This window comes from Schistocerca gregaria, unplaced genomic scaffold (assembly GCF_023897955.1).
Source record: "Schistocerca gregaria isolate iqSchGreg1 unplaced genomic scaffold, iqSchGreg1.2 ptg000352l, whole genome shotgun sequence".
Classification (NCBI taxonomy): Eukaryota; Metazoa; Arthropoda; class Insecta; order Orthoptera; family Acrididae; genus Schistocerca; species Schistocerca gregaria.
This window is the reverse complement of record NW_026061812.1, coordinates 6103805-6175893: the sequence shown is the minus strand read 5'-3', so window position 1 is coordinate 6175893 and position 72089 is coordinate 6103805.

The following is a 72089-nucleotide window of genomic DNA, read 5'->3' as shown; positions in this document are numbered from 1 at the left end:
CGATAAGTACAACCGTTTCAGAGAGAAGAGCGGCCAATGTGACGATCTGGCTTTAAGTCGATTCGATAACAGATGACGAAAACGGACGGATTTCTCAGGTTTTTACTACATATGAACACTTTTCACATTCTCCCGTGCAACTCGGCTGCTAGTCCTCCTTTCATGCAGAATCTTTAAGTCCTAGCTCATGTCCAAGGCACGAAAGCCAGCTAAAAAGTCAATAATCGATACCTAAATCTTGAATTGGACTACTTCTTACTGGCTATTACATCAACTTAGAAGCTTCGTCTGTGTTCTACTATGGTGCTTTTCCTGTTTCCGCCTACGGCAACACGCGACATAGCTTTGCAGACGATAAGCACAACCGTTTCAGAGAGAAGAGCGGCCAATGTGACGATCTGGCTTTAAGTCGATTCGATAACAAATGACGAAAAAGGACGGATTTCTCAGGTTATTACTACATATGAACACTTTTCACATTCTCCCGTGCAAATCGGCTGCTAGTCCTCCTTTCATGCAGAATCTTAAGGTCCTAGCTCATGTCCAAGGCACCAAAGCCAGCTAAAAGGTCCATATTCAATACCTAAAACTTGAATTGTACTACTTCTTACTGGCTATTACATCAACTTAGAAGCTTCATCTGTGTTCTACTATGGTGCTTTTAGTGTCTCAGCATGCCGCAGCACGCGACATAGCTTTTCAGACGATAAGTACAACCGTTTCAGAGAGAAGAGCGGCCAATGTGACGATCTGTCTTTAAGTCGATTCGATAACAAATGATGAAAACGGACGGATTACTCAGGTTTTTACTACATATGAACACTTTTCACATTCTCCCGCGCAACTCGGCTGCTAGTCCTCCTTTCATGCAAAATCTTAAAGTCCTAGCTCACGACCAAGGCACCAAAGCCAGCTAAAAAGTCAATAATCGATTCCTAAATCTTGAATTGTACTTCTTCTTACTGGCTATTACATCAACTTAGATGCTTAATCTGTGTTCTACTATGGTGATTTTAGTGTCTCCACATACCGCAGCACGCGACTTAGCTTTGCAGACGATAGGTACAACCGTTTCAGAGAGGAGAGCGGCCAATGTGACGATCTGGCTTTAAGTCGATTCGATAACAAATGAAGAAAACGGACGGATTTCTCAGGTTTTTAATACATATGAACACTTTTCACATTCTCCCGTGCAACTCCGCTGCTAGTCGTCCTTTCATGCAGAATCTTAAGGTCCTAGCACATGTCCAAGGCAGCAAAGCCAGCTAAAAAGTCAATAACCGATACCTAAAACATGAATTTTACTACTTCTTACTGGCTATTACATCATCTTAGGAGCTTCATCTGTGTTCTACTATGGTGCTTTTAGTTACTCCGAATACCGCAGTACGCGACATAGCTTTGCAGACGATAAGTACAACCGTTTCAGAGAGAAGAGCGGCAAATGTGACGATCTGGCTTTAAGTCGATTCGATAACAAATGACGAAAACGGACGGATTTCTCAGGTTTTTACTACATATGAACACTTTTCACATTCTCCCGTGCAACTCGGCTGCTAGTGCTCCTTTCATGCAGAATCTTAAGGTCCAAGCTCATGTCCAAGGCACCAAAGCCAGCTAAAAAGTCAATAATCAATACCTAAAACTTGAATTGTAGTACTTCTTACTGGCTATTACATCAACTTAGAAGCTTCATCTGTGTTCTACTACGGTGCTTTTAGTTTCTCCGCATACCGCAGCACGCGACATAGTTTTGCAGTCGATAAGTACAACCGTTTCAGAGAGAAGGGCGGCCAATGTGACGATCTGGCTTTAAGTCGATTCGATAACAAATGACGAAAAAGGACGGATTTCTCAGGGTATCACTACATATGAACACTTTTCACATTCTCCCGTGCAACTCGGCTGCTGGTCCTCCTTTCATGCAGAATCTTAAGGTCCTAGCTCATGTCCAAGGCACCAAAGCCACCTAAAAGGTCCATATTCAATACCTAAAACTTGAATTGTACTACTTCTTACTGGCTATTACATCAACGTAGAAGCTTGATCTGTGTTCTACTATGGTGCTTTTAGTGTCTCAGCATGCCGCAGCACGCGACATAGCTTTGCAGACGATAAGTACAACCGTTTCAGAGAGAAGAGCGGCCAATGTGACGATCTGGCTTTAAGTCGATTCGATAACAAATGACGAAAACGGACGGATTTCTCAGGTTTTTACTACATATGAACACTTTTCACATTCTGACGTGCAACTCGGCTGCTAGTCCTCCTTTCATGCAGAATCTTAAGGTCCTAGCTCATGTCCAAGGTACCGAATACAGCTAAAAAGTCAATAAACGATACCTAAAACTTGAACTGTTCTACTTCTTACTGGCTATTGCATCAACTTAGAAGCCTCATCTGTGTTCTACTATGGTGATTTTAGTGTCTCCGCATACCGCAGCACGCGACATAGCTTTGCAGAGGATAGGTACAACCGTTTCAGAGAGGAGAGCGGCCAATGTGACGATCTGGCTTTAAGTCGATACGATAACAAATGAAGAAAACGGACGGATTTCTCAGGTTTTTAATACATATGAACACTTTTCACATTCTCCCGTGCAACTCCGCTGCTAGTCGTCCTTTCATGCAGAATCTTAAGGTCCTAGCACATGTCCAAGGCAGCAAAGCCAGCTAAAAAGTCAATAACCGATACCAAAAACTTGAATTTTACTACTTCTTACTGGCTATTACATCATCTTAGGAGCTTCATCTGTGTTCTACTATGGTGCTTTTAGTTACTCCGAATACCGCAGTACGCGACATAGCTTTGCAGACGATAAGTACAACCGTTTCAGAGAGAAGAGCGGCCAATGTGACGATCTGGCTTTTGTCGATTCGATAACAAATGACGAAAACGGACGGATTTCTAAGGTGTTTACTACATATGAACACTTTTCACATTCTCCGGTGCAACTCGGTTGCTAGTCCTCCTTTCATTCAGAATCTTAAGGCCCTAGCTCATGTCCAAGGCGCCAAAGCCAGCTAAAAAGTCAATAATCGATACCTAAAACTTGAATTGTACTACTTCTTACTGGATATTACATCAACTTAGAAGCTTCATCTGTGTTCTAATGTGGTGATTTTAGTGTCTCCGCATACCGCAGCACGTGACATAGCTTTGCAGACGATAAGTACAACCGTTTCAGAGAGAAGAGCGGCTAATGTGACGATCTGGCTTTAAGTCGATTCGATAACAAATGACGAAAAAGGACGGATTTCTCAGGTTTTTACTACATTTGAACAGTTTTCACATTCTCCCGTGCAACTCGGCTGCTAGTCCACCTTTCATGCAGAATATTAAGGTCCTAGCTCACGTCCAATTCACCAAAGTCAGCTAAAAAGTCAATAATCGATACCTAAAACTTGAATTGTACTACTTCTTACTGGATATTACATCAACTTAGAAGCTTCATCTGTGTTCTACTGTGGTGATATTAGTGTCTCCGCATACCGCAGCACGTGACATAGCCTTGCAGACGATAAGTACAACCGTTTCAGAGAGAAGAGCGGCCAATGTGACGATGTGGCTTTAAGTCGATTCGATAACAAATGACGAAAACGGACGGATGTCTCATTTTTTTTACTACATATGAACATTTTTCACATTCTCCCGTGCAACTCGGCTGCTAGTCTTCCTTTCATGCGGAATCTTAAGGTCCTAGCTCATGTCCAAGGCACCAAAGCCAACTAAAAGGTCAATATTCAATACCTAAAACTGGAATTGTACTACTTCTTACTGGCTATTACATCAACTTAGAAGCTTGATCTGTATTCTACTATGGTGCTTTTAGTGTCTCAGCATATCGCAGCACGCGACATAGCTTTGCAGACGATAAGTACAACCGTTTCAGGGAGAAGAGCGGCCATTGTGACGATCTGGCTTTAAGTCGATTCGATAACAAATGACGAAAACGGACCGATTTCTCAGGTTTTTACTACATATGAACACTTTTCGCATTCTCCCGTGCAACTCGGCTTCTAGTCCTCCTTTCATGCAGAATCGTAAGGTCCTAGCTCATGTCCAAGGCACCAAAGCCAGCTAAAAAGTCAATAATCGATACCTAAAACTTGAATTGGACTACTTCTTACTGGCTATTACATCAACTTAGAAGCTTCATCTGTGTTCTATTATGGTGCTTTTCCTGTTTCCGCCTACGGCAACACGCGACATAGCTTTGCAGACGATAAGTAGAACCGTTTCAGAGAGAAGAGCCGCCAATGTGACGATCTGGCTTTAAGTCGATTCGATAACAAATGACGAAAACGGACGGATTTCTCAGGTTTGTACTACATATGAACACTTTTCACATTCTCCCGTGCATCTCGGCTGCTAGTCCTCCTTTCATGCAGAATCTTAAGGTCCTAGCTCATGTCATAGGCACCAAAGCCAGCTAAAAAGTCAATAATCAATACCTAAAACTTGAATTGTACTACTTCTTACTGGTTATTACATCAACTTAGAAGCTTTATCTGTGTTCTACTATGGTGCTTTTAGTTTCTCCGCATACCGCAGCACGCAACATAGTTTTGCAGACGATAAGTACAACCATTTCAGAGAGAAGAGCGGCCAATGTGACGATCTGTCTTTAAGTCGATTCGATAACTAATGACGAAAACGGACGGATTACTCAGGTTTTTACTACATATGAACTCTTTTCACATTCTCCCGCGCAACTCGGCTGCTAGTCCTCCTTTCATGCAGAATCTTAAAGTCCTAGCTCATGTCCAAGGCACCAAAGCCAGCTAAAAAGTCAATAATCGATTCCTAATACTTGAATTGTACTACTTCTTACTGGCTATTACATCAACTTAGATGCTTCATCTGTGTTCTACTATGGTGATTTTAGTGTCTCCACATACCGCTGCACGCGACATAGCTTTGCAGACGATATGTACAAACGTTTCAGAGAGAAGCGGACAATGTGACCATCTGGCTTTAAGTAGATTCGATAACAAATGTCGAAAACGGACGGATTTCTCAGGTTTTTAATACATATGAACACTTTTCACATTCTGACCTGCAACTCGGCTGCTAGTCCTCCTTTCATGCAGAATCTTAAGGTCCTAGCTCATGTCCAAGGTACCGAAGCCAGCTAAAAATACAATAATCGATACCTAAAACTTGAATTGTTCTACTTCTTACTGGCTATTGCACCAACTTAGAAGCTTCACCTGTGTTCTAATATGGTGATTTTAGTGTCTCCGCATACCGCAGCACGCGACATAGCTTTGCAGACGATAAGTACAACCGTTTCAGAGAGAAGAGCGCCCAATGTGACGATCTGGCTTTACGTCGATTCGATAACAAATGACGAAAACGGACGGATTTCTCAGGTTTTTACTACATAAGAACACTTTTCACATTCTCCCGTGCAACTCGGCTGCTAGTCCTCCTTTCATGCAGAATGTCAAGGTCCTAGCTCATGGCCAAGGCACCAAAGCCAGTTAAAAAGTCAATAATCGATACCTAAAACTTTAATTGTACTACTTCTTACTGGCTATTACATCAACTTAGAAGCTTCGTCTGTGTTCTACTATGGTGCTTTTCCTGTTTCCGCAAACAGCAACAAGTGACATAGCTTTGCAGACGGTAAGTACAACCGTTTCAGAGAGAAGAGCGGCCAATGTGACGATCTGGCCTTAAGTCGATTCGATAACTAATGACGAAAACGGACGGATTTCTCAGGTTTTTACTACATATGAACACTTTTCACATTCTCCCGTGGAACTCGGCTGCTAGTCCACCTTTCATGCAGAATCTTAAGGTCCTAGCTCATGTCCAATGCACCAAAGCCAGCTAAAAAGTCAATAATCGATACCTAAAACTTGAATTGTACTACTTCTCACTGGCTATTACATCAACTTAGAAGCTTCGTCTGTGTTCTACTATGGTGCTTTTAGTGTCTCCACATAGCGCAGCACGCGACATAGCTTTGCAGACGATAAGTACAACCGTTTCAGAGAGAAGAGCGGCCAATGTGACGATCTGGCTTTACGTCGATTCGATAACAAATGACGAAAACGGACGGATTTCTCAGGTTTTTACTACATATGACCACTTTTCACATTCTCCCGTGCAACTCGGCTGCTAGTCCTCCTTTCATGCAGAATCTTAAGGTCCTAGCTCATGTCCAAGGCACCAAAGCCAGCTAAAAAGTCAATAATCAATACCTAAAACTTGAATTGTACTACTTCTTACTGGCTATTACATCAACTTAGAAGCTTCATCTGTGTTCTACTACGGTGCTTTTAGTTTCTCCGCATACCGCAGCACGCGACATAGTTTTGCAGACGATAGGTACAACCATTTCAGAGAGAAGAGCTGCCAATGTGACGATCTGGCTTTAAGTCGATTCGATAACAAATGACGAAAAAGGACGGATTTCTCAGGTTATTACTACGTATGACCACTTTTCACATTCTCCCGTGCAACTCGGCTGCTAGTCCTCCTATTATGCAGAATCATAAAGTCCTAGCTCATGTCCAAGGCACCAAAGCCAGCTAAAAAGTCAATAATCGATACCTAAAACTTGAATTGGACTACTTCTTACTGGGTATTACATCAACTTAGAAGCTTCATCTGTGTTCTATTATGGTGCTTTTCCTGTTTCCGCCTACGGCAACACGCGACATAGCTTTGCAGACGATAAGTACAACCGTTTCAGAGAGAAGAGCGGCCAATGTGACGATCTGGCTTTAAGTCGATTCGATAACAAATGAGGAAACCGGACGGATTTCTCAGGTTTTTACTACATATGAACACTTTTCTCATTCTCCCGTGCAACTCGGCTGCTAGTCCTCCTTTCATGCAGAATCTTAAGGTCCTAGCTCATGTCCAAGGCACCAAAGCCAGCTAAATAGTCAATAACCGATACCTAAAACTTGAATTGTACTTCTTCTTACTGGCTATTACATCATCTTAGAAGCTTCATCTGTGTTCTACTATGGTGCTTTTAGTGTCTCCGAATACCGCAGTACGCGACATAGTTTTGCAGACGATAAGTACAACCGTTTCAGAGAGAAGAGCGGCCAATGTGACGATCTGGCTTTAAAGGAATTCGATAACAAATGAGGAAAACGGACGGATTTCTCAGGTTTTTACTACATATGAACACTTTTCACATTCTCCCGTGCAACTCGGCTGCTAGTCCTCCTTTCATGCAGAATCTTAATGTCCTAGCACATGTCCAAGGCACCAAAGCCAGCTAAAAGGTCAATATTCAATACCTAAAACTTGAATTGTACTACTTCTTACTGGCTATTACATCAACTTAGAAGCTTGATCTGTGTTCTACTATGGTGCTTCTAGTGTCTCAGCATACCGCAGTACGCCACATAGCTTTGCAGACGATAAGTACAACCGTTTCAGAGAGAAGAGCGGCCAATGTGACGATCTGGCTTTAAGTCGATTCGATAACAAATGACGAAAACGGACGGATTTCTCAGGTTTTTGCTACATATGAACACTTTTCATATTCTCCCGTGCAACTCGGCTGCTAGTCCACCTTTCATGCAGAATATTAAGGTCCTAGCTCATGTCCAATGCACCAAAGCCAGCTAAAAAGTCAATAATCGATACCTAAAACTTGAATTGTACTACTTCTTACTGGATATTACATCAACTTAGAATCTTCATCTGTGTTCTACTGTGGTGATTTTAGTGTCTCCGCATACCGCAGCACGTGATATAGCTTTGCAGACGATAAGTACAACCGTTTCAGAGAGAAGAGCGGCCAATGTGACGATCTGGCTTTAAGTCGATTCGATAACAAATGACGAAAACGGATGGATTTCTAAGGTTTTTACTACATATGAACACTTTTCACATTCTCCCGTGCAACTCGGCTACTAGTCCTCCTTTCATGAAGAATGTTAAGGTCCTAGCTCATGTCCAAGGCACCAAAGCCAGCTAAAAATTCAATATTCAGTACCTTATACTTGAATTTTACTACTTCTTACTGGCTATTACATCAACTTAGAAGCTTGATCTGTGTTCTACTATGGTGCTTTTAGTGTCTCAGCATACCGCAGCACGCGACATAGCTTTGCAGACGATAAGTACAACCGTTTCAGAGAGAAGAGCGGCCAATGTGTCGATCTGGCTTTAAGTCGATTCGATAACAAATGACGAAAACGGACGGATTTCTAAGGTTTTTACTACATATGAACACTTTTGACATTCTCCCGTGCAACTCGGTTGCTAGTCCTCCTTTCATGCAGAATCTTAAGGTCCTAGCTCATGTCCAAGGCACCAAAGCCAGCTAAAAAGTCAATAACCGATACCTAAAACTTGAATTGTACTACTTCTTACTGGCTATTACATCATCTTAGGAGCTTCATCTGTGTTCTACTATGGTGCTTTTAGTGTCTCCGAATACCGCAGTACGCGACATAGCTTTGCAGACGATAAGTACAACCGTTTCAGAGAGAAGAGCGGCCAATCTGACGATCTGGCTTTAAGTCGATTCGATAACAAATGACGAAAACGAACGGATTTCTCAGGTTTTTAAAACATATGACCACTTTTCACACTCCCCCGTGCAACTCGGCTGCTAGTCCTCCTTTCATGCAGAATCTTAAGGTCCTAGCTCATGTCCAAGGCACCAAAGCCAGCTAAAAAGTCAATAATCAATACCTAAAACTTGAATTGTTCTACTTCTTACTGGCTATTACATCAACTTAGAAGCTTCATCTGTGTTCTACTACGGTGCTTTTAGTTTCTCCGCATACCGCAGCACGTGACATAGTTTTGCAGACGATAAGTACAACCATTTCAGAGAGAAGAGCTGCCAATGTGACGATCTGGCTTTAAGTCGATTCGATAACAAATGACGAAAAAGGACGGATTTCTCAGGTTTTTACTACATATGAACACTTTTCACATTCTCCCGTGCAACTCGGCTGCTAGTCCTCCTTTCATGCAGAATCTTAAGGTCCTAGCTCATGTCCAAGGCACCAATGCCAGCTAAGTAGTCAATAACCGATACCTAAAACTTGAATTTTACTTCTTCTTACTGGCTATTACATCATATTAGAAGCTTCATCTGTGTTCTACAATGGTGCTTTTAGTGTCTCCGAATACCGCAGTACGCGACATAGTTTTGCAGACGATAAGTACAACCGTTTCAGAGAGAAGAGCGGCCAATGTGACGATCTGGCTTTAAGTCGATTCGATAACAAATGACGAAAACGGACGGATTTCTCAGGTTTTTACTACATATGAACACTTTTCACATTCTCCCGTGCAACTCGGCTGCTAGTCCTCCTTTCATGCAGAATCTTAATGTCCTAGCACATGTCCAAGGCACCAAAGCCAGCTAAAAGGTCAATATTCAATACCTAAAACTTGAATTGTACTACTTCTTACTGGCTATTACATCAACTTAGAAGCTTGATCTGTGTTCTACTATGGTGCTTTTAGTGTCTCAGCATACCGCAGTACGCGACATAGCTTTGCAGACGATAAGTACAACCGTTTCAGAGAGAAGAGCGGCCAATGTGACGATCTGGCTTTAAGTCGATTCGATAACAAATGACGAAAACGGACGGATTTCTCAGGTTTTTGCTACATATGAACACTTTTCACATTCTCCCGTGCAACTCGGCTGCTAGTCCACCTTTCATGCAGAATATTAAGGTCCTAGCTCATGTCCAATGCACCAAAGCCAGCTAAAAAGTCAATAATCGATACCTAAAACTTGAATTGTACTACTTCTTACTGGATATTACATCAACTTAGAATCTTCATCTGTGTTCTACTGTGGTGATTTTAGTGTCTCCGCATACCGCAGCACGTCACATAGCTTTGCAGACGATAAGTACAACCGTTTCAGAGAGAAGAGCGGCCAATGTTACGATCTGGCTTTAAGTCGATTCGATAACAAATGACGAAAACGGATTGATTTCTAAGGTTTTTACTACATATGAACACTTTTCACATTCTCCCGTGCAACTCGGCTGCTAGTCCTCCTTTCATGAAGAATGTTAAGGTCCTAGCTCATGTCCAAGGCACCAAAGCCAGTTAAAAATTCAATATTCAGTACCTTATACTTGAATTTTACTACTTCTTACTGGCTATTACATCAACTTAGAAGCTTGATCTGTGTTCTACTATGGTGCTTTTAGTGTCTCAGCATACCGCAGCACGCGACATAGCTTTGTAGACGATAAGTACAACCGTTTCAGAGAGAAGAGCGGCCAATGTGACGATCTGGCTTTAAGTCGATTCGATAACAAATGACGAAAACGGACGGATTTCTAAGGTTTTTACTACATATGAACACTTTTCACATTCTCCCGTGCAACTCGGTTGCTAGTCCTCCTTTCATATAGACTCTTAAGGTCCTAGCTCATGTCCAAGGCACCAAAGCCAGCTAAAAAGTCAATAACCGATACCTAAAACTTGAATTGTACTACTTCTTACTGGCTATTACATCATCTTAGGAGCTTCATCTGTGTTCTACTATGGTGCTTTTAGTGTCTCCGAATACCGCAGTACGCGACATAGCTTTGCAGAAGATAAGTACAACCGTTTCAGAGAGAAGAGCGGCCAATCTGACGATCTGGCTTTAAGTCGATTCGATAACAAATGACGAAAACGAACGGATTTCTCAGGTTTTTACTACATATGACCACTTTTCACATTCTCCCGTGCAACTCGGCTGCTAGTCCTCCTTTCATGCAGAATCTTAAGGTCCTAGCTCATGTCCAAGGCACCAAAGCCAGCTAAAAAGTCAATAATCAATACCTAAAACTTGAATTGTACTACTTCTTACTGGCTATTACATCAACTTAGAAGCTTCATCTGTGTTCTACTACGGTGCTTTTAGTTTCTCCGCATACCGCAGGACGCGACATAGTTTTGCAGACGATAAGTGCAACCATTTCAGAGAGAAGAGCTGCCAATGTGACGATCTGGCTTTACGTCGATTCGATAACAAATGACGAAAACGGACGGATTTCTCAGGTTATTACTACATATGAACACTTTTCACATTCTCCCGTGCAACTCGGCTGCTAGTCCTCCTTACATGCAGAATCTTAAAGTCCTAGCTCATGTCCAAGGCACCAAAGCCAGCTAAAAAGTCAATAATCGATACCTAAAACTTGAATTGGACTACTTCTTACTGGGTATTACATCAACTTAGAAGTTTCATCTGTGTTCTATTATGGTGCTTTTCCTGTTTCCGCATACGGCAACACGCGACATAGCTTTGCAGACGATAAGTACAACCGTTTCAGAGAGAAGAGCGGCCAATGTGACGACCTGGCTTTAAGTCGATTCGATAACAAATGACGAAAACGGACGGATTTCTCAGGTTTTTACTACATATGAACACTTTTCACATTCTCCCGTGCAACTCGGCTGCTAGTCCTCCTTTCATGCAGAATCTTAAGGTCCTAGCTCATGTCCAAGGCACCAAAGCCAGCTAAAAAGTCAGTAACCGATACCTAAAACTTGAATTGTACTTCTTCTTACTGGCTATTACATCATCTTAGAAGCTTCATCTGTGTTCTACTATGGTGCTTTTAGTGTCTCCGAATACCGCAGTACGCGACATTGTTTTGCAGACGATAAGTACAACCGTTTCAGAGAGAAGAGCGGCCAATGTGACGATCTGGCTTTAAGTCGATTCGATAACAAATGAAGAAAACAGACGGATTTCTCAGGTTTTTACTACATATGAACACTTTTCACATTCTCCCGTGCAACTCGGCTGCTAGTCCTCCTTTCATGCAGAATCTTAATGTCCTAGCACATGTCCAAGGCACCAAAGCCAGCTAAAAGGTCAATATTCAATACCTAAAACTTGAATTGTACTACTTCCTACTGGCTATTACATCAACTTAGAAGCTTGATCTGTGTTCTACTATGGTGCTTTTAGTGTCTCAGCATACCGCAGTACGCGACATAGCTTTGCAGACGATAAGTACAACCGTTTCAGAGAGAAGAGCGGCCAATGTGACGATCTGGCTTTAAGTCGATTCGATAACAAATGACGAAAACGGACGGATTTCTCAGGTTTTTGCTACATATGAACACTTTTCACATTCTCCCGTGCAACTCGGCTGCTAGTCCACCTTTCATGCAGAATATTAAGGTCCTAGCTCATGTCCAATGCACCAAAGCCAGCTAAAAAGTCAATAATCGATACCTAAAACTTGAATTGTACTACTTCTTACTGGATATTACATCAACTTAGAATCTTCATCTGTGTTCTACTGTGGTGATTTTAGTGTCTCCGCATACCGCAGCACGCGACATAGCTTTGCAGACGATAAGTACATCCGTTTCAAAGAGAAGAGCGGCCAATGTGACGATCTGGCTTTAAGTCGATACGATAACAAATGACGAAAACGGACGGATTCCTCAGGTTTTTACTACAATTGAACAGTTTTCACATTCTCCCGTGCAACTCGGCTGCTAGTCCTCCTTTCATGCAGAATATTAAGGTCCTAGCTCATGTCCAAGGCACCAAAGCCAGCTAAAATTCAATATTCTGTACCTTATACTTGAATTGTACTACTTCTTACTGGCTATTACATCAACTTAGAAGCTTGATCTGTGTTCTACTATGGTGCTTTTAGTGTCTCAGCATACCGCAGCACGCGACATAGCTTTGCAGACGATAAGTACAACCGTTTCAGAGAGAAGAGCGGCCAATGTGACGATCTGGCTTTAAGTCGATTCGATAACAAATGACGAAAACGGATGGATTTCTAAGGTTTTTACTACATATGAACACTTTTCACATTCTCCCGTGCAACTCGGCTGCTAGTCCTCCTTTCATGAAGAATGTTAAGGTCCTAGCTCATGTCCAAGGGACCAAAGCCAGCTAAAAAGTCAATAATCGATACCTTAAACTTGAATTGTACTACTTCTTACTGGATATTACATCAACTTAGAATCTTCATCTGTGTTCTACTGTGGTGATTTTAGTGTCTCCGCATACCGCAGCACGCGACATAGCTTTGCAGACGATAAGTACATCCGTTTCAAAGAGAAGAGCGGCCAATGTGACGATCTGGCTTTAAGTCGATACGATAACAAATGACGGAAACGGACGGATTCCTCAGGTTTTTACTACAATTGAACAGTTTTCACATTCTCCCGTGCAACTCGGCTGCTAGTCCTCCTTTCATGCAGAATATTAAGGTCCTAGCTCATGTCCAAGGCACCAAAGCCAGCTAAAATTCAATATTCAGTACCTTATACTTGAATTGTACTACTTCTTACTGGCTATTACATCAACTTAGAAGCTTCATCTGTGTTCTACTATGGTGCTTTTAGTGTCTCAGCATACCGCAGCACGCGACATAGCTTTGCAGACGATAAGTACAACCGTTTCAGAGAGAAGAGCGGCCAATGTGACGATCTGGCTTTAAGTCGATTCGATAACAAATGACGAAAACGGATGGATTTCTAAGGTTTTTACTACATATGAACACTTTTCACATTCTCCCGTGCAACTCGGCTGCTAGTCCTCCTTTCATGAAGAATGTTAAGGTCCTAGCTCATGTCCAAGGGACCAAAGCCAGCTAAAAAGTCAATAATCGATACCTTAAACTTGAATTGTACTACTTCTTACTGGGTATTACATCAACTTAGAAGCTTCATTTGTGTTCTACTATGGTGCTTTTAGTGTCTCCGCATACCGCAGCACGCGACATAGCTTTGCAGACGATAAGTACATCCGTTTCAAAGAGAAGAGCGGCCAATGTGACGATCTGGCTTTAAGTCGATACGATAACAAATGACGAAAACGGACGGATTTCTAAGGTTTTTACTACATATGAACACTTTTCACATTCTCCCGTGCAACTCGGCTGCTAGTCCTCCTTTCATGAAGAATGTTAAGGTCCTAGATCATGTCCAAGGCACCAAAGCCAGCTAAAAATTCAATATTCATTACCTTATACTTGAATTTTACTACTTCTTACTGGCTATTACATCAACTTAGAAGCTTGATCTGTGTTCTACTATGGTGCTTTTAGTGTCTCAGCATACCGCAGCACGCGACATAGCTTTGCAGACGATAAGTACAACCGTTTCAGAGAGAAGAGCGGCCAATGTGACGATCTGGCTTTAAGTCGATTCGATAACAAATGACGAAAACGGACAGATTTCTAAGGTTTTTACTACATATGAACACTTTTCACATTCTCCCGTGCAACTCGGTTGCTAGTCCTCCTTTCATGCAGAATCTTAAGGTCCTAGCTCATGTCCAAGGCACCAAAGCCAGCTAAAAAGTCAATAACCGATACATAAAACTTGAATTGTACTACTTCTTACTGGCTATTACATCATCTTAGGAGCTTCATCTGTGTTCTACTATGGTCTTTTAGTGTCTCCGAATACCGCAGTACGCGACATAGCTTTGCAGACGATAAGTACAACCGTTTCAGAGTGAAGAGCGGCCAATCTGACGATCTGGCTTTAAGTCGATTCGATAACAAATGACGAAAACGAACGGATTTCTCAGGTTTTTACTACATATGACCACTTTTCACATTCTCCTGTGCAACTCGGCTGCTAGTCCTCCTTTCATGCAGAATCTTAAGGTCCTAGCTCATGTCCAATGCACCAAAGCCAGCTAAAAAGTCAATAATCGATACCTAAAACTTGAATTGTACTACTTCTTACTGGCTATTACATCATCTTAGAAGCTTCATCTGTGTTCTACTATGGTGCTTTTAGTGTCTCCGAATACCGCAGAACGCGACATTGTTTTGCAGACGATAAGTACAACCGTTTCAGAGAGAAGAGCGGCCAATGTGACGATCTGGCTTTAAGTCGATTCGATAACAAATGAAGAAAACAGACGGATTTCTCAGGTTTTTACTACATATGAACACTTTTCACATTCTCCCGTGCAACTCGGCTGCTAGTCCTCCTTTCATGCAGAATCTTAATGTCCTAGCACATGTCCAAGGCACCAAAGCCAGCTAAAAGGTCAATATTCAATACCTAAAACTTGAATTGTACTACTTCCTACTGGCTATTACATCAACTTAGAAGCTTGATCTGTGTTCTACTATGGTGCTTTTAGTGTCTCAGCATACCGCAGTACGCGACATAGCTTTGCAGACGATAAGTACAACCGTTTCAGAGAGAAGAGCGGCCAATGTGACGATCTGGCTTTAAGTCGATTCGATAACAAATGACGAAAACGGACGGATTTCTCAGGTTTTTGCTACATATGAACACTTTTCACATTCTCCCGTGCAACTCGGCTGCTAGTCCACCTTTCATGCAGAATATTAAGGTCCTAGCTCATGTCCAATGCACCAAAGCCAGCTAAAAAGTCAATAATCGATACCTAAAACTTGAATTGTACTACTTCTTACTGGATATTACATCAACTTAGAATCTTCATCTGTGTTCTACTGTGGTGATTTTAGTGTCTCCGCATACCGCAGCACGCGACATAGCTTTGCAGACGATAAGTACATCCGTTTCAAAGAGAAGAGCGGCCAATGTGACGATCTGGCTTTAAGTCGATACGATAACAAATGACGAAAACGGACGGATTCCTCAGGTTTTTACTACAATTGAACAGTTTTCACATTCTCCCGTGCAACTCGGCTGCTAGTCCTCCTTTCATGCAGAATATTAAGGTCCTAGCTCATGTCCAAGGCACCAAAGCCAGCTAAAATTCAATATTCTGTACCTTATACTTGAATTGTACTACTTCTTACTGGCTATTACATCAACTTAGAAGCTTGATCTGTGTTCTACTATGGTGCTTTTAGTGTCTCAGCATACCGCAGCACGCGACATAGCTTTGCAGACGATAAGTACAACCGTTTCAGAGAGAAGAGCGGCCAATGTGACGATCTGGCTTTAAGTCGATTCGATAACAAATGACGAAAACGGATGGATTTCTAAGGTTTTTACTACATATGAACACTTTTCACATTCTCCCGTGCAACTCGGCTGCTAGTCCTCCTTTCATGAAGAATGTTAAGGTCCTAGCTCATGTCCAAGGGACCAAAGCCAGCTAAAAAGTCAATAATCGATACCTTAAACTTGAATTGTACTACTTCTTACTGGATATTACATCAACTTAGAATCTTCATCTGTGTTCTACTGTGGTGATTTTAGTGTCTCCGCATACCGCAGCACGCGACATAGCTTTGCAGACGATAAGTACATCCGTTTCAAAGAGAAGAGCGGCCAATGTGACGATCTGGCTTTAAGTCGATACGATAACAAATGACGAAAACGGACGGATTCCTCAGGTTTTTACTACAATTGAACAGTTTTCACATTCTCCCGTGCAACTCGGCTGCTAGTCCTCCTTTCATGCAGAATATTAAGGTCCTAGCTCATGTCCAAGGCACCAAAGCCAGCTAAAATTCAATATTCAGTACCTTATACTTGAATTGTACTACTTCTTACTGGCTATTACATCAACTTAGAAGCTTCATCTGTGTTCTACTATGGTGCTTTTAGTGTCTCAGCATACCGCAGCACGCGACATAGCTTTGCAGACGATAAGTACAACCGTTTCAGAGAGAAGAGCGGCCAATGTGACGATCTGGCTTTAAGTCGATTCGATAACAAATGACGAAAACGGATGGATTTCTAAGGTTTTTACTACATATGAACACTTTTCACATTCTCCCGTGCAACTCGGCTGCTAGTCCTCCTTTCATGAAGAATGTTAAGGTCCTAGCTCATGTCCAAGGGACCAAAGCCAGCTAAAAAGTCAATAATCGATACCTTAAACTTGAATTGTACTACTTCTTACTGGGTATTACATCAACTTAGAAGCTTCATTTGTGTTCTACTATGGTGCTTTTAGTGTCTCCGCATACCGCAGCACGCGACATAGCTTTGCAGACGATAAGTACATCCGTTTCAAAGAGAAGAGCGGCCAATGTGACGATCTGGCTTTAAGTCGATACGATAACAAATGACGAAAACGGACGGATTTCTAAGGTTTTTACTACATATGAACACTTTTCACATTCTCCCGTGCAACTCGGCTGCTAGTCCTCCTTTCATGAAGAATGTTAAGGTCCTAGATCATGTCCAAGGCACCAAAGCCAGCTAAAAATTCAATATTCATTACCTTATACTTGAATTTTACTACTTCTTACTGGCTATTACATCAACTTAGAAGCTTGATCTGTGTTCTACTATGGTGCTTTTAGTGTCTCAGCATACCGCAGCACGCGACATAGCTTTGCAGACGATAAGTACAACCGTTTCAGAGAGAAGAGCGGCCAATGTGACGATCTGGCTTTAAGTCGATTCGATAACAAATGACGAAAACGGACAGATTTCTAAGGTTTTTACTACATATGAACACTTTTCACATTCTCCCGTGCAACTCGGTTGCTAGTCCTCCTTTCATGCAGAATCTTAAGGTCCTAGCTCATGTCCAAGGCACCAAAGCCAGCTAAAAAGTCAATAACCGATACATAAAACTTGAATTGTACTACTTCTTACTGGCTATTACATCATCTTAGGAGCTTCATCTGTGTTCTACTATGGTCTTTTAGTGTCTCCGAATACCGCAGTACGCGACATAGCTTTGCAGACGATAAGTACAACCGTTTCAGAGTGAAGAGCGGCCAATCTGACGATCTGGCTTTAAGTCGATTCGATAACAAATGACGAAAACGAACGGATTTCTCAGGTTTTTACTACATATGACCACTTTTCACATTCTCCTGTGCAACTCGGCTGCTAGTCCTCCTTTCATGCAGAATCTTAAGGTCCTAGCTCATGTCCAAGGCACCAAAGCCAGCTAAAAAGTCAATAATCAATACCTAAAACTTGAATTGTACTACTTCTTACTGGCTATTACATCAACTTAGAAGCTTCATCTGTGTTCTACTACGGTGCTTTTAGTTTCTCCGCATACCGCAGCACGCGACATAGTTTTGCAGACGATAAGTAAACCATTTCAGAGAGAAGAGCTGCCAATGTGACGATCTGGCTTTAAGTCGATTCGATAACAAATGACGAAAAAGGACGGATTTCTCAGGTTATTACTACATATGAACACTTTTCACATTCTCCCGTGCAACTCGGCTGCTAGTCCTCCTATTATGCAGAATCTTAAAGTCCTGGCTCATGTCCAAGGCACCAAAGCCAGCTAAAAAGTCAATAATCGATACCTAAAACTTGAATTGGACTACTTCTTACTGGGTATTACATCAACTTAGAAGCTTCATCTGTGTTCTACTATGGTGCTTTTAGTGTCTCCGAATACCGCAGTACGCGACATTGTTTTGCAGACGATTAGTACAACCGTTTCAGAGAGAAGAGCGGCCAATGTGACGATCTGGCATTAAGTCGATTCGATAACAAATGAAGAAAACGGACGGATTTCTCAGGTTTTTACTACATATGAACACTTTTCACATTCTCCCGTGCAACTCGGCTGCTAGTCCTCCTTTCATGCAGAATCTTAATGTCCTAGCACATGTCCAAGGCACCAAAGCCAGCTAAAAGGTCAATATTCAATACCTAAAACTTGAATTGTACTACTTCTTACTGGCTATTACATCAACTTAGACGCTTGATCTGTGTTCTACTATGGTGCTTTTAGTGTCTCAGCATACCGCAGTACGCGACATAGCTTTGCAGACGATAAGTACAACCGTTTCAGAGAGAAGAGCGGCCAATGTGACGATCTGGCTTTAAGTCGATTCGATAACAAATGACGAAAACGGACGGATTTCTCAGGTTTTTGCTACATATGAACACTTTTCACATTCTCCCGTGCAACTCGGCTGCTAGTCCACCTTTCATGCAGAATATTAAGGTCCAAGCTCATGTCCAATGCACCAAAGCCAGCTAAAAAGTCAATAATCGATACCTAAAACTTGAATTGTACTACTTCTTACTGGATATTACATCAACTTAGAATCTTCATCTGTGTTCTACTGTGGTGATTTTAGTGTCTCCGCATACCGCAGCACGTGACATAGCTTTGCAGACGATAAGTACAACCGTTTCAGAGAGAAGAGCGGCCAATGTGACGATCTGGCTTTAAGTCGATTCGATAACAAATGACGAAAACGGATGGATTTCTAAGGTTTTTACTACATATGAACACTTTTCACATTCTCCCGTGCAACTCGGCTGCTAGTCCTCCTTTCATGAAGAATGTTAAGGTCCTAGCTCATGTCCAAGGGACCAAAGCCAGCTAAAAAGTCAATAATCGATACCTTAAACTTGAATTGTACTACTTCTTACTGGGTATTACATCAACTTAGAAGCTTCATCTGTGTTCTACTATGGTGCTTTTAGTGTCTCCGCATACCGCAGCACGCGACATAGCTTTGCAGACGATAAGTACATCCGTTTCAAAGAGAAGAGCGGCCAATGTGACGATCTGGCTTTAAGTCGATACGATAACAAATGACGAAAACGGACGGATTTCTCAGGTTTTTACTACAATTGAACAGTTTTCACATTCTCCCGTGCAACTCGGCTGCTAGTCCTCCTTTCATGCAGATTATTAAGGTCCTAGCTCATGTCCAAGGCACCAAAGCCAGCTAAAATTCAATATTCAGTACCTTATACTTGAATTGTACTACTTCTTACTGGCTATTACATCAACTTAGAAGCTTGATCTGTGTTCTACTATGGTGCTTTTAGTGTCTCAGCATACCGCAGCACGCGACATAGCTCTGCAGACGATAAGTACAACCGTTTCAGAGAGAAGAGCGGCCAATGTGACGATCTGGCTTTAAGTCGATTCGATAACAAATGACGAAAACGGATGGATTTCTAAGGTTTTTACTACATATGAACACTTTTCACATTCTCCCGTGCAACTCGGCTGCTAGTCCTCCTTTCATGAAGAATGTTAAGGTCCTAGCTCATGTCCAAGGGACCAAAGCCAGCTAAAAAGTCAATAATCGATACCTTAAACTTGAATTGTACTACTTCTTACTGGGTATTATTTCAACTTAGAAGCTTCATCTGTGTTCTACTATGGTGCTTTTAGTGTCTCCGCATACCGCAGCACGCGACATAGCTTTGCAGACGATAAGTACATCCGTTTCAAAGAGAAGAGCGGCCAATGTGACGATCTGGCTTTAAGTCGATACGATAACAAATGACGAAAACGGACGGATTTCTCAGGTTTTTACTACTATTGAACAGTTTTCACATTCTCCCGTGCAACTCGGCTGCTAGTCCTCCTTTCATGCAGAATATTAAGGTCCTAGCTCATGTCCAATGCACCAAAGCCAGCTAAAAAGTCAATAATCGATACCTAAAACTTGAATTGTACTACTTCTTACTGGATATTACATCAACTTAGATGCTTCATCTGTGTTCTACTGTGGTGATTTTAGTGTCTCCGCATACCGCAGCACGTGACATAGCTTTGCAGACGATAAGTACAACCGTTTCAGAGAGAAGAGCGGCCAATGTGACGATCTGGCTTTAAGTCGATTCGATAACAAATGACGGAAACGGACGGATTTCTAAGGTTTTTACTACATATGAACACTTTTCACATTCTCCCGTGCAACTCGGCTGCTAGTCCTCCTTTCATGCAGAATCTTAAGGTCCTAGCTCATGTCCAAGGCACCAAAGCCAGCTAAAAGGTCCATATTCAATACCTAAAACTTGAATTGTACTACTTCTTACTGGCTATTACATCAACTTAGAAGCTTGATCTGTGGTCTACTATGGTGCTTTTAGTGTCTCAGCATGCCGCAGCACGCGACATAGCTTTGCAGACGATAAGTACAACCGTTTCAGAGAGAAGAGCGGCCAATGTGTCGATCTGGCTTTAAGTCGATTCGATAACAAATGACGAAAACGGACGGATTTCTCAGGTTTTTAATACATATGAACACTTTTCATATTCTCCCGTGCAACTCGGTTGCTGGTCCTCCTTACATGCAGAATCTTAAAGTCCTAGCTCATGTCCAAGGCACCAAAGCCAGCTAAAAAGTCAATAACCGATTCCTAAAACTTGAATTGTACTACTTCTTACTGGCTATTACATCAACTTAGATGCTTCATCTGTGTTCTACTATGGTGATTTTAGTGTCTCCACATACCGCTGCACGCGACATAGCTTTGCAGACGATATGTACAAACGTTTCAGAGAGAAGAGCGGCCAATGTTACCATCTGGCTTTAAGTCGATTCGATAACAAATGACGAAAACGGACGGATTTCTCAGGTTTTTACTACATATGAACACTTTTCACATTCTGACGTGCAACTCGGCTGCTAGTCCTCCTTTCATGCAGAATCTTAAGGTCCTAGCTCATGTTTAAGGTACCGAAGCCAGCTAAAAAGTCAATAATCGATACCTAAAACTTGAATTGTTCTACTTCTTACTGTCTATTGCATCAACTTAGAAGCTTCATCTGTGTTCTACTATGGTGATTTTAGTGTCTCCGCATACCGCAGCACGCGACATAGCTTTGCAGACGGTAAGTACAACCGTTTCAGAGAGAAGAGCGGCCAATGTGACGATCTGGCTTTAAGTCGATTCGATAACAAATGACGAAAACGGACGGATTTCTCAGGTTTTTACTACATATGAACACTTTTCACATTCTCCCGTGGAACTCGGCTGCTAGTCCACCTTTCATGCAGAATCTTAAGGTCCTAGCTCATGTCCAATGCACCAAAGCCAGCTTAAAAGTCAATAATCGATACCTAAATTTGAATTGTACTACTTCTTACTGGATATTACATCATCTTAGAAGCTTCATCTGTGTTCTACTGAGGTGATTTTAGTGTCACCACATACCGCAGCACGTGACATAGCTTTGCAGACGATAAGTACAACCGTTTCAGAGAGAAGAGCGGCCAATGTGACGATCTGGCTTTAAGTCGATTCGATAACAAATGACGAAAAAGGACGGATTTCTCAGGTTATTACTACATATGAACACTTTTCACATTCTCCCGTGCAACTCGGCTCCTAGTCCTCCTTTCATGCAGAATCTTAAGGTCCTAGCTCATGTCCAAGGCACCAAAGCCAGCTAAAAAGTCAATATTCGATACCTAAAACTTGAATTGTACTACTTCTTATTGGGTATTACATCAACTTAGAAGCTTCATCTGTGTTCTATTAAGGTGCTTTTAGTGTCTCCACATACCGCAGCACGCGACATAGCTTTGCCGACGATAAGTACACCCGTTTCAGTGAGAAGAGCGGCCAATGTGACGATCTGGCTTTAAGTCAATTCGATAACAAATGACGAAAACGGACGGATTTCTCAGGTTTTTACTACATATGAACACTTTTCACATTCTCCCGTGCAGCTCGGCTGCTAGTCCTCCTTTCATGCAGAATCTTGAGGTCCTAGCTCATGTCCAAGGCACAAAAGCCAGCTAAATGGTCAATATTCAATACCTAAAACTTGAATTGTACTACTTCTTACTGGCCATTACATCAACTTCGAAGCTTCATCTGTGTTCTACTATGGTGATTTTGGTGTGTCAGCATACCGCAGCACGCGACATAGCTTTGCAGACGATAAGTACAACAGTTTCAGAGAGAAGAGCGGCCAATGTGACGATCTGGCTTTAAGTCGATTCGATAACAAATGACGAAAACGGACGTATTTCTCAGGTTTTACTACATATGAACACTTTTCACATTCTCCCGTGCAACTCGGCTGCTAGTCCTCCTTCATGCAAAATCTTAAGTTCCTAGCTCGTGTCCAAGGCACCAAAGAAGGGTAAAAAGTCAATAATCGATACCTAAAACTTGAATTGGACTACTTCTTACTGGGTATTACACCAACTTAGAAGCTTCATCTGTGTTCTATTATGGTGCTTTTCCTGTTTCCGCCTACGGCAACACGCGACATAGCTTTGCAGACGATAAGTACCACCGTTTCAGAGAGAAGAGCGGCCAATGTGACGATCTGGCTTTAAGTCGATTCGATAACAAATGACGAAAACGGACGGATTTCTCAGGTTTGTACTACATATGAACACTTTTCACATTCTCCCGTGCAACTCGGCTGCTAGTCCTCCTTTCATGCAGAATCTTAAGGTCCTAGCTCATGTCCAAGGCACCAAAGCCAGCTAAAAAGTCAATAACCGATACCTAAAACTTGAATTGTACTTCTTCTTACTGGCTATTACATCATCTTAGAAGCTTCATCTGTGTTCTACTATCGTGCTTTTAGTGTCTCCGAATACCGCAGTACGCGACATGGCTTTGCAGACGATAAGTACAACCGTTTCAGAGAGAAGAGCGGCCAATGTGACGATCTGGCTTTAAGTCGATTCGATAACAAATGACGAAAACGGACGGATTTCTCAGGTTTGTACTACATATGAACACTTTTCACATTCTCCCGTGCAACTCAGCTTCTAGTCCTCCTTTCATGCAGCATCTGAAGGTCCTAGCACATGTCCAAGGCACCAAAGCCAGCAAAAAGGTCAATATTCAATACCTAAAACTTTAATTGTACTACTTATTACTGGCTATTACATCAACTTAGAAGCTTCATCTGTGTTCTACTGTGGTGATTTTAGTGTCTCTGCATACCGCAGCACGTGACATAGCTTTGCAGACGGTAAGTACAACCGTTTCAGAGAGAAGAGCGGCCAATGTGACGATCTGGCTTTAAGTCGATTCGATAACAAATGACGAAAAAGGACGGATTTCTCAGGTTATTCCTACATATGAACACTTTTCACATTCTCCCGTGCAACTCGGCTCCTAGTCCTCCTTTCATGCAGAATCTTAAGGTCCTAGCTCATGTCCAAGGCACCAAAGCCAGCTAAAAAGTCAATATTCGATACCTAAAACTTGAATTGTACTACTTCTTATTGGGTATTACATCAACTTAGAAGCTTCATCTGTGTTCTATTAAGGTGCTTTTAGTGTCTCCACATACCGCAGCACGCGACATAGCTTTGCCGACGATAAGTACACCCGTTTCAGTGAGAAGAGCGGCCAATGTGACGATCTGGCTTTAAGTCAATTCGATAACAAATGACGAAAACGGACGGATTTCTCAGGTTTTTACTACATATGAACACTTTTCACATTCTCCCGTGCAGCTCGGCTGCTAGTCCTCCTTTCATGCAGAATCTTGAGGTCCTAGCTCATGTCCAAGGCACAAAAGCCAGCTAAATGGTCAATATTCAATACCTAAAACTTGAATTGTACTACTTCTTACTGGCCATTACATCAACTTCGAAGCTTCATCTGTGTTCTACTATGGTGATTTTGGTGTGTCAGCATACCGCAGCACGCGACATAGCTTTGCAGACGATAAGTACAACAGTTTCAGAGAGAAGAGCGGCCAATGTGACGATCTGGCTTTAAGTCGATTCGATAACAAATGACGAAAACGGACGTATTTCTCAGGTTTTACTACATATGAACACTTTTCACATTCTCCCGTGCAACTCGGCTGCTAGTCCTCCTTCATGCAAAATCTTAAGTTCCTAGCTCGTGTCCAAGGCACCAAAGAAGGGTAAAAAGTCAATAATCGATACCTAAAACTTGAATTGGACTACTTCTTACTGGGTATTACACCAACTTAGAAGCTTCATCTGTGTTCTATTATGGTGCTTTTCCTGTTTCCGCCTACGGCAACACGCGACATAGCTTTGCAGACGATAAGTACCACCGTTTCAGAGAGAAGAGCGGCCAATGTGACGATCTGGCTTTAAGTCGATTCGATAACAAATGACGAAAACGGACGGATTTCTCAGGTTTGTACTACATATGAACACTTTTCACATTCTCCCGTGCAACTCGGCTGCTAGTCCTCCTTTCATGCAGAATCTTAAGGTCCTAGCTCATGTCCAAGGCACCAAAGCCAGCTAAAAAGTCAATAACCGATACCTAAAACTTGAATTGTACTTCTTCTTACTGGCTATTACATCATCTTAGAAGCTTCATCTGTGTTCTACTATCGTGCTTTTAGTGTCTCCGAATACCGCAGTACGCGACATGGCTTTGCAGACGATAAGTACAACCGTTTCAGAGAGAAGAGCGGCCAATGTGACGATCTGGCTTTAAGTCGATTCGATAACAAATGACGAAAACGGACGGATTTCTCAGGTTTGTACTACATATGAACACTTTTCACATTCTCCCGTGCAACTCAGCTTCTAGTCCTCCTTTCATGCAGCATCTGAAGGTCCTAGCACATGTCCAAGGCACCAAAGCCAGCAAAAAGGTCAATATTCAATACCTAAAACTTTAATTGTACTACTTATTACTGGCTATTACATCAACTTAGAAGCTTCATCTGTGTTCTACTGTGGTGATTTTAGTGTCTCTGCATACCGCAGCACGTGACATAGCTTTGCAGACGACAAGTACAACCGTTTCAGAGAGAAGAGCGACCAATGTGACGATCTGGCTTTAAGCCGATTCGATAACAAATGACGAAAACGGACGGATTTCTAAGGTTTTTACTACATATGAAATCTTTTCACATTCTCCCGTGCAACTCGGCTGCTAGTCCTCCTTTCATGCAGAATATTAAGGTTCTAGCTCATGTCCAAGGCACCAAAACCAGCTAAAAAGTCAATGATCAATACCTAAAACTTGAATGGTACTACTTCTTACTGGCTATTACATCAACTTAGAAGCTTCATCTGTGTTCTAATACGGTGCTTTTAGTTTCTCCGCATACCGCAGCACGCGACATAGTTTTGCAGACGATAAGTACAACCGTTTCAGAGAGAAGAGCGGCCAATGTGACGATGTGGCTTTAAGTCGATTCGATAACAAATGACGAAAACGGACGGATGTCTCATTTTTTTACTACATATGAACATTTTTCACATTCTCCCGTGCAACTCGGCTGCTAGTCCTCCTTTCATGCAGAATCTTAAGGTCCTAGCTCATGTCCAAGGCACCAAAGCCAACTAAAAGGTCAATATTCAATACCTAAAACTGGAATTGTACTAGTTCTTACTGGCTATTACATCAACTTAGAAGCTTGATCTGTATTCTACTATGGTGCTTTTAGTGTCTCAGCATATCGCAGCACGCGACATAGCTTTGCAGACGATAAGTACAACTGTTTCAGGGAGAAGAGCGGCCATTGTGTCGATCTGGCTTTAAGTCGATTCGATAACAAATGACGAAAACGGACCGATTTCTCAGGTTTTTACTACATATGAACACTTTTCACATTCTCCCGTGCAACTCGGCTTCTAGTCCTCCTTTCATGCAGAATCGTAAGGTCCTAGCTCATATCCAAGGCACCAAAGCCAGCTAAAACGTCAATAATCGATACCTAAAACTTGAATTGGACTACTTCTTACTGGCTATTACATCAACTTAGAAGCTTCATCTGTGTTCTATTATGGTGCTTTTCCTGTTTCCGCCTACGGCAACACGCGACATAGCTTTGCAGACGATAAGTAGAACCGTTTCAGAGAGAAGAGCGGCCAATGTGACGATCTGGCTTTAAGTCGATTCGATAACAAATGACGAAAACGGACGGATTTCTCAGGTTTGTACTACATATGAACACTTTTCACATTCTCCCGTGCAACTCGGCTGCTAGTCCTCCTTTCATGCAGAATCTTAAGGTCCTAGCTCATGTCCAAGGCACCAAAGCCAGTTAAAAAGTCAATAACCGATACCTAAAACTTGAATTGTACTTCTTCTTACTGGCTATTACATCATCTTAGAAGCTTCATCTGTGTTCTACTATGGTGCTTTTAGTGTCTCCGAATACCGCAGTACGCGACATAGCTTTGCAGACGATAAGTACACCCGTTTCAGAGAGAAGAGCGGCCAATGTGACGATCTGGCTTTAAGTCGATTCAATAACAAATGACGAAAACGGACGGATTTCTCAGGTTTGTACTACATATGAACACTTTTCACATTCTCCCGTGCAACTCAGCTTCTAGTCCTCCTTTCATGCAGCATCTGAAGGTCCTAGCACATGTCCAAGGCACCAAAGCCAGCAAAAAGGTCAATATTCAATACCTAAAACTTTAATTGTACTACTTATTACTGGCTATTACATCAACTTAGAAGCTTCATCTGTGTTCTACTGTGGTGATTTTAGTGTCTCTGCATACCGCAGCACGTGACATAGCTTTGCAGACGACAAGTACAACCGTTTCAGAGAGAAGAGCGACCAATGTGACGATCTGGCTTTAAGCCGATTCGATAACAAATGACGAAAACGGACGGATTTCTAAGGTTTTTACTACATATGAAATCTTTTCACATTCTCCCGTGCAACTCGGCTGCTAGTCCTCCTTTCATGCAGAATATTAAGGTTCTAGCTCATGTCCAAGGCACCAAAACCAGCTAAAAAGTCAATGATCAATACCTAAAACTTGAATGGTACTACTTCTTACTGGCTATTACATCAACTTAGAAGCTTCATCTGTGTTCTAATACGGTGCTTTTAGTTTCTCCGCATACCGCAGCACGCGACATAGTTTTGCAGACGATAAGTACAACCGTTTCAGAGAGAAGAGCGGCCAATGTGACGATGTGGCTTTAAGTCGATTCGATAACAAATGACGAAAACGGACGGATGTCTCATTTTTTTACTACATATGAACATTTTTCACATTCTCCCGTGCAACTCGGCTGCTAGTCCTCCTTTCATGCAGAATCTTAAGGTCCTAGCTCATGTCCAAGGCACCAAAGCCAACTAAAAGGTCAATATTCAATACCTAAAACTGGAATTGTACTAGTTCTTACTGGCTATTACATCAACTTAGAAGCTTGATCTGTATTCTACTATGGTGCTTTTAGTGTCTCAGCATATCGCAGCACGCGACATAGCTTTGCAGACGATAAGTACAACTGTTTCAGGGAGAAGAGCGGCCATTGTGTCGATCTGGCTTTAAGTCGATTCGATAACAAATGACGAAAACGGACCGATTTCTCAGGTTTTTACTACATATGAACACTTTTCACATTCTCCCGTGCAACTCGGCTTCTAGTCCTCCTTTCATGCAGAATCGTAAGGTCCTAGCTCATATCCAAGGCACCAAAGCCAGCTAAAACGTCAATAATCGATACCTAAAACTTGAATTGGACTACTTCTTACTGGCTATTACATCAACTTAGAAGCTTCATCTGTGTTCTATTATGGTGCTTTTCCTGTTTCCGCCTACGGCAACACGCGACATAGCTTTGCAGACGATAAGTAGAACCGTTTCAGAGAGAAGAGCGGCCAATGTGACGATCTGGCTTTAAGTCGATTCGATAACAAATGACGAAAACGGACGGATTTCTCAGGTTTGTACTACATATGAACACTTTTCACATTCTCCCGTGCAACTCGGCTGCTAGTCCTCCTTTCATGCAGAATCTTAAGGTCCTAGCTCATGTCCAAGGCACTAAAGCCAGTTAAAAAGTCAATAACCGATACCTAAAACTTGAATTGTACTTCTTCTTACTGGCTATTACATCATCTTAGAAGCTTCATCTGTGTTCTACTATGGTGCTTTTAGTGTCTCCGAATACCGCAGTACGCGACATAGCTTTGCAGACGATAAGTACACCCGTTTCAGAGAGAAGAGCGGCCAATGTGACGATCTGGCTTTAAGTCGATTCAATAACAAATGACGAAAACGGACGGATTTCTCAGGTTTGTACTACATATGAACACTTTTCACATTCTCCCGTGCAACTCAGCTTCTAGTCCTCCTTTCATGCAGCATCTGAAGGTCCTAGCACATGTCCAAGGCACCAAAGCCAGCAAAAAGGTCAATATTCAATACCTAAAACTTTAATTGTACTACTTATTACTGGCTATTACATCAACTTAGAAGCTTCATCTGTGTTCTACTGTGGTGATTTTAGTGTCTCTGCATACCGCAGCACGTGACATAGCTTTGCAGACGACAAGTACAACCGTTTCAGAGAGAAGAGCGACCAATGTGACGATCTGGCTTTAAGCCGATTCGATAACAAATGACGAAAACGGACGGATTTCTAAGGTTTTTACTACATATGAAATCTTTTCACATTCTCCCGTGCAACTCGGCTGCTAGTCCTCCTTTCATGCAGAATATTAAGGTTCTAGCTCATGTCCAAGGCACCAAAACCAGCTAAAAAGTCAATGATCAATACCTAAAACTTGAATGGTACTACTTCTTACTGGCTATTACATCAACTTAGAAGCTTCATCTGTGTTCTAATACGGTGCTTTTAGTTTCTCCGCATACCGCAGCACGCGACATAGTTTTGCAGACGATAAGTACAACCGTTTCAGAGAGAAGAGCGGCCAATGTGACGATGTGGCTTTAAGTCGATTCGATAACAAATGACGAAAACGGACGGATGTCTCATTTTTTTACTACATATGAACATTTTTCACATTCTCCCGTGCAACTCGGCTGCTAGTCCTCCTTTCATGCAGAATCTTAAGGTCCTAGCTCATGTCCAAGGCACCAAAGCCAACTAAAAGGTCAATATTCAATACCTAAAACTGGAATTGTACTACTTCTTACTGGCTATTACATCAACTTAGAAGCTTGATCTGTATTCTACTATGGTGCTTTTAGTGTCTCAGCATATCGCAGCACGCGACATAGCTTTGCAGACGATAAGTACAACTGTTTCAGGGAGAAGAGCGGCCATTGTGTCGATCTGGCTTTAAGTCGATTCGATAACAAATGACGAAAACGGACCGATTTCTCAGGTTTTTACTACATATGAACACTTTTCACATTCTCCCGTGCAACTCGGCTTCTAGTCCTCCTTTCATGCAGAATCGTAAGGTCCTAGCTCATATCCAAGGCACCAAAGCCAGCTAAAACGTCAATAATCGATACCTAAAACTTGAATTGGACTACTTCTTACTGGCTATTACATCAACTTAGAAGCTTCATCTGTGTTCTATTATGGTGCTTTTCCTGTTTCCGCCTACGGCAACACGCGACATAGCTTTGCAGACGATAAGTAGAACCGTTTCACAGAGAAGAGCGGCCAATGTGACGATCTGGCTTTAAGTCGATTCGATAACAAATGACGAAAACGGACGGATTTCTCAGGTTTGTACTACATATGAACACTTTTCACATTCTCCCGTGCAACTCGGCTGCTAGTCCTCCTTTCATGCAGAATCTTAAGGCCCTAGCTCATGTCCAAGGCACCAAAGCCAGCTAAAAGATCCATATTCAATACCTAAAACTTGAATTGTACTACTTCTTCCTGGCTATTACATCAACTTAGAAGCTTGATCTGTGGTCTACTATGGCGCTTTTAGTGTCTCAGCATCCCGCAGCACGCGACATAGATTTGCAGACGATAAGTACAACCGTTTCAGAGAGAAGAGCGGCCAATGTGACGATCTGGCTTTAAGTCGATTCGATAACAAATGACGAAAACGGACGGATTTCTCAGGTTTTAACTACATATGAACACTTTTCACATTCTCCCGTGCAACTCGGCTGCTAGTCCTCATTACATGCAGAATCTTAAATACCTAGCTCATGTCCAAGGCACCAAAGCTAGCTAAAAAGTCAATAATCGATTCCTAAAACTTGAATTGTACTACTTCTTACTGGCTATTACATCAACTTAGATGCTTCATCTGTGTTCTACTATGGTGATTTTAGTGTCTCCACATACCGCTGCACGCGACATAGCTTTGCAGACGATAAGTACAACCGCTTCAGAGAGAAGAGCGGCCAATGTGACGATCTGGCTTTAAGTCGATTCGATAACAAATGACGAAAACGGACGTATTTCTCAGGTTTGTACTACATATGAACACTTTTCACATTCTCCCGTGCAACTTGGCTGCTAGTCCTCCTTTCATGGAGAATCTTAAGGTCCTAGGTCATGTCCAAGGCACCAAAGCCAGCTAAAAACTCAATATTCGATACCTAAAACTTGAATTGTACTACCTCTTATTGTGTATTACATCAACTTAGAAGCTTCATCTGTGTTCTATTAAGGTGCTTTTAGTGTCTCCACATACCGCAGCACGCGACATAGCTTTGCAGACGATAAGTACAACCGTTTCAGAGAGAAGAGCGGCCAATGTGACGATCTGGCTTTAAGTCGATTCGATAACAAATGACGAAAACGGACGTATTTCTCAGGTTTATACTACATATGAACACTTTTCACATGCTCCCGTGCAACGCGGCTGCTAGTCCTCCTTTCATGCAGAATCTTAAGGTACTAGCTCATGTCCAAGGCACCAAAGCCAGCTAAAAAGTCAATAACCGATACCTAAAACTTGAATTGTACTTCTTCTTACTGGTTATTACATCATCTTAGAAGCTTCATCTGTGTTCTACTATGGTGCTTTTAGTGTCTCCGAATACCGCAGTACGCGACATAGCTTTGCAGACGATAAGTACAACCGTTTCAGAGAGAAGAGCGGCCAATGTTACGATCTGGCTTTAAGTCGATTCGATAACAAATGACGAAAACGGACGGATTTCTCAGGTTTTTACTACATATGAACACTTTTCACATTCTCCCGTGCAACTCGGCTGCTAGTCCTCCTTTCATGCTGAATCTTAAGGTCCTAGCTCATGTCCAAGGCACCAAAGACAGCTAAAAAGTCAATAATCGATACCTAAAACTTGAATTGTACTACTTCTTACTGGATATTACATCAACTTAGAAGCTACATCTGTGTTCTACTGTGGTGCTTTTAGTGTCTCCGAATACCGCAGTACGCGACATAGCTTTGCAGACGATAAGTACAACCGTTTCAGAGAAGAGAGCGGCCAATGTGACGATCTGGCTTTACATCGATTCAATAACAAATGACGAAAACGGACGGATGTCTCAGGTTTTTACTACATATGAACACTTTTCACATTCTCCCGTGCAACTCGGCTGCTAGTCCTCCTTTCATGCAGAATCTTAAGGTCCTAGCTCATGTCCAAGGCACCAAAGCCAGCTAAAAGGTCAATATTCAATACTTATAACTTGAATTGTACTACTTCTTACTGGCTATTACATCAACTTAGAAGCTTCATCTGTGTTCTATTATGGTGCTTTTCCTGTTTCCGCCTACGGCAACACGCGACATAGCTTTGCAGACGATAAGTACAACCGTTTCAGAGAGAAGAGCGGAAAATGTGACGATCTGGCTTTAAAGGAATTCGATAACAAATGACGAGAACGGACGGATGTCTCAGGTTTTTACTACATATGAACACTTTTCACATTCTCCCGTGCAACTCGGCTGCTAGTCCTCCTTTCATGCAGAATCTTAAGGTCCTAGCTCATGTCCAAGGCACCAAAGCCAACTAAAAGGTCAATATTCAATACCTAAAACTGGAATTGTACTACTTCTTACTGGCTATTACATCAACTTAGAAGCTTGATCTGTATTCTACTATGGTGCTTTTAGTGTCTCAGCATATCGCAGCACGCGACATAGCTTTGCAGACGATAAGTACAACTGTTTCAGGGAGAAGAGCGGCCATTGTGTCGATCTGGCTTTAAGTCGATTCGATAACAAATGACGAAAACGGACCGATTTCTCAGGTTTTTACTACATATGAACACTTTTCACATTCTCCCGTGCAACTCGGCTTCTAGTCCTCCTTTCATGCAGAATCGTAAGGTCCTAGCTCATATCCAAGGCACCAAAGCCAGCTAAAACGTCAATAATCGATACCTAAAACTTGAATTGGACTACTTCTTACTGGCTATTACATCAACTTAGAAGCTTCATCTGTGTTCTATTATGGTGCTTTTCCTGTTTCCGCCTACGGCAACACGCGACATAGCTTTGCAGACGATAAGTAGAACCGTTTCACAGAGAAGAGCGGCCAATGTGACGATCTGGCTTTAAGTCGATTCGATAACAAATGACGAAAACGGACGGATTTCTCAGGTTTGTACTACATATGAACACTTTTCACATTCTCCCGTGCAACTCGGCTGCTAGTCCTCCTTTCATGCAGAATCTTAAGGCCCTAGCTCATGTCCAAGGCACCAAAGCCAGCTAAAAGATCCATATTCAATACCTAAAACTTGAATTGTACTACTTCTTCCTGGCTATTACATCAACTTAGAAGCTTGATCTGTGGTCTACTATGGCGCTTTTAGTGTCTCAGCATCCCGCAGCACGCGACATAGATTTGCAGACGATAAGTACAACCGTTTCAGAGAGAAGAGCGGCCAATGTGACGATCTGGCTTTAAGTCGATTCGATAACAAATGACGAAAACGGACGGATTTCTCAGGTTTTAACTACATATGAACACTTTTCACATTCTCCCGTGCAACTCGGCTGCTAGTCCTCATTACATGCAGAATCTTAAATACCTAGCTCATGTCCAAGGCACCAAAGCTAGCTAAAAAGTCAATAATCGATTCCTAAAACTTGAATTGTACTACTTCTTACTGGCTATTACATCAACTTAGATGCTTCATCTGTGTTCTACTATGGTGATTTTAGTGTCTCCACATACCGCTGCACGCGACATAGCTTTGCAGACGATAAGTACAACCGCTTCAGAGAGAAGAGCGGCCAATGTGACGATCTGGCTTTAAGTCGATTCGATAACAAATGACGAAAACGGACGTATTTCTCAGGTTTGTACTACATATGAACACTTTTCACATTCTCCCGTGCAACTTGGCTGCTAGTCCTCCTTTCATGGAGAATCTTAAGGTCCTAGGTCATGTCCAAGGCACCAAAGCCAGCTAAAAACTCAATATTCGATACCTAAAACTTGAATTGTACTACCTCTTATTGTGTATTACATCAACTTAGAAGCTTCATCTGTGTTCTATTAAGGTGCTTTTAGTGTCTCCACATACCGCAGCACGCGACATAGCTTTGCAGACGATAAGTACAACCGTTTCAGAGAGAAGAGCGGCCAATGTGACGATCTGGCTTTAAGTCGATTCGATAACAAATGACGAAAACGGACGTATTTCTCAGGTTTATACTACATATGAACACTTTTCACATGCTCCCGTGCAACGCAGCTGCTAGTCCTCCTTTCATGCAGAATCTTAAGGTACTAGCTCATGTCCAAGGCACCAAAGCCAGCTAAAAAGTCAATAACCGATACCTAAAACTTGAATTGTACTTCTTCTTACTGGTTATTACATCATCTTAGAAGCTTCATCTGTGTTCTACTATGGTGCTTTTAGTGTCTCCGAATACCGCAGTACGCGACATAGCTTTGCAGACGATAAGTACAACCGTTTCAGAGAGAAGAGCGGCCAATGTTACGATCTGGCTTTAAGTCGATTCGATAACAAATGACGAAAACGGACGGATTTCTCAGGTTTTTACTACATATGAACACTTTTCACATTCTCCCGTGCAACTCGGCTGCTAGTCCTCCTTTCATGCTGAATCTTAAGGTCCTAGCTCATGTCCAAGGCACCAAAGACAGCTAAAAAGTCAATAATCGATACCTAAAACTTGAATTGTACTACTTCTTACTGGATATTACATCAACTTAGAAGCTACATCTGTGTTCTACTGTGGTGCTTTTAGTGTCTCCGAATACCGCAGTACGCGACATAGCTTTGCAGACGATAAGTACAACCGTTTCAGAGAAGAGAGCGGCCAATGTGACGATCTGGCTTTACATCGATTCAATAACAAATGACGAAAACGGACGGATGTCTCAGGTTTTTACTACATATGAACACTTTTCACATTCTCCCGTGCAACTCGGCTGCTAGTCCTCCTTTCATGCAGAATCTTAAGGTCCTAGCTCATGTCCAAGGCACGAAAGCCAGCTAAAAGGTCAATATTCAATACTTATAACTTGAATTGTACTACTTCTTACTGGCTATTACATCAACTTAGAAGCTTCATCTGTGTTCTATTATGGTGCTTTTCCTGTTTCCGCCTACGGCAACACGCGACATAGCTTTGCAGACGATAAGTACAACCGTTTCAGAGAGAAGAGCGGAAAATGTGACGATCTGGCTTTAAAGGAATTCGATAACAAATGACGAAAACGGACGGATGTCTCAGGTTTTTACTACATATGAACACTTTTCACATTCTCCCGTGCAACTCGGCTGCTAGTCCTCCTTTCATGCAGAATCTTAAAGTCCTAGCTCATGTCCAAGGCACCAAAGCCATCTAAAAAGTCAATAATCGATACCTAAAACTTGAATTGGACTACTTCTTACTGGCTATTACATCAACTTAGAAGCTTCATCTGTGTTCTATTATGGTGCTTTTCCTGTTTCCGCCTACGGCAACACGCGACATAGCTTTGCAGACGATAAGTACAACCGTTTCAGAGAGAAGAGCGGCCAATGTGACGATCTGGCTTTAAGTCGATTCGATAACAAATGACGAAAACGGACGGATTTCTCAGGTTTGTACTACATATGAACACTTTTCACATTCTCCCGTGCAACGCGGCTGCTAGTCCTCCTTTCATGCAGAATCTTAAGGTACTAGCACATGTCCAAGGCACCAAAGCCAGCTAAAAAGTCAATAACCGATACCTAAAACTTGAATTGTACTTCTTCTTACTGGTTATTACATCATCTTAGAAGCTTCATCTGTGTTCTACTATGGTGCTTTTAGTGTCTCCGAATACCGCAGTTCGCGACATAGCTTTGCAGACGATAAGTACAACCGTTTCAGAGAGAAGAGCGGCCAATGTTACGATCTGGCTTTAAGTCGATTCGATAACAAATGACGAAAACGGACGGATTTCTCAGGTTTTTACTACATATGAACACTTTTCACATTCTCCCGTGCAACTCGGCTGCTAGTCCTCCTTTCATGCTGAATCTTAAGGTCCTAGCTCATGTCCAAGGCACCAAAGACAGCTAAAAAGTCAATAATCGATACCTAAAACTTGAATTGTACTACTTCTTACTGGATATTACATCAACTTAGAAGCTACATCTGTGTTCTACTGTGGTGCTTTTAGTGTCTCCGAATACCGCAGTACGCGACATAGCTTTGCAGACGATAAGTACAACCGTTTCAGAGAAGAGAGCGGCCAATGTGACGATCTGGCTTTACATCGATTCAATAACAAATGACGAAAACGGACGGATGTCTCAGGTTTTTACTACATATGAACACTTTTCACATTCTCCCGTGCAACTCGGCTGCTAGTCCTCCTTTCATGCAGAATCTTAAGGTCCTAGCTCATGTCCAAGGCACCAAAGCCAGCTAAAAGGTCAATATTCAATACTTATAACTTGAATTGTACTACCTCTTACTGGCTATTACATCAACTTAGAAGCTTCATCTGTGTTCTACTATGGTGCTTGTAGTGTCTCAGCATACCGCAGCACGCGACAGAGCTTTGCAGACGATAAGTACAACCGTTTCAGAGAGAAGAGCGGCCAATGTGTCGATATGGCTTTAAGTCGATGCGATAACAAATGACGAAAACGGACGGATTTCTCAGGTTTTTACTACATATGAACACTTTTCACAGTCTCGCGTGCAACTCGGCTGCTAGTCCTCCTTTCATGCAGAATCTTAAGGTCCTAGCTCATGTCCAAGGCACCAAAGCCAGCTAAAAAGTCAATAATCGATACCTAAAACTTGAATTGGACTACTTCTTACTGGCTATTACATCAACTTAGAAGCTTCATCTGTGTTCTATTATGGTGCTTTTCCTGTTTCCGCCTACGGCAACACGCGACATAGTTTTGCAGATGATAAGTACAACCATTTCAGAGAGAAGATCGACCAATGTGACGATCTGGCTTTAAGTCGATTCGATAACAAATGACGAAAACGGACGGATTTCTCAGGTTTTTACTACATATGAACACTTTTCACATTCTCCCGTGCAACTCGGCTGCTAGTCCTCCTTTCATGCAGAATCTTAAGGTCCTAGCTCATGTCCAAGGCACCAAAGCCAGCTAAAAAGTCAATAACCGATACCTAAAACTTGAATTGTACTACTTCTTACTGGCTATTACGTCATTTTAGAAGCTTCATCTGTGTTCTACTATGGTGCTTTTAGTGTCTCCGAATACCGCATTACGCGACATAGCTTTGCAGACGATAAGTACAACCGTTTCAGAGAGAAGAGCGGCCAATGTGACGATCTGGCTTTAAGTCGATCGATAACAAATGACGAAAACGGACGGATTTCTCAGGTTTTTACTACATATGAACACTTTTCACATTCTCCCGTGCAACGCGGCTGCTAGTCCTCCTTTCATGCAGAATCTTAAGGTCCTAGCTCATGTCCAAGGCACCAAAGCCAGCTAAAAGTCAATAACCGATACCTAAAACTTGAATTGTACTTCTTCTTACTGGTTATTACATCATCTTAGAAGCTTCATCTGTGTTCTACTATGGTGCTTTTAGTGTCTCCGAATACCGCAGTACGCGACATAGCTTTGCAGACGATAAGTACAACCGTTTCAGAGAGAAGAGCGGCCAATGTTACGATCTGGCTTTAAGTCGATTCGATAACAAATGACGAAAACGGACGGATTTCTCAGGTTTTTACTTCATATGAACACTTTTCACATTCTCCCGTGCAACTCGGCTGCTAGTCCTCCTTTCATGCTGAATCTTAAGGTCCTAGCTCATGTCCAAGGCACCAAAGACAGCTAAAAAGTCAATAATCGATACCTAAAACTTGAATTGTACTACTTCTTACTGGATATTACATGAACTTAGAAGCTACATCTGAGTTCTACTGTGGTGCTTTTAGTGTCTCCGAATACCGCAGTACGCGACATAGCTTTGCAGACGATAAGTACAACCGTTTCAGAGAGAAGAGCGGCCAATGTGACGATCTGGCTTTACATCGATTCAATAACAAATGACGAAAACGGACGGATGTCTCAGGTTTTTACTACATATGAACACTTTTCACATTCTCCCGTGCAACTCGGCTGCTAGTCCTCCTTTCATGCAGAATCTTAAGGTCCTAGCTCATGTCCAAGGCACCAAAGACAGCTAAAAGGTCAATATTCAATACTTATAACTTGAATTGTACTACCTCTTACTGGCTATTACATCAACTTAGAAGCTTCATCTGTGTTCTACTATGGTGCTTGTAGTGTCTCAGCATACCGCAGCACGCGACAGAGCTTTGCAGACGATAAGTACAACCGTTTCAGAGAGAAGAGCGGCCAATGTGACGATCTGGCTTTAAGTCGATTCGATAACAAATGACGAAAACGGACGGATTTCTCAGGTTTTTACTACATATGAACACTTTTCACATACTCCCGTGCAACGCGGCTGCTAGTACTCCTTTCATGCAGAATCTTAAGGTCCTAGCTCATGTCCAAGGCACCAAAGCCAGCTAAAAAGTCAATAACCGATACCTAAAACTTGAATTGTACTTCTTCTTACTGGTTATTACATCATCTTAGAAGCTTCATCTGTGTTCTACTATGGTTCTTTTAGTGTCTCCGAATACCGCAGTACGCGACATAGCTTTGCAGACGATAAGTACAACCGTTTCAGAGAGAAGAGCGGCCAATGTTACGATCTGGCTTTAAGTCGATTCGATAACAAATGACGAAAACGGACGGATTTCTCAGGTTTTTACTACATATGAACACTTTTCACATTCTCCCGTGCAACTCGGCTGCTAGTCCTCCTTTCATGCTGAATCTTAAGGTCCTAGCTCATGTCCATGGCACCAAAGACAGCTAAAAAGTCAATAATCGATACCTAAAACTTGAATTGTACTACTTCTTACTGGATATTACATCAACTTAGAAGCTACATCTGTGTTCTACTGTGGTGCTTTTAGTGTCTCCGAATACCGCAGTACGCGACATAGCTTTGCAGACGATAAGTACAACCGTTTCAGAGAGAAGAGCGGCCAATGTGACGATCTGGCTTTACATCGATTCAATAACAAATGACGAAAACGGACGGATGTCTCAGGTTTTTACTACATATGAACACTATTCACATTCTCCCGTGCAACTCGGCTGCTAGTCCTCCTTTCATGCAGAATCTTAAGGTCCTAGCTCATGTCCAAGGCACCAAAGCCAGCTAAAAGGTCAATATTCAATACTTATAACTTGAATTGTACTACCTCTTACTGGCTATTACATCAACTTAGAAGCTTCATCTGTGTTCTACTATGGTGCTTATAGTGTCTCAGCATACCGCAGCACGCGACAGAGCTTTGCAGACGATAAGTACAACCGTTTCAGAGAGAAGAGCGGCCAATGTGTCGATATGGCTTTAAGTCGATGCGATAACAAATGACGAAAACGGACGGATTTCTCAGGTTTTTACTACATATGAACACTTTTCACAGTCTCGCGTGCAACTCGGCTGCTAGTCCTCCTTTCATGCAGAATCTTAAGGTCCTAGCTCATGTCCAAGGCACCAAAGCCAGCTAAAAAGTCAATAATCGATACCTAAAACTTGAATTGTACTACTTCTTACTGGCTATTACATCAACTTAGAAGCTTCATCTGTGTTCTATTATGGTGCTTTTCCTGTTTCCGCCTACGGCAACACGCGACATAGCTTTGCAGATGATAAGTACAACCATTTCAGAGAGAAGATCGACCAATGTGACGATCTGGCTTTAAGTCGATTCGATAACAAATGACGAAAACGGACGGATTTCTCAGGTTTTTACTACATATGAACACTTTTCACATTCTCCCGTGCAACTCGGCTGCTAGTCCTCCTTTCATGCAGAATCTTAAGGTCCTAGCTCATGTCCAAGGCACCAAAGCCAGCTAAAAAGTCAATAACCGATACCTAAAACTTGAATTGTACTACTTCTTACTGGCTATTACATCATTTTAGAAGCTTCATCTGTGTTCTACTATGGTGCTTTTAGTGTCTCCGAATACCGCAGTACGCGACATAGCTTTGCAGACGATAAGTACAACCGTTTCAGAGAGAAGAGCGGCCAATGTGACGATCTGGCTTTAAGTCGATCGATAACAAATGACGAAAACGGACGGATTTCTCAGGTTTTTACTACATATGAACACTTTTCACATTCTCCCGTGCAACGCGGCTGCTAGTCCTCCTTTCATGCAGAATCTTAAGGTCATAGCTCATGTCCAAGGCACCAAAGCCAGCTAAAAGTCAATAACCGATACCTAAAACTTGAATTGTACTTCTTCTTACTGGTTATTACATCATCTTAGAAGCTTCATCTGTGTTCTACTATGGTGCTTTTAGTGTCTCCGAATACCGCAGTACGCGACATAGCTTTGCAGACGATAAGTACAACCGTTTCAGAGAGAAGAGCGGCCAATGTTACGATCTGGCTTTAAGTCGATTCGATAACAAATGACGAAAACGGACGGATTTCTCAGGTTTTTACTTCATATGAACACTTTTCACATTCTCCCGTGCAACTCGGCTGCTAGTCCTCCTTTCATGCTGAATCTTAAGGTCCTAGCTCATGTCCAAGGCACCAAAGACAGCTAAAAAGTCAATAATCGATACCTAAAACTTGAATTGTACTACCTCTTACTGGCTATTACATCAACTTAGAAGCTTCATCTGTGTTCTACTATGGTGCTTGTAGTGTCTCAGCATACCGCAGCACGCGACAGAGCTTTGCAGACGATAAGTACAACCGTTTCAGAGAGAAGAGCGGCCAATGTGTCGATATGGCTTTAAGTCGATGCGATAACAAATGACGAAAACGGACGGATTTCTCAGGTTTTTACTACATATGAACACTTTTCACAGTCTCCCGTGCAACTCGGCTGCTAGTCCTCCTTTCATGCAGAATCTTAAGGTCCTAGCTCATGTCCAAGGCACCAAAGCCAGCTAAAAAGTCAATAACCGATACCTAAAACTTGAATCGTACTTCTTCTTACTGGTTATTACATCATCTTAGAAGCTTCAACTGTGTTCTACTATGGTGCTTTTAGTGTCTCCGAATACCGCAGTACGCGACATAGCTTTGCAGACGATAAGTACAACCGTTTCAGAGAGAAGAGCGACCAATGTTACGATCTGGCTTTAAGTCGATTCGATAACAAATGACGAAAACGGACGGATTTCTCAGGTTTTTACTACATATGAACACTTTTCACATTCTCCCGTGCAACTCGGCTGCTAGTCCTCCTTTCATGCTGAATCTTAAGGTCCTAGCTCATGTCCAAGGCACCAAAGACAGCTAAAAAGTCAATAATCGATACCTAAAACTTGAATTGTACTACTTCTTACTGGATATTACATGAACTTAGAAGCTACATCTGAGTTCTACTGTGGTGCTTTTAGTGTCTCCGAATACCGCAGTACGCGACATAGCTTTGCAGACGATAAGTACAACCGTTTCAGAGAGAAGAGCGGCCAATGTGACGATCTGGCTTTACATCGATTCAATAACAAATGACGAAAACGGACGGATGTCTCAGGTTTTTACTACATATGAACACTTTTCACATTCTCCCGTGCAACTCGGCTGCTAGTCCTCCTTTCATGCAGAATCTTAAGGTCCTAGCTCATGTCCAAGGCACCAAAGACAGCTAAAAGGTCAATATTCAATACTTATAACTTGAATTGTACTACCTCTTACTGGCTATTACATCAACTTAGAAGCTTCATCTGTGTTCTACTATGGTGCTTGTAGTGTCTCAGCATACCGCAGCACGCGACAGAGCTTTGCAGACGATAAGTACAACCGTTTCAGAGAGAAGAGCGGCCAATGTGACGATCTGGCTTTAAGTCGATTCGATAACAAATGACGAAAACGGACGGATTTCTCAGGTTTTTACTACATATGAACACTTTTCACATACTCCCGTGCAACGCGGCTGCTAGTACTCCTTTCATGCAGAATCTTAAGGTCCTAGCTCATGTCCAAGGCACCAAAGCCAGCTAAAAAGTCAATAACCGATACCTAAAACTTGAATTGTACTTCTTCTTACTGGTTATTACATCATCTTAGATGCTTCATCTGTGTTCTACTATGGTGCTTTTAGTGTCTCCGAATACCGCAGTACGCGACATAGCTTTGCAGACGATAAGTACAACCGTTTCAGAGAGAAGAGCGGCCAATGTTACGATCTGGCTTTAAGTCGATTCGATAACAAATGACGAAAACGGACGGATTTCTCAGGTTTTTACTACATATGAACACTTTTCACATTCTCCCGTGCAACTCGGCTGCTAGTCCTCCTTTCATGCTGAATCTTAAGGTCCTAGCTCATGTCCATGGCACCAAAGACAGCTAAAAAGTCAATAATCGATACCTAAAACTTGAATTGTACTACTTCTTACTGGATATTACATCAACTTAGAAGCTACATCTGTGTTCTACTGTGGTGCTTTTAGTGTCTCCGAATACCGCAGTACGCGACATAGCTTTGCAGACGATAAGTACAACCGTTTCAGAGAGAAGAGCGGCCAATGTGACGATCTGGCTTTACATCGATTCAATAACAAATGACGAAAACGGACGGATGTCACAGGTTTTTACTACATATGAACACTATTCACATTCTCCCGTGCAACTCGGCTGCTAGTCCTCCTTTCATGCAGAATCTTAAGGTCCTAGCTCATGTCCAAGGCACCAAAGCCAGCTAAAAGGTCAATATTCAATACTTATAACTTGAATTGTACTACCTCTTACTGGCTATTACATCAACTTAGAAGCTTCATCTGTGTTCTACTATGGTGCTTGCAGTGTCTCAGCATACCGCAGCACGCGACAGAGCTTTGCAGACGATAAGTACAACCGTTTCAGAGAGAAGAGCGGCCAATGTGTCGATATGGCTTTAAGTCGATGCGACAACAAATGACGAAAACAGACGGATTTCTTAGGTTTTTACTACATATGAACACTTTTCACAGTCTCCCGTGCAACTCGGCTGCTATTCCTCCTTTTATGCAGAATCTTAAGGTAACAGCTCATGTCCAAGGCACCAAAGCCAGCTAAAAAGTCAATAATCGATACCTAAAACTTGAATTGTACTACTTCTTACTGGATATTACATCAACTTAGAAGCTACATCTGTGTTCTACTGTGATGCCTTTAGTGTCTCCGAATACCGCAGTACGCGACATAACTTTGCAGACGATAAGTACACCCCTTTCAGAGAGAAGAGCGGCCAATGTGACGATCTGGCTTTACATCGATTCAATAACAAATGACGAAAACGGACGGATGTCTCAGGTTTTTACTACATATGAACACTTTTCACATTCTCCCGTGCAACTCGGCTGCTAGTCCTCCTTTCATGCAGAATCTTAAGGTCCTAGCTCATGTCCAAGGCACCAAAGCCAGCTAAAAAGTCAATAACCGATACCTAAAACTTGAATTGTACTACTTCTTACTGGCTATTACATCATTTTAGAAGCTTCATCTGTGTTCTACTATGGTGCTTTTAGTGTCTCCGAATACCGCAGTACGCGACATAGCTTTGCAGACGATAAGTACAACCGTTTCAGAGAAGAGAGCGGCCAATGTGACGATCTGGCTTTACATCGATTCAATAACAAATGACGAAAACGGACGGATGTCTCAGGTTTTTACTACATATGAACACTTTTCACATTCTCCCGTGCAACTCGGCTGCTAGTCCTCCTTTCATGCAGAATCTTAAGGTCCTAGCTCATGTCCAAGGCACCAAAGCCAGCTAAAAGGTCAATATTCAATACTTATAACTTGAATTGTACTACTTCTTACTGGCTATTACATCAACTTAGAAGCTTCATCTGTGTTCTATTATGGTGCTTTTCCTGTTTCCGCCTACGGCAACACGCGACATAGCTTTGCAGACGATAAGTACAACCGTTTCAGAGAGAAGAGCGGAAAATGTGACGTTCTGGCTTTAAAGGAATTCGATAACAAATGACGAAAACGGACGGATGTCTCAGGTTTTTACTACATATGAACACTTTTCACATTCTCCCGTGCAACTCGGCTGCTAGTCCTCCTTTCATGCAGAATCTTAAAGTCCTAGCTCATGTCCAAGGCACCAAAGCCATCTAAAAAGTCAATAATCGATACCTAAAACTTGAATTGGACTACTTCTTACTGGCTATTACATCAACTTAGAAGCTTCATCTGTGTTCTATTATGGTGCTTTTCCTGTTTCCGCCTACGGCAACACGCGACATAGCTTTGCAGACGATAAGTACAACCGTTTCAGAGAGAAGAGCGGCCAATGTGACGATCTGGCTTTAAGTCGATTCGATAACAAATGACGAAAACGGACGGATTTCTCAGGTTTGTACTACATATGAACACTTTTCACAATCTCCCGTGCAACGCGGCTGCTAGTCCTCCTTTCATGCAGAATCTTAAGGTACTAGCTCATGTCCAAGGCACCAAAGCCAGCTAAAAAGTCAATAACCGATACCTAAAACTTGAATTGTACTTCTTCTTACTGGTTATTACATCATCTTAGAAGCTTCATCTGTGTTCTACTATGGTGCTTTTAGTGTCTCCGAATACCGCAGTACGCGACATAGCTTTGCAGACGATAAGTACAACCGTTTCAGAGAGAAGAGCGGCCAATGTTACGATCTGGCTTTAAGTCGATTCGATAACAAATGACGAAAACGGACGGATTTCTCAGGTTTTTACTACATATGAACACTTTTCACATTCTCCCGTGCAACTCGGCTGCTAGTCCTCCTTTCATGCTGAATCTTAAGGTCCTAGCTCATGTCCAAGGCACCAAAGACAGCTAAAAAGTCAATAATCGATACCTAAAACTTGAATTGTACTACTTCTTACTGGATATTACATCAACTTAGAAGCTACATCTGTGTTCTACTGTGGTGCTTTTAGTGTCTCCGAATACCGCAGTACGCGACATAGCTTTGCAGACGATAAGTACAACCGTTTCAGAGAAGAGAGCGGCCAATGTGACGATCTGGCTTTACATCGATTCAATAACAAATGACGAAAACGGACGGATGTCTCAGGTTTTTACTACATATGAACACTATTCACATTCTCCCGTGCAACTCGGCTGCTAGTCCTCCTTTCATGCAGAATCTTAAGGTCCTAGCTCATGTCCAAGGCACCAAAGCCAGCTAAAAGGTCAATATTCAATACTTATAACTTGAATTGTACTACCTCTTACTGGCTATTACATCAACTTAGAAGCTTCATCTGTGTTCTACTATGGTGCTTGTAGTGTCTCAGCATACCGCAGCACGCGACAGAGCTTTGCAGACGATAAGTACAACCGTTTCAGAGAGAAGAGCGGCCAATGTGTCGATATGGCTTTAAGTCGATGCGATAACAAATGACGAAAACGGGCGGATTTCTCAGGTTTTTACTACATATGAACACTTTTCACAGTCTCCCGTGCAACTCGGCTGCTAGTCCTCCTTTTATGCAGAACCTTAAGGTAACAGCTCATGTCCAAGGCACCAAAGCCAGCTAAAAAGTCAATAATCGATACCTAAAACTTGAATTGTACTACTTCTTACTGGATATTACATCAACTTAGAAGCTACATCTGTGTTCTACTGTGATGCCTTTAGTGTCTGCGAATACCGCAGTACGCGACATAACTTTGCAGACGATAAGTACAACCCTTTCAGAGAGAAGAGCGGCCAATGTGACGATCTGGCTTTACATCGATTCAATAACAAATGACGAAAACGGACGGATGTCTCAGGTTTTTACTACATATGAACACTTTTCACATTCTCCCGTGCAACTCGGCTGCTAGTCCTCCTTTCATGCAGAATCTTAAGGTCCTAGCTCATGTCCAAGGCACCAAAGCCAGCTAAAAAGTCAATAACCGATACCTAAAACTTGAATTGTACTACTTCTTACTGGCTATTACATCATTTTAGAAGCTTCATCTGTGTTCTACTATGGTGCTTTTAGTGTCTCCGAATACCGCAGTACGCGACATAGCTTTGCAGACGATAAGTACAACCGTTTCAGAGAAGAGAGCGGCCAATGTGACGATCTGGCTTTACATCGATTCAATAACAAATGACGAAAACGGACGGATGTCTCAGGTTTTTACTACATATGAACACTTTTCACATTCTCCCGTGCAACTCGGCTGCTAGTCCTCCTTTCATGCAGAATCTTAAGGTCCTAGCTCATGTCCAAGGCACCAAAGCCAGCTAAAAGGTCAATATTCAATACTTATAACTTGAATTGTACTACCTCTTACTGGCTATTACATCAACTTAGAAGCTTCATCTGTGTTCTACTATGGTGCTTGTAGTGTCTCAGCATACCGCAGCACGCGACAGAGCTTTGCAGACGATAAGTACAACCGTTTCAGAGAGAAGAGCGGCCAATGTGACGATCTGGCTTTAAGTCGATTCGATAACAAATGACGAAAACGGACGGATTTCTCAGGTTTTTACTACATATGAACACTTTTCACATACTCCCGTGCAACGCGGCTGCTAGTACTCCTTTCATGCAGAATCTTAAGGTCCTAGCTCATGTCCAAGGCACCAAAGCCAGCTAAAAAGTCAATAACCGATACCTAAAACTTGAATTGTACTTCTTCTTACTGGTTATTACATCATCTTAGAAGCTTCATCTGTGTTCTACTATGGTGCTTTTAGTGTCTCCGAATACCGCAGTACGCGACATAGCTTTGCAGACGATAAGTACAACCGTTTCAGAGAGAAGAGCGGCCAATGTTACGATCTGGCTTTAAGTCGATTCGATAACAAATGACGAAAACGGACGGATTTCTCAGGTTTTTACTACATATGAACACTTTTCACATTCTCCCGTGCAACTCGGCTGCTAGTCCTCCTTTCATGCTGAATCTTAAGGTCCTAGCTCATGTCCATGGCACCAAAGACAGCTAAAAAGTCAATAATCGATACCTAAAACTTGAATTGTACTACTTCTTACTGGATATTACATCAACTTAGAAGCTACATCTGTGTTCTACTGTGGTGCTTTTAGTGTCTCCGAATACCGCAGTACGCGACATAGCTTTGCAGACGATAAGTACAACCGTTTCAGAGAGAAGAGCGGCCAATGTGACGATCTGGCTTTACATCGATTCAATAACAAATGACGAAAACGGACGGATGTCTCAGGTTTTTACTACATATGAACACTATTCACATTCTCCCGTGCAACTCGGCTGCTAGTCCTCCTTTCATGCAGAATCTTAAGGTCCTAGCTCATGTCCAAGGCACCAAAGCCAGCTAAAAGGTCAATATTCAATACTTATAACTTGAATTGTACTACCTCTTACTGGCTATTACATCAACTTAGAAGCTTCATCTGTGTTCTACTATGGTGCTTGTAGTGTCTCAGCATACCGCAGCACGCGACAGAGCTTTGCAGACGATAAGTACAACCGTTTCAGAGAGAAGAGCGGCCAATGTGTCGATATGGCTTTAAGTCGATGCGATAACAAATGACGAAAACGGACGGATTTCTCAGGTTTTTACTACATATGAACACTTTTCACAGTCTCGCGTGCAACTCGGCTGCTAGTCCTCCTTTCATGCAGAATCTTAAGGTCCTAGCTCATGTCCAAGGCACCAAAGCCAGCTAAAAAGTCAATAATCGATACCTAAAACTTGAATTGGACTACTTCTTACTGGCTATTACATCAACTTAGAAGCTTCATCTGTGTTCTATTATGGTGCTTTTCCTGTTTCCGCCTACGGCAACACGCGACATAGCTTTGCAGATGATAAGTACAACCATTTCAGAGAGAAGATCGACCAATGTGACGATATGGCTTTAAGTCGATTCGATAACAAATGACGAAAACGGACGGATTTCTCAGGTTTTTACTACATATGAACACTTTTCACATTCTCCCGTGCAACTCGGCTGCTAGTCCTCCTTTCATGCAGAATCTTAAGGTCCTAGCTCATGTCCAAGGCACCAAAGCCAGCTAAAAAGTCAATAACCGATACCTAAAACTTGAATTGTACTACTTCTTACAGGCTATTACATCATTTTAGAAGCTTCATCTGTGTACTACTATGGTGCTTTTAGTGTCTCCGAATACCGCAGTACGCGACATAGCTTTGCAGACGATAAGTACAACCGTTTCAGAGAGAAGAGCGGCCAATGTGACGATCTGGCTTTAAGTCGATCGATAACAAATGACGAAAACGGACGGATTTCTCAGGTTTTTACTACATATGAACACTTTTCACATTCTCCCGTGCAACGCGGCTGCTAGTCCTCCTTTCATGCAGAATCTTAAGGTCCTAGCTCATGTCCAAGGCACCAAAGCCAGCTAAAAGTCAATAACCGATACCTAAAACTTGAATTTTACTTCTTCTTACTGGTTATTACATCATCTTAGAAGCTTCATCTGTGTTCTACTATGGTGCTTTTAGTGTCTCCGAATACCGCAGTACGCGACATAGCTTTGCAGACGATAAGTACAACCGTTTCAGAGAGAAGAGCGGCCAATGTTACGATCTGGCTTTAAGTCGATTCGATAACAAATGACGAAAACGGACGGATTTCTCAGGTTTTTACTTCATATGAACACTTTTCACATTCTCCCGTGCAACTCGGCTGCTAGTCCTCCTTTCATGCTGAATCTTAAGGTCCTAGCTCATGTCCAAGGCACCAAAGACAGCTAAAAAGTCAATAATCGATACCTAAAACTTGAATTGTACTACCTCTTACTGGCTATTACATCAACTTAGAAGCTTCATCTGTGTTCTACTATGGTGCTTGTAGTGTCTCAGCATACCGCAGCACGCGACAGAGCTTTGCAGACGATAAGTACAACCGTTTCAGAGAGAAGAGCGGCCAATGTGTCGATATGGCTTTAAGTCGATGCGATAACAAATGACGAAAACGGACGGATTTCTCAGGTTTTTACTACATATGAACACTTTTCACATTCTCCCGTGCAACTCGGCTGCTAGTCCTCCTTTCATGCAGAATCTTAAGGTCCTAGCTCATGTCCAAGGCACCAAAGCCAGCTAAAAAGTCAATAACCGATACCTAAAACTTGAATCGTACTTCTTCTTACTGGTTATTACATCATCTTAGAAGCTTCATCTGTGTTCTACTATGGTGCTTTTAGTGTCTCCGAATACCGCAGTACGCGACATAGCTTTGCAGACGATAAGTACAACCGTTTCAGAGAGAAGAGCGACCAATGTTACGATCTGGCTTTAAGTCGATTCGATAACAAATGACGAAAACGGACGGATTTCTCAGGTTTTTACTACATATGAACACTTTTCACATTCTCCCGTGCAACTCGGCTGCTAGTCCTCCTTTCATGCTGAATCTTAAGGTCCTAGCTCATGTCCAAGGCACCAAAGACAGCTAAAAAGTCAATAATCGATACCTAAAACTTGAATTGTACTACTTCTTACTGGATATTACATGAACTTAGAAGCTACATCTGAGTTCTACTGTGGTGCTTTTAGTGTCTCCGAATACCGCAGTACGCGACATAGCTTTGCAGACGATAAGTACAACCGTTTCAGAGAGAAGAGCGGCCAATGTGACGATCTGGCTTTACATCGATTCAATAACAAATGACGAAAACGGACGGATGTCTCAGGTTTTTACTACATATGAACACTTTTTACATTCTCCCGTGCAACTCGGCTGCTAGTACTCCTTTCATGCAGAATCTTAAGGTCCTAGCTCATGTCCAAGGCACCAAAGCCAGCTAAAAGGTCAATATTCAATACTTATAACTTGAATTGTACTACCTCTTACTGGCTATTACATCAACTTAGAAGCTTCATCTGTGTTCTACTATGGTGCTTGTAGTGTCTCAGCATACCGCAGCACGCGACAGAGCTTTGCAGACGATAAGTACAACCGTTTCAGAGAGAAGAGCGGCCAATGTGACGATCTGGCTTTAAGTCGATTCGATAACAAATGACGAAAACGGACGGATTTCTCAGGTTTTTACTACATATGAACACTTTTCACATACTCCCGTGCAACGCGGCTGCTAGTACTCCTTTCATGCAGAATCTTAAGGTCCTAGCTCATGTCCAAGGCACCAAAGCCAGCTAAAAAGTCAATAACCGATACCTAAAACTTGAATTGTACTTCTTCTTACTGGTTATTACATCATCTTAGAAGCTTCATCTGTGTTCTACTATGGTGCTTTTAGTGTCTCCGAATACCGCAGTACGCGACATAGCTTTGCAGACGATAAGTACAACCGTTTCAGAGAGAAGAGCGGCCAATGTTACGATCTGGCTTTAAGTCGATTCGATAACAAATGACGAAAACGGACGGATTTCTCAGGTTTTTACTACATATGAACACTTTTCACATTCTCCCGTGCAACTCGGCTGCTAGTCCTCCTTTCATGCTGAATCTTAAGGTCCTAGCTCATGTCCATGGCACCAAAGACAGCTAAAAAGTCAATAATCGATACCTAAAACTTGAATTGTACTACTTCTTACTGGATATTACATCAACTTAGAAGCTACATCTGTGTTCTACTGTGGTGCTTTTAGTGTCTCCGAATACCGCAGTACGCGACATAGCTTTGCAGACGATAAGTACAACCGTTTCAGAGAGAAGAGCGGCCAATGTGACGATCTGGCTTTACATCGATTCAATAACAAATGACGAAAACGGACGGATGTCTCAGGTTTTTACTACATATGAACACTATTCACATTCTCCCGTGCAACTCGGCTGCTAGTCCTCCTTTCATGCAGAATCTTAAGGTCCTAGCTCATGTCCAAGGCACCAAAGCCAGCTAAAAGGTCAATATTCAATACTTATAACTTGAATTGTACTACCTCTTACTGGCTATTACATCAACTTAGAAGCTTCATCTGTGTTCTACTATGGTGCTTGTAGTGTCTCAGCATACCGCAGCACGCGACAGAGCTTTGCAGACGATAAGTACAACCGTTTCAGAGAGAAGAGCGGCCAATGTGACGATCTGGCTTTAAGTCGATTCGATAACAAATGACGAAAACGGACGGATTTCTCAGGTTTTTACTACATATGAACACTTTTCACATACTCCCGTGCAACGCGGCTGCTAGTACTCCTTTCATGCAGAATCTTAAGGTCCTAGCTCATGTCCAAGGCACCAAAGCCAGCTAAAAAGTCAATAACCGATACCTAAAACTTGAATTGTACTTCTTCTTACTGGTTATTACATCATCTTAGAAGCTTCATCTGTGTTCTACTATGGTGCTTTTAGTGTCTCCGAATACCGCAGTACGCGACATAGCTTTGCAGACGATAAGTACAACCGTTTCAGAGAGAAGAGCGGCCAATGTTACGATCTGGCTTTAAGTCGATTCGATAACAAATGACGAAAACGGACGGATTTCTCAGGTTTTTACTACATATGAACACTTTTCACATTCTCCCGTGCAACTCGGCTGCTAGTCCTCCTTTCATGCTGAATCTTAAGGTCCTAGCTCATGTCCATGGCACCAAAGACAGCTAAAAAGTCAATAATCGATACCTAAAACTTGAATTGTACTACTTCTTACTGGATATTACATCAACTTAGAAGCTACATCTGTGTTCTACTGTGGTGCTTTTAGTGTCTCCGAATACCGCAGTACGCGACATAGCTTTGCAGACGATAAGTACAACCGTTTCAGAGAGAAGAGCGGCCAATGTGACGATCTGGCTTTACATCGATTCAATAACAAATGACGAAAACGGACGGATGTCTCAGGTTTTTACTACATATGAACACTATTCACATTCTCCCGTGCAACTCGGCTGCTAGTCCTCCTTTCATGCAGAATCTTAAGGTCCTAGCTCATGTCCAAGGCACCAAAGCCAGCTAAAAGGTCAATATTCAATACTTATAACTTGAATTGTACTACCTCTTACTGGCTATTACATCAACTTAGAAGCTTCATCTGTGTTCTACTATGGTGCTTGTAGTGTCTCAGCATACCGCAGCACGCGACAGAGCTTTGCAGACGATAAGTACAACCGTTTCAGAGAGAAGAGCGGCCAATGTGTCGATATGGCTTTAAGTCGATGCGATAACAAATGACGAAAACGGACGGATTTCTCAGGTTTTTACTACATATGAACACTTTTCACAGTCTCGCGTGCAACTCGGCTGCTAGTCCTCCTTTCATGCAGAATCTTAAGGTCCTAGCTCATGTCCAAGGCACCAAAGCCAGCTAAAAAGTCAATAATCGATACCTAAAACTTGAATTGGACTACTTCTTACTGGCTATTACATCAACTTAGAAGCTTCATCTGTGTTCTATTATGGTGCTTTTCCTGTTTCCGCCTACGGCAACACGCGACATAGCTTTGCAGATGATAAGTACAACCATTTCAGAGAGAAGATCGACCAATGTGACGATATGGCTTTAAGTCGATTCGATAACAAATGACGAAAACGGACGGATTTCTCAGGTTTTTACTACATATGAACACTTTTCACATTCTCCCGTGCAACTCGGCTGCTAGTCCTCCTTTCATGCAGAATCTTAAGGTCCTAGCTCATGTCCAAGGCACCAAAGCCAGCTAAAAAGTCAATAACCGATACCTAAAACTTGAATTGTACTACTTCTTACTGGCTATTACATCATTTTAGAAGCTTCATCTGTGTACTACTATGGTGCTTTTAGTGTCTCCGAATACCGCAGTACGCGACATAGCTTTGCAGACGATAAGTACAACCGTTTCAGAGAGAAGAGCGGCCAATGTGACGATCTGGCTTTAAGTCGATCGATAACAAATGACGAAAACGGACGGATTTCTCAGGTTTTTACTACATATGAACACTTTTCACATTCTCCCGTGCAACGCGGCTGCTAGTCCTCCTTTCATGCAGAATCTTAAGGTCCTAGCTCATGTCCAAGGCACCAAAGCCAGCTAAAAGTCAATAACCGATACCTAAAACTTGAATTTTACTTCTTCTTACTGGTTATTACATCATCTTAGAAGCTTCATCTGTGTTCTACTATGGTGCTTTTAGTGTCTCCGAATACCGCAGTACGCGACATAGCTTTGCAGACGATAAGTACAACCGTTTCAGAGAGAAGAGCGGCCAATGTTACGATCTGGCTTTAAGTCGATTCGATAACAAATGACGAAAACGGACGGATTTCTCAGGTTTTTACTTCATATGAACACTTTTCACATTCTCCCGTGCAACTCGGCTGCTAGTCCTCCTTTCATGCTGAATCTTAAGGTCCTAGCTCATGTCCAAGGCACCAAAGACAGCTAAAAAGTCAATAATCGATACCTAAAACTTGAATTGTACTACCTCTTACTGGCTATTACATCAACTTAGAAGCTTCATCTGTGTTCTACTATGGTGCTTGTAGTGTCTCAGCATACCGCAGCACGCGACAGAGCTTTGCAGACGATAAGTACAACCGTTTCAGAGAGAAGAGCGGCCAATGTGTCGATATGGCTTTAAGTCGATGCGATAACAAATGACGAAAACGGACGGATTTCTCAGGTTTTTACTACATATGAACACTTTTCACATTCTCCCGTGCAACTCGGCTGCTAGTCCTCCTTTCATGCAGAATCTTAAGGTCCTAGCTCATGTCCAAGGCACCAAAGCCAGCTAAAAAGTCAATAACCGATACCTAAAACTTGAATCGTACTTCTTCTTACTGGTTATTACATCATCTTAGAAGCTTCATCTGTGTTCTACTATGGTGCTTTTAGTGTCTCCGAATACCGCAGTACGCGACATAGCTTTGCAGACGATAAGTACAACCGTTTCAGAGAGAAGAGCGACCAATGTTACGATCTGGCTTTAAGTCGATTCGATAACAAATGACGAAAACGGACGGATTTCTCAGGTTTTTACTACATATGAACACTTTTCACATTCTCCCGTGCAACTCGGCTGCTAGTCCTCCTTTCATGCTGAATCTTAAGGTCCTAGCTCATGTCCAAGGCACCAAAGACAGCTAAAAATTCAATAATCGATACCTAAAACTTGAATTGTACTACTTCTTACTGGATATTACATGAACTTAGAAGCTACATCTGAGTTCTACTGTGGTGCTTTTAGTGTCTCCGAATACCGCAGTACGCGACATAGCTTTGCAGACGATAAGTACAACCGTTTCAGAGAGAAGAGCGGCCAATGTGACGATCTGGCTTTACATCGATTCAATAACAAATGACGAAAACGGACGGATGTCTCAGGTTTTTACTACATATGAACACTTTTCACATTCTCCCGTGCAACTCGGCTGCTAGTACTCCTTTCATGCAGAATCTTAAGGTCCTAGCTCATGTCCAAGGCACCAAAGCCAGCTAAAAGGTCATTATTCAATACTTATAACTTGAATTGTACTACCTCTTACTGGCTATTACATCAACTTAGAAGCTTCATCTGTGTTCTACTATGGTGCTTGTAGTGTCTCAGCATACCGCAGCACGCGACAGAGCTTTGCAGACGATAAGTACAACCGTTTCAGAGAGAAGAGCGGCCAATGTGACGATCTGGCTTTAAGTCGATTCGATAACAAATGACGAAAACGGACGGATTTCTCAGGTTTTTACTACATATGAACACTTTTCACATACTCCCGTGCAACGCGGCTGCTAGTACTCCTTTCATGCAGAATCTTAAGGTCCTAGCTCATGTCCAAGGCACCAAAGCCAGCTAAAAAGTCAATAACCGATACCTAAAACTTGAATTGTACTTCTTCTTACTGGTTATTACATCATCTTAGAAGCTTCATCTGTGTTCTACTATGGTGCTTTTAGTGTCTCCGAATACCGCAGTACGCGACATAGCTTTGCAGACGATAAGTACAACCGTTTCAGAGAGAAGAGCGGCCAATGTTACGATCTGGCTTTAAGTCGATTCGATAACAAATGACGAAAACGGACGGATTTCTCAGGTTTTTACTACATATGAACACTTTTCACATTCTCCCGTGCAACTCGGCTGCTAGTCCTCCTTTCATGCTGAATCTTAAGGTCCTAGCTCATGTCCATGGCACCAAAGACAGCTAAAAAGTCAATAATCGATACCTAAAACTTGAATTGTACTACTTCTTACTGGATATTACATCAACTTAGAAGCTACATCTGTGTTCTACTGTGGTGCTTTTAGTGTCTCCGAATACCGCAGTACGCGACATAGCTTTGCAGACGATAAGTACAACCGTTTCAGAGAGAAGAGCGGCCAATGTGACGATCTGGCTTTACATCGATTCAATAACAAATGACGAAAACGGACGGATGTCTCAGGTTTTTACTACATATGAACACTATTCACATTCTCCCGTGCAACTCGGCTGCTAGTCCTCCTTTCATGCAGAATCTTAAGGTCCTAGCTCATGTCCAAGGCACCAAAGCCAGCTAAAAGGTCAATATTCAATACTTATAACTTGAATTGTACTACCTCTTACTGGCTATTACATCAACTTAGAAGCTTCATCTGTGTTCTACTATGGTGCTTGTAGTGTCTCAGCATACCGCAGCACGCGACAGAGCTTTGCAGACGATAAGTACAACCGTTTCAGAGAGAAGAGCGGCCAATGTGTCGATATGGCTTTAAGTCGATGCGACAACAAATGACGAAAACGGACGGATTTCTCAGGTTTTTACTACATATGAACACTTTTCACAGTCTCCCGTGCAACTCGGCTGCTAGTCCTCCTTTTATGCAGAATCTTAAGGTAACAGCTCATGTCCAAGGCACCAAAGCCAGCTAAAAAGTCAATAATCGATACCTAAAACTTGAATTGTACTACTTCTTACTGGATATTACATCAACTTAGAAGCTACATCTGTGTTCTACTGTGGTGCCTTTAGTGTCTCCGAATACCGCAGTACGCGACATAACTTTGCAGACGATAAGTACAACCCTTTCAGAGAGAAGAGCGGCCAATGTGACGATCTGGCTTTACATCGATTCAATAACAAATGACGAAAACGGACGGATGTCTCAGGTTTTTACTACATATGAACACTTTTCACATTCTCCCGTGCAACTCGGCTGCTAGTCCTCCTTTCATGCAGAATCTTAAGGTCCTAGCTCATGTCCAAGGCACCAAAGCCAGCTAAAAAGTCAATAACCGATACCTAAAACTTGAATTGTACTACTTCTTACTGGCTATTACATCATTTTAGAAGCTTCATCTGTGTTCTACTATGGTGCTTTTAGTGTCTCCGAATACCGCAGTACGCGACATAGCTTTGCAGACGATAAGTACAACCGTTTCAGAGAAGAGAGCGGCCAATGTGACGATCTGGCTTTACATCGATTCAATAACAAATGACGAAAACGGACGGATGTCTCAGGTTTTTACTACATATGAACACTTTTCACATTCTCCCGTGCAACTCGGCTGCTAGTCCTCCTTTCATGCAGAATCTTAAGGTCCTAGCTCATGTCCAAGGCACCAAAGCCAGCTAAAAGGTCAATATTCAATACTTATAACTTGAATTGTACTACTTCTTACTGGCTATTACATCAACTTAGAAGCTTCATCTGTGTTCTATTATGGTGCTTTTCCTGTTTCCGCCTACGGCAACACGCGACATAGCTTTGCAGACGATAAGTACAACCGTTTCAGAGAGAAGAGCGGAAAATGTGACGATCTGGCTTTAAAGGAATTCGATAACAAATGACGAAAACGGACGGATGTCTCAGGTTTTTACTACATATGAACACTTTTCACATTCTCCCGTGCAACTCGGCTGCTAGTCCTCCTTTCATGCAGAATCTTAAAGTCCTAGCTCATGTCCAAGGCACCAAAGCCATCTAAAAAGTCAATAATCGATACCTAAAACTTGAATTGGACTACTTCTTACTGGCTATTACATCAACTTAGAAGCTTCATCTGTGTTCTATTATGGTGCTTTTCCTGTTTCCGCCTACGGCAACACGCGACATAGCTTTGCAGACGATAAGTACAACCGTTTCAGAGAGAAGAGCGGCCAATGTGACGATCTGGCTTTAAGTCGATTCGATAACAAATGACGAAAACGGACGGATTTCTCAGGTTTGTACTACATATGAACACTTTTCACAATCTCACGTGCAACGCGGCTGCTAGTCCTCCTTTCATGCAGAATCTTAAGGTACTAGCTCATGTCCAAGGCACCAAAGCCAGCTAAAAAGTCAATAACCGATACCTAAAACTTGAATTGTACTTCTTCTTACTGGTTATTACATCATCTTAGAAGCTTCATCTGTGTTCTACTATGGTGCTTTTAGTGTCTCCGAATACCGCAGTACGCGACATAGCTTTGCAGACGATAAGTACAACCGTTTCAGAGAGAAGAGCGGCCAATGTTACGATCTGGCTTTAAGTCGATTCGATAACAAATGACGAAAACGGACGGATGTCTCAGGTTTTTACTACATATGAACACTTTTCACATTCTCCCGTGCAACTCGGCTGCTAGTCCTCCTTTCATGCAGAATCTTAAGGTCCTAGCTCATGTCCAAGGCACCAAAGCCAGCTAAAAGGTCAATATTCAATACTTATAACTTGAATTGTACTACCTCTTACTGGCTATTACATCAACTTAGAAGCTTCATCTGTGTTCTACTATGGTGCTTGTAGTGTCTCAGCATACCGCAGCACGCGACAGAGCTTTGCAGACGATAAGTACAACCGTTTCAGAGAGAAGAGCGGCCAATGTGTCGATATGGCTTTAAGTCGATGCGATAACAAATGACGAAAACGGACGGATTTCTCAGGTTTTTACTACATATGAACACTTTTCACAGTCTCGCGTGCAACTCGGCTGCTAGTCCTCCTTTCATGCAGAATCTTAAGGTCCTAGCTCATGTCCAAGGCACCAAAGCCAGCTAAAAAGTCAATAATCGATACCTAAAACTTGAATTGGACTACTTCTTACTGGCTATTACATCAACTTAGAAGCTTCATCTGTGTTCTATTATGGTGCTTTTCCTGTTTCCGCCTACGGCAACACGCGACATAGCTTTGCAGATGATAAGTACAACCATTTCAGAGAGAAGATCGACCAATGTGACGATCTGGCTTTAAGTCGATTCGATAACAAATGACGAAAACGGACGGATTTCTCAGGTTTGTACTACATATGAACACTTTTCACATTCTCCCGTGCAACTCGGCTGCTAGTCCTCCTTTCATGCAGAATCTTAAGGTCCTAGCTCATGTCCAAGGCACCAAAGCCAGCTAAAAAGTCAATAACCGATACCTAAAACTTGAATTGTACTACTTCTTACTGGCTATTACATCATTTTAGAAGCTTCATCTGTGTTCTACTATGGTGCTTTTAGTGTCTCCGAATACGGCAGTACGCGACATAGCTTTGCAGACGATAAGTACAACCGTTTCAGAGAGAAGAGCGGCCAATGTGACGATCTGGCTTTAAGTCGATCGATAACAAATGACGAAAACGGACGGATTTCTCAGGTTTTTACTACATATGAACACTTTTCACATCCTCCCGTGCAACGCGGCTGCTAGTCCTCCTTTCATGCAGAATCTTAAGGTCCTAGCTCATGTCCAAGGCACCAAAGCCAGCTAAAAGTCAATAATCGATACCTAAAACTTGAATTGTACTACTTCTTACTGGATATTACATGAACTTAGAAGCTACATCTGAGTTCTACTGTGGTGCTTTTAGTGTCTCCGAATACCGCAGTACGCGACATAGCTTTGCAGACGATAAGTACAACCGTTTCAGAGAGAAGAGCGGCCAATGTGACGATCTGGCTTTACATCGATTCAATAACAAATGACGAAAACGGAGGGATGTCTCAGGTTTTTACTACATATGAACACTTTTCACATTCTCCCGTGCAACTCGGCTGCTAGTCCTCCTTTCATGCAGAATCTTAAGGTCCTAGCTCATGTCCAAGGCACCAAAGCCAGCTAAAAGGTCAATATTCAATACTTATAACTTGAATTGTACTACCTCTTACTGGCTATTACATCAACTTAGAAGCTTCATCTGTGTTCTACTATGGTGCTTGTAGTGTCTCAGCATACCGCAGCACGCGACAGAGCTTTGCAGACGATAAGTACAACCGTTTCAGAGAGAAGAGCGGCCAATGTGACGATCTGGCTTTAAGTCGATTCGATAACAAATGACGAAAACGGACGGATTTCTCAGGTTTTTACTACATATGAACACTTTTCACATACTCCCGTGCAACGCGGCTGCTAGTACTCCTTTCATGCAGAATCTTAAGGTCCTAGCTCATGTCCAAGGCACCAAAGCCAGCTAAAAAGTCAATAATTGATACCTAAAACTTGAATTGTACTTCTTCTTACTGGTTATTACATCATCTTAGAAGCTTCATCTGTGTTCTACTATGGTGCTTTTAGTGTCTCCGAATACCGCAGTACGCGACATAGCTTTGCAGACGATAAGTACAACCGTTTCAGAGAGAAGAGCGACCAATGTTACGATCTGGCTTTAAGTCGATTCGATAACAAATGACGAAAACGGACGGATTTCTCAGGTTTTTACTACATATGAACACTTTTCACATTCTCCCGTGCAACTCGGCTGCTAGTCCTCCTTTCATGCTGAATCTTAAGGTCCTAGCTCATGTCCATGGCACCAAAGACAGCTAAAAAGTCAATAATCGATACCTAAAACTTGTATTGTACTACTTCTTACTGGATATTACATCAACTTAGAAGCTACATCTGTGTTCTACTGTGGTGCTTTTAGTGTCTCCGAATACCACAGTACGCGACATAGCTTTGCAGACGATAAGTACAACCGTTTCAGAGAGAAGAGCGGCCAATGTGACGATCTGGCTTTACATCGATTCAATAACAAATGACGAAAACGGACGGATGTCTCAGGTTTTTACTACATATGAACACTATTCACATTCTCCCGTGCAACTCGGCTGCTAGTCCTCCTTTCATGCAGAATCTTAAGGTCCTAGCTCATGTCCAAGGCACCAAAGCCAGCTAAAAGGTCAATATTCAATACTTATAACTTGAATTGTACTACCTCTTACTGGCTATTACATCAACTTAGAAGCTTCATCTGTGTTCTACTATGGTGCTTGTAGTGTCTCAGCATACCGCAGCACGCGACAGAGCTTTGCAGACGATAAGTACAACCGTTTCAGAGAGAAGAGCGGCCAATGTGTCGATATGGCTTTAAGTCGATGCGACAACAAATGACGAAAACGGACGGATTTCTCAGGTTTTTACTACATATGAACACTTTTCACAGTCTCCCGTGCAACTCGGCTGCTAGTCCTCCTTTTATGCAGAATCTTAAGGTAACAGCTCATGTCCAAGGCACCAAAGCCAGCTAAAAAGTCAATAATCGATACCTAAAACTTGAATTGTACTACTTCTTACTGGATATTACATCAACTTAGAAGCTACAATTGTGTTCTACTGTGGTGCCTTTAGTGTCTCCGAATACCGCAGTACGCGACATAACTTTGCAGACGATAAGTACAACCCTTTCAGAGAGAAGAGCGGCCAATGTGACGATCTGGCTTTACATCGATTCAATAACAAATGACGAAAACGGACGGATGTCTCAGGTTTTTACTACATATGAACACTTTTCACATTCTCCCGTGCAACTCGGCTGCTAGTCCTCCTTTCATGCAGAATCTTAAGGTCCTAGCTCATGTCCAAGGCACCAAAGCCAGCTAAAAAGGCAATAACCGATACCTAAAACTTGAATTGTACTACTTCTTACTGGCTATTACATCATTTTAGAAGCTTCATCTGTGTTCTACTATGGTGCTTTTAGTGTCTCCGAATACCGCAGTACGCGACATAGCTTTGCAGGCGATAAGTACAACCGTTTCAGAGAAGAGAGCGACCAATGTGACGATCTGGCTTTAAATCGATTCAATAACAAATGACGAAAACGGACGGATGTCTCAGGTTTTTACTACATATGAACACTTTTCACATTCTCCCGTGCAACTCGGCTGCTAGTCCTCCTTTCATGCAGAATCTTAAGGTCCTAGCTCATGTCCAAGGCACCAAAGCCAGCTAAAAGGTCAATATTCAATACTTATAACTTGAATTGTACTACTTCTTACTGGCTATTACATCAACTTAGAAGCTTCATCTGTGTTCTATTATGGTGCTTTTCCTGTTTCCGCCTACGGCAACACGCGACATAGCTTTGCAGACGATAAGTACAACCGTTTCAGAGAGAAGAGCGGAAAATGTGACGATCTGGCTTTAAAGGAATTCGATAACAAATGACGAAAACGGACGGATGTCTCAGGTTTTTACTACATATGAACACTTTTCACATTCTCCCGTGCAACGGGGCTGCTAGTCCTCCTTTCATGCAGAATCTTAAAGTCCTAGCTCATGTCCAAGGCACCAAAGCCATCTAAAAAGTCAATAATCGATACCTAAAACTTGAATTGTACTACTTCTTACTGGCTATTACATCAACTTAGAAGCTTCATCTGTGTTCTATTATGGTGCTTTTCCTGTTTCCGCTTACGGCAACACGCGACATAGCTTTGCAGACGATAAGTACAACCGTTTCAGAGAGAAGAGCGGCCAATGTGACGATCTGGCTTTAAGTCGATTCGATAACAAATGACGAAAACGGACGGATTTCTCAGGTTTGTACTACATATGAACACTTTTCACAATCTCCCGTGCAACGCGGCTGCTAGTCCTCCTTTCATGCAGAATCTTAAGGTACTAGCTCATGTCCAAGGCACCAAAGCCAGCTAAAAAGTCAATAACCGATACCTAAAACTTGAATTGTACTTCTTCTTACTGGTTATTACATCATCTTAGAAGCTTCATCTGTGTTCTACTATGGTGCTTTTAGTGTCTCCGAATACCGCAGTACGCGACATAGCTTTGCAGACGATAAGTACAACCGTTTCAGAGAGAAGAGCGGCCAATGTTACGATCTGGCTTTAAGTCGATTCGATAACAAATGACGAAAACGGACGGATTTCTCAGGTTTTTACTACATATGAACACTTTTCACATTCTCCCGTGCAACTCGGCTGCTAGTCCTCCTTTCATGCTGAATCTTAAGGTCCTAGCTCATGTCCAAGGCACCAAAGACAGCTAAAAAGTCAATAATCGATACCTAAAACTTGAATTGTACTACTTCTTACTGGATATTACATCAACTTAGAAGTTACATCTGTGTTCTACTGTGGTGCTTTTAGTGTCTCCGAATACCGCAGTACGCGACATAGCTTTGCAGACGATAAGTACAACCGTTTCAGAGAAGAGAGCGGCCAATGTGACGATCTGGCTTTACATCGATTCAATAACAAATGACGAAAACGGACGGATGTCTCAGGTTTTTACTACATATGAACACTTTTCACATTCTCCCGTGCAACTCGGCTGCTAGTCCTCCTTTCATGCAGAATCTTAAGGTCCTAGCTCATGTCCAAGGCACCAAAGCCAGCTAAAAGGTCAATATTCAATACTTATAACTTGAATTGTACTACCTCTTACTGGCTATTACATCAACTTAGAAGCTTCATCTGTGTTCTACTATGGTGCTTGTAGTGTCTCAGCATACCGCAGCACGCGACAGAGCTTTGCAGACGATAAGTACAACCGTTTCAGAGAGAAGAGCGGCCAATGTGTCGATATGGCTTTAAGTCGATGCGATAACAAATGACGAAAACGGACGGATTTCTCAGGTTTTTACTACATATGAACACTTTTCACAGTCTCGCGTGCAACTCGGCTGCTAGTCCTCCTTTCATGCAGAATCTTAAGGTCCTAGCTCATGTCCAAGGCACCAAAGCCAGCTAAAAAGTCAATAATCGATACCTAAAACTTGAATTGGACTACTTCTTACTGGCTATTACATCAACTTAGAAGCTTCATCTGTGTTCTATTATGGTGCTTTTCCTGTTTCCGCCTACGGCAACACGCGACATAGCTTTGCAGATGATAAGTACAACCATTTCAGAGAGAAGATCGACCAATGTGACGATCTGGCTTTAAGTCGATTCGATAACAAATGACGAAAACGGACGGATTTCTCAGGTTTTTACTACATATGAACACTTTTCACATTCTCCCGTGCAACTCGGCTGCTAGTCCTCCTTTCATGCAGAATCTTAAGGTCCTAGCTCATGTCCAAGGCACCAAAGCCAGCTAAAAGGTCAATATTCAATACTTATAACTTGAATTGTACTACCTCTTACTGGCTATTACATCAACTTAGAAGCTTCATCTGTGTTCTACTATGGTGCTTGTAGTGTCTCAGCATACCGCAGCACGCGACAGAGCTTTGCAGACGATAAGTACAACCGTTTCAGAGAGAAGAGCGGCCAATGTGACGATCTGGCTTTAAGTCGATTCGATAACAAATGACGAAAACGGACGGATTTCTCAGGTTTTTACTACATATGAACACTTTTCACATACTCCCGTGCAACGCGGCTGCTAGTCCTCCTTTCATGCAGAATCTTAAGGTCCTAGCTCATGTCCAAGGCACCAAAGCCAGCTAAAAAGTCAATAACCGATACCTAAAACTTGAATTGTACTTCTTCTTACTGGTTATTACATCATCTTAGAAGCTTCATCTGTGTTCTACTATGGTGCTTTTAGTGTCTCCGAATACCGCAGTACGCGACATAGCTTTGCAGACGATAAGTACAACCCTTTCAGAGAGAAGAGCGGCCAATGTGACGATCTGGCTTTACATCGATTCAATAACAAATGACGAAAACGGACGGATGTCTCAGGTTTTTACTACATATGAACACTTTTCACATTCTCCCGTGCAACTCGGCTGCTAGTCCTCCTTTCATGCAGAATCTTAAGGTCCTAGCTCATGTCCAAGGCACCAAAGCCAGCTAAAAAGTCAATAACCGATACCTAAAACTTGAATTGTACTACTTCTTACTGGCTATTACATCATTTTAGAAGCTTCATCTGTGTTCTACTATGGTGCTTTTAGTGTCTCCGAATACCGCAGTACGCGACATAGCTTTGCAGACGATAAGTACAACCGTTTCAGAGAGAAGAGCGGCCAATGTGACGATCTGGCTTTAAGTCGATCGATAACAAATGACGAAAACGGACGGATTACTCAGGTTTTTACTACATATGAACACTTTTCACATTCTCCCGTGCAACGCGGCTGCTAGTCCTCCTTTCATGCAGAATCTTAAGGTCCTAGCTCACGTCCAAGGCACCAAAGCCAGCTAAAAAGTCAATAACCGATACCTATAACTTGAATTGTACTTCTTCTTACTGGTTATTACATCATCTTAGAAGCTTCATCTGTGTTCTACTATGGTGCTTTTAGTGTCTCCGAATACCGCAGTACGCGACATAGCTTTGCAGACGATAAGTACAACCGTTTCAGAGAGAAGAGCGGCCAATGTTACGATCTGGCTTTAAGTCGATTCGATAACAAATGACGAAAACGGACGGATTTCTCAGGTTTTTACTTCATATGAACACTTTTCACATTCTCCCGTGCAACTCGGCTGCTAGTCCTCCTTTCATGCTGAATCTTAAGGTCCTAGCTCATGTCCAAGGCACCAAAGACCGCTAAAAAGTCAATAATCGATACCTAAAACTTGAATTGTACTACCTCTTACTGGCTATTACATCAACTTAGAAGCTTCATCTGTGTTCTACTATGGTGCTTGTAGTGTCTCAGCATACCGCAGCACGCGACAGAGCTTTGCAGACGATAAGTACAACCGTTTCAGAGAGAAGAGCGGCCAATGTGTCGATATGGCTTTAAGTCGATGCGATAACAAATGACGAAAACGGACGGATTTCTCAGGTTTTTACTACATATGAACACTTTTCACAGTCTCCCGTGCAACTCGGCTGCTAGTCCTCCTTTCATGCAGAATCTTAAGGTCCTAGCTCATGTCCAAGGCACCAAAGCCAGCTAAAAAGTCAATAACCGATACCTAAAACTTGAATCGTACTTCTTCTTACTGGTTATTACATCATCTTAGAAGCTTCATCTGTGTTCTACTATGGTGCTTTTAGTGTCTCCGAATACCGCAGTACGCGACATAGCTTTGCAGACGATAAGTACAACCGTTTCAGAGAGAAGAGCGGCCAATGTTACGATCTGGCTTTAAGTCGATTCAATAACAAATGACGAAAACGGACGGATTTCTCAGGTTTTTACTACATATGAACAGTTTTCACATTCTCCCGTGCAACTCGGCTGCTAGTCCTCCTTTCATGCTGAATCTTAAGGTCCTAGCTCATGTCCAAGGCACCAAAGACAGCTAAAAAGTCAATAATCGATACCTAAAACTTGAATTGTACTACTTCTTACTGGATATTACATCAACTTAGAAGCTACATCTGTGTTCTACTGTGGTGCTTTTAGTGTCTCCGAATACCGCAGTACGCGACATAGCTTTGCAGACGATAAGTACAACCGTTTCAGAGAGAAGAGCGGCCAATGTGACGATCTGGCTTTACATCGATTCAGTAACAAATGACGAAAACGGACGGATGTCTCAGGTTTTTACTACATATGAACACTTTTCACATTCTCCCGTGCAACTCGGCTGCTAGTCCTCCTTTCATGCAGAATCTTAAGGTCCTAGCTCATGTCCAAGGCACCAAAGCCAGCTAAAAGGTCAATATTCAATACTTATAACTTGAATTGTACTACCTCTTACTGGCTATTACATCAACTTAGAAGCTTCATCTGTGTTCTACTATGGTGCTTGTAGTGTCTCAGCATACTGCAGCACGCGACAGAGCTTTGCAGACGATAAGTACAACCGTTTCAGAGAGAAGAGCGGCCAATGTGACGATCTGGCTTTAAGTCGATTCAATAACAAATGACGAAAACGGACGGATGTCTCAGGTTTTTACTACATATGAACACTTTTCACATTCTCCCGTGCAACTCGGCTGCTAGTCCTCCTTTCATGCAGAATCTTAAGGTCCTAGCTCACGTCCAAGGCACCAAAGCCAGCTAAAAAGTCAATAACCGATACCTAAAACTTGAATTGTACTTCTTCTTACTGGTTATTACATCATCTTAGAAGCTTCATCTGTGTTCTACTATGGTGCTTTTAGTGTCTCCGAATACCGCAGTACGCGACATAGCTTTGCAGACGATAAGTACAACCGTTTCAGAGAGAAGAGCGGCCAATGTTACGATCTGGCTTTAAGTCGATTCGATAACAAATGACGAAAACGGACGGATTTCTCAGGTTTTTACTTCATATGAACACTTTTCACATTCTCCCGTGCAACTCGGCTGCTAGTCCTCCTTTCATGCTGAATCTTAAGGTCCTAGCTCATGTCCAAGGCACCAAAGACAGCTAAAAAGTCAATAATCGATACCTAAAACTTGAATTGTACTACTTCTTACTGGATATTACATCAACTTAGAAGCTACATCTGTGTTCTACTGTGGTGCTTTTAGTGTCTCCGAATACCGCAGTACGCGACATAGCTTTGCAGACGATAAGTACAACCGTTTCAGAGAGAAGAGCGGCCAATGTGACGATCTGGCTTTACATCGATTCAGTAACAAATGACGAAAACGGACGGATGTCTCAGGTTTTTAATACATATGAACACTTTTCACATTCTCCCGTGCAACTCGGCTGCTAGTCCTCCTTTCATGCAGAATCTTAAGGTCCTAGCTCATGTCCAAGGCACCAAAGCCAGCTAAAAGGTCAATATTCAATACTTATAACTTGAATTGTACTACCTCTTACTGGCTATTACATCAACTTAGAAGCTTCATCTGTGTTCTACTATGGTGCTTGTAGTGTCTCAGCATACTGCAGCACGCGACAGAGCTTTGCAGACGATAAGTACAACCGTTTCAGAGAGAAGAGCGGCCAATGTGACGATCTGGCTTTAAGTCGATCGATAACAAATGACGAAAACGGACGGATTATTCAGGTTTTTACTACATATGAACACTTTTCACATTCTCCCGTGCAACGCGGCTGCTAGTCCTCCTTTCATGCAGAATCTTAAGGTCCTAGCTCACGTCCAAGGCACCAAAGCCAGCTAAAAAGTCAATAACCGATACCTAAAACTTGAATTGTACTTCTTCTTACTGGTTATTACATCATCTTAGAAGCTTCATCTGTGTTCTACTATGGTGCTTTTAGTGTCTCCGAATACCGCAGTACGCGACATAGCTTTGCAGACGATAAGTACAACCGTTTCAGAGAGAAGAGCGGCCAATGTTACGATCTGGCTTTAAGTCGATTCGATAACAAATGACGAAAACGGACGGATTTCTCAGGTTTTTACTACATATGAACACTTTTCACATTCTCCCGTGCAACTCGGCTGCTAGTCCTCCTTTCATGCTGAATCTTAAGGTCCTAGCTCATGTCCAAGGCACCAAAGACAGCTAAAAAGTCAATAATCGATACCTAAAACTTGAATTGTACTACTTCTTACTGGATATTACATCAACTTAGAAGCTACATCTGTGTTCTACTGTGGTGCTTTTAGTGTCTCCGAATACCGCAGTACGCGACAGAGCTTTGCAGGCGATAAGTACAACCGTTTCAGAGAGAAGAGCGGCCAATGTGACGATCTGGCTTTACATCGATTCAATAACAAATGACGAAAACGGACGGATGTCTCAGGTTTTTACTACATATGAACACTTTTCACATTCTCCCATGCAACTCGGCTGCTAGTCCTCCTTTCATGCAGAATCTTAAGGTAACAGCTCATGTCCAAGGCACCAAAGCCAGCTAAAAAGTCAATAATCGATACCTAAAACTTGAATTGTACTACTTCTTACTGGATATTACATCAACTTAGAAGCTACATCTGTGTTCTACTGTGGTGCCTTTAGTATCTCCGAATACCGCAGTACGCGACATAACTTTGCAGACGATAAGTACAACCCTTTCAGAGAGAAGAGCGGCCAATGTGACGATCTGGCTTTACATCGATTCAATAACAAATGACGAAAACGGACGGATGTCTCAGGTTTTTACTACATATGAACACTTTTCACAGTCTCCCGTGCAACTCGGCTGCTAGTCCTCCTTCATGCAGAATCTTAAGGTCCTACCTCATGTCCAAGGCACCAAAGCCAGCTAAAAAGTCAATAACCGATACCTAAAACTTGAATTGTACTACTTCTTACTGGCTATTACATCATTTTAGAAGCTTCATCTGTGTTCTACTATGGTGCTTTTAGTGTCTCCGAATACCGCAGTACGCGACATAGCTTTGCAGACGATAAGTAAAACCGTTTCAGAGAGAAGAGCGGCCAATGTGACGATCTGGCTTTAAGTCGATCGATAACAAATGACGAAAACGGACGGATTTCTCAGGTTTTTACTACATATGAACACTTTTCACATTCTCCCGTGCAACGCGGCTGCTAGTCCTCCTTTCATGCAGAATCTTAAGGTCCTAGCTCATGTCCAAGGCACCAAAGCCAGCTAAAAAGTCAATAACCGATACCTAAAACTTGAATTGTACTTCTTCTTACTGGTTATTACATCATCTTAGAAGCTTCATCTGTGTTCTACTATGGTGCTTTTAGTGTCTCCGAATACCGCAGTACGCGACATAGCTTTGCAGACGATAAGTACAACCGTTTCAGAGAGAAGAGCGGCCAATGTTACGCTCTGGCTTTAAGTCGATTCGATAACAAATGACGAAAACGGACGGATTTCTCAGGTTTTTACTACATATGAACACTTTTCACATTCTCCCGTGCAACTCGGCTGCTAGTCCTCCTTTCATGCTGAATCTTAAGGTCCTAGCTCATGTCCAAGGCACCAAAGACAGCTAAAAAGTCAATAATCGATACCTAAAACTTGAATTGTACTACTTCTTACTGGATATTACATCAACTTAGAAGCTACATCTGTGTTCTACTGTGGTGCTTTTAGTGTCTCCGAATACCGCAGTACGCGACAGAGCTTTGCAGGCGATAAGTACAACCGTTTCAGAGAGAAGAGCGGCCAATGTGACGATCTGGCTTTACATCGATTCAATAACAAATGACGAAAACGGACGGATGTCTCAGGTTTTTACTACATATGAACACTTTTCACATTCTCCCATGCAACTCGGCTGCTAGTCCTCCTTTCATGCAGAATCTTAAGGTAACAGCTCATGTCCAAGGCACCAAAGCCAGCTAAAAAGTCAATAATCGATACCTAAAACTTGAATTGTACTACTTCTTACTGGATATTACATCAACTTAGAAGCTACATCTGTGTTCTACTGTGGTGCCTTTAGTATCTCCGAATACCGCAGTACGCGACATAACTTTGCAGACGATAAGTACAACCCTTTCAGAGAGAAGAGCGGCCAATGTGACGATCTGGCTTTACATCGATTCAATAACAAATGACGAAAACGGACGGATGTCTCAGGTTTTTACTACATATGAACACTTTTCACAGTCTCCCGTGCAACTCGGCTGCTAGTCCTCCTTTCATGCAGAATCTTAAGGTCCTAGCTCATGTCCAAGGCACCAAAGCCAGCTAAAAAGTCAATAACCGATACCTAAAACTTGAATTGTACTACTTCTTACTGGCTATTACATCATTTTAGAAGCTTCATCTGTGTTCTACTATGGTGCTTTTAGTGTCTCCGAATACCGCAGTACGCGACATAGCTTTGCAGACGATAAGTAAAACCGTTTCAGAGAGAAGAGCGGCCAATGTGACGATCTGGCTTTAAGTCGATCGATAACAAATGACGAAAACGGACGGATTTCTCAGGTTTTTACTACATATGAACACTTTTCACATTCTCCCGTGCAACGCGGCTGCTAGTCCTCCTTTCATGCAGAATCTTAAGGTCCTAGCTCATGTCCAAGGCACCAAAGCCAGCTAAAAAGTCAATAACCGATACCTAAAACTTGAATTGTACTTCTTCTTACTGGTTATTACATCATCTTAGAAGCTTCATCTGTGTTCTACTATGGTGCTTTTAGTGTCTCCGAATACCGCAGTACGCGACATAGCTTTGCAGACGATAAGTACAACCGTTTCAGAGAGAAGAGCGGCCAATGTTACGATCTGGCTTTAAGTCGATTCGATAACAAATGACGAAAACGGACGGATTTCTCAGGTTTTTACTACATATGAACACTTTTCACATTCTCCCGTGCAACTCGGCTGCTAGTCCTCCTTTCATGCTGAATCTTAAGGTCCTAGCTCATGTCCAAGGCACCAAAGACAGCTAAAAAGTCAATAATCGATACCTAAAACTTGAATTGTACTACTTCTTACTGGATATTACATCAACTTAGAAGCTACATCTGTGTTCTACTGTGGTGCTTTTAGTGTCTCCGAATACCGCAGTACGCGACAGAGCTTTGCAGGCGATAAGTACAACCGTTTCAGAGAGAAGAGCGGCCAATGTGACGATCTGGCTTTACATCGATTCAATAACAAATGACGAAAACGGACGGATGTCTCAGGTTTTTACTACATATGAACACTTTTCACATTCTCCCATGCAACTCGGCTGCTAGTCCTCCTTTCATGCAGAATCTTAAGGTAACAGCTCATGTCCAAGGCACCAAAGCCAGCTAAAAAGTCAATAATCGATACCTAAAACTTGAATTGTACTACTTCTTACTGGATATTACATCAACTTAGAAGCTACATCTGTGTTCTACTGTGGTGCCTTTAGTATCTCCGAATACCGCAGTACGCGACATAACTTTGCAGACGATAAGTACAACCCTTTCAGAGAGAAGAGCGGCCAATGTGACGATCTGGCTTTACATCGATTCAATAACAAATGACGAAAACGGACGGATGTCTCAGGTTTTTACTACATATGAACACTTTTCACAGTCTCCCGTGCAACTCGGCTGCTAGTCCTCCTTTCATGCAGAATCTTAAGGTCCTAGCTCATGTCCAAGGCACCAAAGCCAGCTAAAAAGTCAATAACCGATACCTAAAACTTGAATTGTACTACTTCTTACTGGCTATTACATCATTTTAGAAGCTTCATCTGTGTTCTACTATGGTGCTTTTAGTGTCTCCGAATACTGCAGTACGCGACATAGCTTTGCAGACGATAAGTAAAACCGTTTCAGAGAGAAGAGCGGCCAATGTGACGATCTGGCTTTAAGTCGATCGATAACAAATGACGAAAACGGACGGATTTCTCAGGTTTTTACTACATATGAACACTTTTCACATTCTCCCGTGCAACGCGGCTGCTAGTCCTCCTTTCATGCAGAATCTTAAGGTCCTAGCTCATGTCCAAGGCACCAAAGCCAGCTAAAAAGTCAATAACCGATACCTAAAACTTGAATTGTACTTCTTCTTACTGGTTATTACATCATCTTAGAAGCTTCATCTGTGTTCTACTATGGTGCTTTTAGTGTCTCCGAATACCGCAGTACGCGACATAGCTTTGCAGACGATAAGTACAACCGTTTCAGAGAGAAGAGCGGCCAATGTTACGATCTGGCTTTAAGTCGATTCGATAACAAATGACGAAAACGGACGGATTTCTCAGGTTTTTACTACATATGAACACTTTTCACATTCTCCCGTGCAACTCGGCTGCTAGTCCTCCTTTCATGCTGAATCTTAAGGTCCTAGCTCATGTCCAAGGCACCAAAGACAGCTAAAAAGTCAATAATCGATACCTAAAACTTGAATTGTACTACTTCTTACTGGATATTACATCAACTTAGAAGCTACATCTGTGTTCTACTGTGGTGCGTTTAGTGTCTCTGAATACCGCAGTACGCGACATAGCTTTGCAGACGATAAGTACAACCGTTTCAGAGAGAAGAGCGGCCAATGTGACGATCTGGCTTTACATCGATTCAATAGCAAATGACGAAAACGGACGGATGTCTCAGGTTTTTACTACATATGAACACTTTTCACATTATCCCGTGCAACTCGGCTGCTAGTCCTCCTTTCATGCAGAATCTTAAGGTCCTAGCTCATGTCCAAGGCACCAAAGCCAGCTAAAAGGTCAATATTCAATACTTATAACTTGAATTGTACTACCTCTTACTGGCTATTACATCAACTTAGAAGCTTCATCTGTGTTCTGCTATGGTGCTTGTAGTGTCTCAGCATACCGCAGCACGCGACAGAGCTTTGCAGACGATAAGTACAACCGTTTCAGAGAGAAGAGCGGCCAATGTGACGATCTGGCTTTAAGTCGATTCGATAACAAATGACGAAAACGGACGGATTTCTCAGGTTTTTACTACATATGAACACTTTTCACATTCTCCCGTGCAACGCGGCTGCTAGTCCTCCTTTCATGCAGAATCTTAAGGTCCTAGCTCATGTCCAAGGCACCAAAGCCAGCTAAAAAGTCAATAACCGATACCTAAAACTTGAATTGTACTTCTTCTTACTGGTTATTACATCATCTTAGAAGCTTCATCTGTGTTCTACTATGGTGCTTTTA